Source organism: Tursiops truncatus, chromosome 4 (genome assembly GCF_011762595.2).
Source record: "Tursiops truncatus isolate mTurTru1 chromosome 4, mTurTru1.mat.Y, whole genome shotgun sequence".
Taxonomy (NCBI): Eukaryota; Metazoa; Chordata; class Mammalia; order Artiodactyla; family Delphinidae; genus Tursiops; species Tursiops truncatus.
In genome coordinates this window covers 59,649,728-59,721,816 of record NC_047037.1, presented here as the reverse complement: position 1 = coordinate 59,721,816, position 72,089 = coordinate 59,649,728, and the positions used below count along the sequence as shown (strand labels likewise).

General features: G+C 38.2%; 1 protein-coding gene and 1 long non-coding RNA gene across 13 annotated transcripts in view; one reads left to right on the top strand and one right to left on the bottom strand.

Moving 5' to 3' along the window:
* Nucleotides 1-35,914, bottom strand: part of ATP11B (ATPase phospholipid transporting 11B (putative)) — a 139,408-nt gene extending 103,494 nt beyond the window's left edge. For 7 of the 10 annotated variants that reach the window (XR_004526324.2, XM_019946081.3, XM_019946080.3 and 4 more), the window contains exons 1-4: nt 35,613-35,914; nt 12,398-12,514; nt 6,389-6,478; nt 4,654-4,734 (exon numbers count right to left, since the gene is read on the bottom strand). Coding sequence is in view for 9 of the 10 variants with exons in the window: in XM_019946081.3 (XP_019801640.1) it covers nt 4,654-4,734; nt 6,389-6,478; nt 12,398-12,514; nt 35,613-35,639 (315 nt within the window). In the remaining variant the exon portion in view is untranslated. Of the gene's footprint in view, nt 1-4,653; nt 4,735-6,388; nt 6,479-12,397; nt 12,515-35,029; nt 35,501-35,612 lie in introns of those variants that run through there. The other 3 variants (XM_019946083.3, XM_073803927.1, XM_019946084.3) reach the window with 3 other exon arrangements.
* Nucleotides 35,915-38,593: 2,679 nt separating this feature from the next.
* On the top strand, nt 38,594-71,131 carry LOC109551884 (uncharacterized). 3 transcript variants are annotated; one of them, XR_002178571.2, is made up of 3 exons: nt 38,594-38,832; nt 43,969-44,084; nt 70,912-71,131. It is a non-coding gene; the product is annotated as an uncharacterized lncRNA (long non-coding RNA). The 3 variants fall into 3 exon arrangements; XR_002178570.3 differs by lacking the exon at nt 70,912-71,131 and adding an exon at nt 66,311-67,491 and having other exon boundaries at nt 38,598-38,832; XR_002178569.3 differs by lacking the exon at nt 70,912-71,131 and adding an exon at nt 56,096-66,302 and having other exon boundaries at nt 38,599-38,832.
* The last annotated feature ends 958 nt before the right edge of the window (nt 71,132-72,089 follow it).

The window sequence follows — 72,089 nt, the reverse complement described above, 5'->3', positions numbered from 1 at the left end:
TACTGAGCCCACGAGCCACAATTGCTGAAGCCTGTGCACCTAGAGCCTGTGCTCTGCAACAAGAGAAGTCACCTCAATGAGAAGCCCACGCTCTGCAACGAAGAGTAGCCCCCGCTCACCGCAACTAGAGAAAGCCTGCGCACAGCAACAAAGACCCAATGCAGCTAAAAATAAATAAATAAATATATATAAAAAAGGGGAAACATAAGCATTTCACAAAGAATCCTTTGATTAAATGTTAAAGAGTGGTAATTTTTAAAAAATATTTATTTTTTATTTGCTTGCACTGAGTCTTAGTTGTGGCAGGAGGGCTCCTTAGTTGTGGCTTGTGGGCTCCTTAGTTGTGGCTCACTAGCTCCTTAGTTGTGGCATGCATGTGGTATCTAGTTCCCTGACCAGGGATCAAAACCAGGGCCCCTGCATTGGGAGCGTGGAGCCTTATCCACTGGAAAAGACTTATGCTATTTTAGAGAAAATTCAAGCACTCAGAGGTATAGCACAAGTATAGATAATGGAATGATATCTAAGAAGTAACATTAAGTGATAAAAGTAAGGTACAGAATGTGTTGTAGTCTATGCTATCATTTGTGAAAAATATATGCTTACTAATGTGAACACTTTGTATAGATACCTGGACTAATGTACAAATAATGGCTCCCTCAGGGGAGGAGAACTAGGAGACTAAGGGATAGGAGCATAAGAGACTTTTACTATATGTTATTTAATTAATTAATTTATTTATTTGGTTTACAATAGCCAGGACATGGAAGCAACCTAACTGTCCATTGACGGATGAATGGATAAAGAAGATGTGGCACATATATACAATGGAATAGTACTCAACCATAAAAAAACGAAATTGAGTTATTGGTAGTGAGGTGGATGGACCTAGAGTCTGCCATACAGAGTGAAGTAAGTCAGGAAGAAAAAAACAAATACCGTATGCTACATACATGTGGAATCTAAAAAAAGAAATTAAAAAAAAAGGTTCTGAAGAACCTAAGGGGAGGACAGGAATAAAGACGCAGACATAGAGAATGGACTTGAGGACACAGGGAGGGGGAAGGGTAAGCTGGGATGAAGTGAGAGAGTGGCATGGACATATATACACTACCAAAAGTAAAAAGCAGCTCGGTGCTTTGTGACCACCTAGAGTAGAGGGGTGGGATAGGGAGGGTGGGAGGGAGGGAGACACAAGGAGGAGGAGATATGGGGATATATGTATATGTATAGCTGATTCACTTCATTATAAAGCAGAAACTAACACACCATTGTAAAGCAATTATACTCCAATACAGATGTTAAAAAAAAAATTATTTGGCTGTGCTGGGTCTTAGTTGCGGCATGTGGGATCTTCGTTGCAGCATGCAGGATCTTTAGTTGTGGCATGTGGGATCTAGTCCCCTGACCAGGGACTGAACCCAGGCCCCCTGCATTGGGTGCACACAGTCTAAACTGCTGGACCACCAGGGAAGTCCCTATATGTTATTTTATACTGTTTCCATTTTTAAAAAATATGTGCATCTATTACCTAAAACTATTACAACATTATAAAATATAAAACAAATACTAAAGATTGCTCTGAAGGTCTATGTTTTTCAGGGAGAATCCTTTTGGGAAAGCATTTTTAAGACACAAATTATGCTGGCTCAATTTAAGATGTGGTATGTCAATTTTAGAGGAATTTAATTGAGAGTCAAAATACCTTTCCTGAAACTGTCAAAAAGCATACTTTTATAGTCAGATGACATCAATAAAGCAATAATTTTAAAATTATCTTTTTCTGAAGTTATCATTCCATTTACTTCCATTGACAAATTTAAACTAAAACAAAAATGTATTAGAAATCTTTGGCTTACAAGTACAAATGAAAAAGTATCATTACATACAATCTATGATACAAAATAGACTGCTTTTTCACAAGAGCAGTCATAAGCAGATTTACTTAGGGTTTTATTTTGATTTTTTAAAAATCTGTTTTGTTTTGCTTTGTTTTTAGCAGTTACACAGCGATTTTATAGTGCAGGGATTTCAAGTGCTAACATAATTTCTGATTTTTCAATTGAAAACTCTAGAGACCATTTCTTGATGTTTCCTACCCTGGAAAATGTTGTTTCCCTTGATTCTTCAGACTCTGTTGTTCTTACATTCCTAATTACCTTTCATATCTTGCTTACTATTATTCTTTTGTGTAGATACACTTGTCTCCCAAAATCCAAATATATATCAGCAACAACTCTAAACAGTTGGGGAGGCATACAGTTAAAATCTTTTTAAACACAAGTTCACAAACTATAATTCATCCTACATGTCACTGCCAGATTAAGCTTTCCAAAACACCGTTTTAATTCACTATCCTGTTCAAACCCCTCCTGACAACTCTCAAAGAGTCTTCCAGCCTCTTTAATTTAGTACCAACATCCATTTCCAGTATGTTATCTTTTAGTACATTCCTACACAGGGTCAAACATTAGTCAGATATGTCATTCCCTAAAATAAGTCTTGCCTTTTCTTCCATTTAAGCCTTTGCTCAAGTTGTTTGTTTCTATCTCACCTTCTTTACCAACTATCATTTTATCCATATTCCAAAGTCTCATCTCTAATATTTCTTCCATGAAGCCTTCCTTGATTATCCAGATGAAGTGTTCCACCCTTTCTCTAAATACCTACAGCTCACTGGCTCTTTCTATGATCTTATTAAACTATAATTATTTTTGTATTTGGTCTTACCTTCTCTACTTCATATGTTTTAAGCTCATACAGGACAAAGATTATGATATTTACCAGAGCACTATATCTTGCATTACACAACTAAAGAGAACACAATTTGCAAATATAGCTGGAAGAAGTTAAAAAAAAAAAATCTAACAACTTCATTCATATTAAAGTATAAACCAGGGCAAGAAGTATTACAACATTTAACATTGCCTTAAAAATATTCAAGAGATTCATTCATTCATTTATTCACCTATCAAACAAATATTTATTGAAGGCCAAATATGTGCACAGCCTTGTTCTGGTCACTGGTAATAAACTAGTAATATAAAACAAAGTCTCTGCCCTCATAGAACGAAACATTCAAATGAAGATGACAGACAAACTAATAAACAAGCATTTATTCAATAGAACCATAGGTAGGCAAAAATGATATGAAGCAAAAAGACCAGAGCAGGAAAGAAGAGAGTGACACAGAGGTCAGGAAAAGCCTAAGATATCCAAGTGGAAACAGTTGTATTTCCAAGCACAAAGAGTTGTATATGTGTGTCTGGAGTTCAGAGCATAGTTTCAGGATACATGTAAATTTGAGACCCATCAACATATAAATGGTACCTTAAGCCACTAGATTGGAAGAAATCACCAAAAAGGAAACTATATATAGAAAAGAGGTCCAAGGGACAAATGTGTGTTACTTTGATAAAATAAATGACATCTACAAAGCCAAGTAAATATGCATTAAGTGATATGGATGCTTACTGACTTACACGAATTCTCATCTCCAACAGAACACTGAATATAGGGAAATCAAACTTAGAACGGTAGCATGATATTCTGACACACTAGATAAATAATGCAACTGTTAATCTACAGACTCCCCATACCCATATCATGTAAGTAATAAATATACTACATCTCAGAATTATAAAATGTTTTCCAATTTTGTTTCCATGTCAATTTCCACCTTATCCCTAAATCTTATATAATGAGTATTTATCATACTGACACAAGAAAATTCAAATTAACTCCCTTTCAGGAGGAAGGGTTCAGTTCTGTATAATTGAGCCTCTGGCCCAGTATCTTCTCAAAGATATTTTGAGAAGTGGTAGTATATAAACATGTCATTTCTAGGAATTTTTAAACTTCTTACTTGTCATGTTTATCCAATAATACTGTTCTTCTATACCTACTTTTTTTTTTTTTTTTTTTTTTTTTTTTTTAGCGGTACGCGGGCCTCTCACTGTTGTGGCCTCTCCCGTTGCGGAGCACAGGCTCCGGACGCGCAGGCTTAGCGGCCATGGCTCACAGGCCCAGCCGCTCCGTGGCACGTGGGATCTTCCCAGACCGGGGCACGAACCCGCGTTCCCTGCATCGGCAGGCAGACTCCCAACCACTGCGCCACCAGGGAAGCCCAATATACCTACATTTTAATATCAATTCAAGATCTGGTTGAAGCTATTTCCCCTAGAATACTATTTTACATAAAAATCGACCTCACCAGAGGAAGTTGTAAAAAGTAGGAAAGCACTGTACAATTCTTATTCAGAAATGTTCGTGCCAGAAGTACATGTTCTGCTCCTTATAAACATATCCCCTTTGAACTGTATTTCCTTTAAATACGACCAAACTCTGCAAAGATGATTATAATAATTAATCTGTTTCATATATGAATTGGTTTGTACATATAAAATGCTTGTTTTTGGATGCTCCCTAGGTGTATCAAAGGAACGGCATATTTTAACAATTGTAATCATCCCATCAGTCACCAGGTACCTGATAACGATGGCTTAATTCAGTTTAATTTTACCATAGGCAGAATCAAATAAATTTCTTGTTATGAAAATTATTTTCACAACAATAAATCTTACTTTGGAGTGGAAATATTAAGCAACTTCTGAATGACTTGGGAGAAAAATAACAATATGAAGTATTTCATACCTGCTTTATGGCTGTTACTGTTATCACAAAGAATAACGGGAGTCCACTGGTAATTGGACTGGTAGGTGTATCAATCATAAGCTGGATTAAAAAACAGAGAAGGCAGAGTATATTTTATATTGTACACATATTGTGTATACTGTAATAACATCTAGAACCTCATAATTATTGGGAAATCTGAAAACATTATACAAAACATGTATCATGGTCCAGATGAAAAAATAACATGAGAGAGAGACTACACAGTGAGTGTAGTTTAGTTCACAGTTTCACAAGTTCACTTTGATGGCTCTTATATGGGGTTAGCAGAATACCTAAATCTATTGCATACCCACAAATACTGCTAGGGTGGACTCAGTCTCTGCTTTCTTAACACAGAGTACTTAAGGTCTTCCTCGGTATTTGCCTTGGAGGGGAGCTATAGCTGCTCAGAATCTCAGTTCACATTTCTTTGCCCATCCTGAGAAACGCTGTAAAGTCTGTCAGTTTTTACCCTGGGATCCAGCATAAACTCACCACTTAGGGAGAGAAAACAAGAAATGGGACTAGGGAAAGGGTTTCTTTCTACAAGTGATTTTGTTACACCTAGCGGAGCCAGAAGGGTACAACTTGGAAAATGCTGCTGCAATTATCTAAATCATACAACTGAGGTTTCAATAAACTGCTGGAAAAGAAATATTTGTAGTAATTATATCTGGTTATTTAGAACATGGGTCTAACGATTTATTAATATTCCTTTACTCTGGGTAGGCCAATTAAATTTGTTCTACTCCACACACAAGCTGAATTCCTTATCTTAGCTAGTAATTTCACAAATGCATGTTACATGGACATAGTAAGTATAAATTTCTCATTTTTCCAACTAAACCAAGCTGAAGTTCTATTGATGAAAAAAAATCAGAAGTTCCTTTTCTGTTCATGAAGCAAAGCAATTAAAAAAAAAAGTTTCCTCAAGCTTTACAGTGACTACTTCACAAGTTTTTTTCTTTTGAAAGCCCAGGTTCTATGGAGAGAAAAGTTCAGAGTTTATACAAAAATTCAATGCCACACTGGAATACACTGCCAAGGTATTATCAGAAAAGAATAACCTCTTTAAAAGAAAATGACACTTATTTTAAATCCTGATTTATACTCAAGTTTCATAAGCTGTTCTCTTGATATTTTGACATTAGGAAAAAAAGCACAATGTGAAAATCAAGAAACTGTCAAATAGCTTATAATGAACATAGATTTAGGTTAAGAAAACAGTCTCCTGGAGAAAAATCAATATTCACGGGGATTCTTAAAAATTATAATTAAAAAAATTTTTAAATAAAAGTAAAATTTAAATTAAAAAAAAGAAAAGCCAAAGAAAGATTTACTTTGTACAAAGATGGTTCCATAGGCAGAAATGTGCCAAAAACATGTGCTGTATATTAAAAGCCAAAATATTTATGTCCGAGGCAGAACATCTGAAAGGATGATGTTATTTTCTTGGCTTTGATTATGATTATCAGCACCATAGCAATCAGTGATAAAACAAAATACAATTAATCTTAAAATTCACTGGCTATTTTTCAGACATCTTGATGTGGTTTAAATCATTGTATTCAGTGAATACAATGGGGAAGCTCTGCAAAAAAAAAAAATGGTCCCACAGTCAAATGATTTAGAATGCAATATAACTTTTCCCTGAAGATATATTTTTAGAACCCATGTCTACAAACTTAACAATTTATGAAGTGATAAAGCTTACCTGAACCAAAAATATAATAAGAAAATAAAAGTTTGCCACTCTTCTGAATTGTTCAAATAAATTTTTTGGAACAAAATTCCACACAGTATACTAAAAAAAAACAAAGGAAAAAAAAAAAGAAAAAAAAGATCAATAAGTTAATATTTTAAAATAATATATACTATACACATATAATAACAAGAAAAGTAGTATCAGATTTACTAAGCCCTTAGACAAATTCATGTAACTCTCAATGCTACAAAAACTATCTGGTTTTTAGAGTTTCAGGGCTTTTATTCTATTTTTTTTCTGTCTTTTACTATTTATTGGCAATTTTAGTATAATTTTTAAAAATGAGATAAACTGGAACCCATCAATTTTGCTATTAAATTCTTAGTTTTTTAGAAGTTGGAGATGGCAGATCTAAAATAATATTTTAATAACTGATTTTGGTTTTTGGTTACACAAGACTGAACCTAATGCTGAAGATGAATTAAGAGTTGATAGAAATGCTAACACTGGATTCAATTTATTTTAAATTTTATTATTTATATTATATTTATTTTATATTTTATTTATTCAGAAACAGAGGCAATGGTATAATTATTCAGTTATTCCATTAAGCATGGGATATGGAAAAATAAACTAGAATGTGAAAAAGATTAAAAATTACTTTAGGTAAGTGATCACTGGTATAACCATCAAGAAAATCTCATAAAGGATATGAAAGTCTGTCACAGTGTCAATTTTTAAAGACAGCAGAGTATAATGGTTACGAACATAGATGGTAAAGGGTTAAACTGCTGTGGCCTAAATCCTAATCCAAGGTCATTTAGTGACCTTGGGCCTAATCTCTTTGTACTTCACTTTGTGCCTCTATAAAATGAGGACAATAATAACAATCATACTGTATAGGGTTGTTATAAAAATTAAATGAGCTAATATATTTATGAAGCACTTACAACAGACCCTGGCTCATATTAACTGCTGTGTGTCTGTTGTTGTATTATTCATCAGTTTATAAGCCTATAATGCTATATTATGGGGGCAGGGTAATATCGTACAAATTTTACTTGTGCCACTCACTATTCACAACACAACTTTATGCATGAAACAGGGAAACACTTCACAGCACTGTTACTTTACCCTATGTCCATTCTCTCAGTAGAATCTAAGATCCCTAGAGACATTGTTTTATTTACTGCTCTATTGCAGTTACACTAGAGCACACAGCTAGAGATCAAAACTTTAGCAGAATAGATAAGTAAATAAATATGCTTGGAAAAAGAATTTTTTTTCCAGATAATTCTCCTGATGTCAGGCAATAACCATTGGTCAATTCAACTACTGACCAATAACCATTGGTCAATTCAACTATTGACCAATTACCATTGGTCAATTCAACTATTGACCAATAACCATTGGTCAATTCAACCACTGACCAATTCAAGATTTTCTCTGGTGCAATGAAAGACAGTTCTAATTTCTGAATTTTGGTACGTCAGAAATTTGCTTCTTAATCAGTTTTTTTTTTTTTTTTTGGGCTGCGCTGTGTGGCTTGCAGGATCTTAGTTCCCTGACTAGGATTGAACCTGCGCCCTTGGCAGTAAGAGAGGAATCCTAACTACTGGACCGCCAGGAAATTCCCTTAATCAGTTTTTTAAGACCTCAAACATCCTTTCACATATGAACAATTTTATAAATACGGTTAGGTTCCCAGAAGAGCCCACAAAAGCCTATTTGACCCAAGGGTATATAAAGAATAGTACAATGCCTAACACCTTCCTTTCTTAGGTGAAATTATATTTTCAGTTCTAATCTGGGATACCTGAAACATATTTACCTGTGGTAGTGGTAGCACCAGTGGCTCTAGAATCTGGGATTGGGAACTATGTTCAAGGCTCTAGAGAGAAGAGAGGTAGAGACTTCCTGGAACCAGAAGAAGTCAGTGCTCAATGTGTGCATATGAGGTGGTAATTCTGGGTCAAACCACTGCCAGTTGATCTTCACTGGGGTAAAAAGGCAGTTGTCCCTACAGGGGTCATAGTATTTCCATGCAACTTCCTCAGCACCAGATCAAATGTATAAAACTTTATAGGAATTAACTTGACGATGTTCTATGTTTACATCAATCTATATAATAGTGACAATATATTTTATCTTTCAGAATCTTGAAAAGAGCAACTATAAGTTGGTAGTAAAGTAAATTAATTGGTTTCAGGATGCTCTCTTTGGCTAGCTCAATAATACAATGGAAAAAGTGAGAATACATAAAAATTTCTTAAGAAAGCTAGCTTACAAATGTTAGGAATTATTGTTTTCGGGTTTTCTGAAATACAAACATTAATAGATTGAATAAGTCTAAATTCTGCATTTGTCCTGTCACACATAGAGGAGGCACTCTAGTAGAATAATATTAAGACACATGAAAAAACTTCTAAGAAAAATAATTCATTATGCTTTAAAATTATTTTAATTATTATGTAATAAGTCAAGAAAAATGAACTAGAAGTATACCTTCTCTATAGCTATGTATACAACTTTATCATTGACTTTTTTTCCTCCTAAGGTCTGACATTAGTAAGAAAACAAAAACATGGTTATAAAATTAAACCTTCTGCAAGGAAATTTTTTTTTAACGTCTTTACTGGAGTATAATTGCTTTACAATAGTGTGTTAGTTTCTGCTGTATAACAAAGTGAATCAGCTATACATATACATGTATCCCCATATCCCCTCCCTCTTGTGTCTCCCTCCCACCCTCCCTATCCCACCCCTCTAGATGGACACAAAGCATAGAGCTGATCTCCATGTGCTATGTGGCTCCTTCCCATTAGCTATCTATTTTACATTTGGTAGAGTATATATGTCCATGCCACTCTCTCACTTCGTCCCAGCTTACCCTTCCCCCTCCCCGTGTCCACAAGTCCATTCTCTACGTCTGCGTCTTTATTCCTGTCCTGTCCCTAGGTTCTTCAGAACCACATTTTTTTTTTAGATTCCGTATATATGTGTTAGCATACGGTATTTGTTTTTCTCTGACTTACTTCACTCTGTATGACAGACTCTAGGTCCATCCACCTCACTACCAATAACTCAATTTCGTTTCTTTTTATGGCTGAGTAATATTCCACTGTATATATGTGCCACATCTTCTTTACCCATTCATCTGTCAGTGGACACTTAGGTTGCTTCCATGTCCTGGCTAGTGTAAACAGAGCTGCAATGAACACTGTGGTACAAGACTCTTTGAATTATGGTTTTCTCAGGGTATATTGCAAGGAAATTTAAATTTAAGATAAGGAAGTTACTATAGCAAATTAAATTAAAGACGTATCATGCATCTACAATGTGTAAGACACACTATAAGAGGAACAAAGAGAAGAAGTTTAATTTAAATAGAGTAGATTAAGAACAATATATCAATAGCTATATTCAAAGATAAAGTAAAAGAAGGAATAGACAAAGAATTCAATGGGAAGGCAATTCAAGAAGTCAATTAGAAAGAAAAATTTAATGAAGGAGGTCACATTTGACACAGGCTTTAAGAGAGGAACACTCAGCAGGCTGAAAATAGGGGGCAAACAGAGGGAGAACATTTCAGGAAGGAAAGACAGAATGAACAAAGGCAGCGAGGAGGGAAGTTGATCGTGGCTTTGTGGTATAGAAGATATACAGTCTGAAAGGAGTTTAGGGAAATAATAGGGGAGTAGAAAGGTAGTAAAAAGGGAACAGTGAGAAGCCAGCCTCATTTGTAGTCAGGAAAAAAAAAAGACACTGTCTATATAAATATCTACATTCTTGAAATTGTGGTCAAAAACATGAAATATACATTCTCTGCAAAAACATATAACCTACTTTTAAAAAACTGCAGTTATCAATACAAAATCATAGCAAAGGCACAGTGGTAGGGAAGTTCAACATGAATTCATGGAATAGCAGGTAATCTGGTTTGGAAGTTTAAAAAAGTGGTAATGGAATAATAAGGAAGTAATAAGGGAATAATGAGAAAGTCTCCAAAAGTGTGAAAAAAGGGCAATGTTTATTTAAATATCTACATTTTTGAAACTGTGGTCAAAAACATTAAACTTCATACTGCTGCATATGAAAAGTCATAAAGATAGTTAATCTCAGAAGTTCTCCAGGACACTCAGCTTCCAGTATTGGCAGACTGTGAACTCCTAGCAGATAAGAATTATGAAAACTAGATTAAAACAAACTATTTAAAATTCTGGAACATGTCCAAAATATAGACAGAAACTGGAAGAGAGTTTAATTTCAAAAAAATTACAAATGGAAGGAATATGAATGATAAACTATGGCTTCTTAGTCTGGAGATAATATCCAACTCTCACAGCTAGAGCAGCCAAACAGTGGGGGAAAACTACCCCCTTATCAACAAAATATCACAGAGATTTAGAGTTCAGGGCTAGAAAAGTGGCTGGAAATTGATGGGAAAATACTGATCGCGAAACCATGCAAGGAAAATTACCCAAATTCAGGACGTAAACTATCCAAACCTAGGCTGACAGCTAAACTATGCACTAAAAAGGAAATGAACTAATGAAACTGGTACTTGCAACAACAAGGATGAATCTCAAGAGTACTGTGTTAAGTGAAAAGAAGTCAGACACAAAAGACTCCTACTGTATGATTGTATTCATATGACATTCTGGAAAAGACAAAACTATAGTTAAAGAAAGCAGATCAGCTGCTAGTGCTAAAGGTGAGGAGGAGGGGGACTGGTTACTAACTTTCTGGAGTGATAAATATATTCTGTATCTTGATGACAGCGGTCACATGTTACACATTTGTCAAAACTTATCAAATTATACACTTAAAATTAGTGAATTTTATTGTATATAAATTATACCCAGTGTTTTAAAAACTTTTTTCAAGAAGGACTTTTGTTTCTTGCATCACTTACTAAGAACTGTATCATTAATCTAAAGCTCCTATATTACCCTAGATTCTGATATTTCCCCTTCCTGCCCTCTGCTTTAGAACCACTGTCCAAAATGAGATGTCAGTAATGTGTGTGTTGCATATGTAAATAATGTAAAGCCTGGAAAAAAGGAACAGGGAAAAGGAACCATTGGCCTAAAACAACATCTTCAAGAAAAATGAGATCAGGATTAGAGAGAAAATATTAGTCGCCCTGGAAGAGAGGGAAGGAGCAATACAAAGATGCTTCTTAAGGTGGTCTATTAAGCAATAGCTATGCTCAGAGAGAACCTTACCCTCAGTTTCTGACTCACATCCTCTATAACTGCACTGTCCAATAAGGTAGCCACTAGTCACATGTGGCTACTGACAATTAAAAAAAAATTAAAATTAAATTAAAAGTTAAGTCCCTCAGTTACATTACCACATTTCAAGGCCTAAACAGCCCTATGTGGCTAATGGCTATCATATTAGACAGCATGGAAAACATTTCCATCATGAGAGAAGAGTCTGTCAGATAGTCTATTTTGAAATTGAAGATTATAGAATAATGCTAAGACATCTTAAAAATGCCATAGGAAAAACTGAACCAAGGAAAAATATGTAAAAGTGAAGTGGTTCCTTGGTACTATAAAATGTTTATAGAAGAATGATAAAACTGGAGGAAGTGAGGCTTTAAAGTCACACAGAACTGAGTTCAAACTCCGATCTCATCCCTGGGTAAATTACTTCCCTGCACTTCAATTGAAAAAACTGATATAAAATGAGTATAACAACACTTTGTTAAAGCTATCTTAAAGTTGTTTTAAGAATTAAATAATATGAGAAGTACCTAATACAGTGTCTGGCACATGGTATAAATATTAGTTCCTTAGTTTAATTGCAACTAAGGGTAATTTTGGGCGTACTGGCCACCTGATATTAGCAATCAGAAACTTTTTATTTTACAGTTCACAATTTTTGTTAAGATAAATCTACCAACCACCATTTCCTTGAATTTTTAAGGATATAAATACAAACAAATCACCTTTTAAAACAAAATAGTACATAACCCACAGTTTTAGTAATAAAAGTGTTAATTCTTACCTTAGATGAAATGATTCGGTTATCTATAAATTTCTGAGGTGTGTAAAGGCCATACTGAGGAAACCTGTTGGCTATGTAAATAGTTCTTGTGTCACTTTGATGTGGTGGGTCAAAACCCTAAGGCCAAGCAAAAGAAAAATAATGGACAACAAGGTTAGTTGTTATGATTCTTTACTGCTGGTTCTATTTAACTGATCATATTACACATATTATTACTGGCCTTGACCTGCATATAGGCTCAATCTATTTAATTATCAGAAGAGTTAAGCCATATATTTTTTTCTTTCAAAGTAAACAGGTACATTTTCTTCAGATATAAACTAACTAGGTAATAACCTCTGGTAATGAAAAATAGTCCATACTGTCAGAAATGCTACCACAAGAAGACCTACAGAAGCACTTGAAGACAAGGCTTCTTTCCTTCCCTTTCATTCCTGGGGTTCCTTGCTTTTCTCTTAGGATAGATTCCTAGCCAGTGATATGGAAGTCCTGTGTAGCTAAGGCCTAGTCAGCACCTACCATATCTAAGGACAAAGGCTTACATTTTATTTTACACCCAGATCAACTCGGTTTCAAAGGGCTTTGTTCCCAGAGGACATAAAATGTATTGGATAGCCCAGATAAAATGTATTGGATAGCCCATTCCATACAAGCATTTCTTTGCGCTAGTTACATTATCAATCTACTCCCTGAAATATGGATATATGCTATAATTCTGGCCTCAAATTTAGAAGACCCTCAATTAAGGTACATTTAGGAATGATCTCTAGTGGAAAAGTTTGCCCCGGTGACAAGAATACTGATACTTTATTCCTACAGCATTGTACTCTTTTCCAGAGGGGCAAGTGAATCTTTAAGACTCTTTTGATAGATACCGGCACCCCTGTAAAATTTCCACTAAGCACAGACACAAATAGTGGAAATTCCCATATTACCTAGAGGGATGTTTTGTTTAGCACATCAGAATATTAGAAGTGCTATATATGGGTTTCAACTGCTGTTATTCATGGTTTTAAACAATTTATTTTGTGATCTTAGAAACAGCTAGTACAGAACTGTGCAAATTAAATATATTTGTATACTCCATTAAAAAATGAAATTTTATTTTATTTGTTTATGCTACTTAAAGTGATGACCACATTTTGTTGATGTGCTATTATGTATCCGATTTCAAAATCAGTTTAAGGATAAAATGTGGCACACATGTTTATTTTCCTCATAAATTTTCTCTTAAACATTTCACAACTGTGCCCTGTCACAACTCATGGGAGAAAGAGGGCAGGTTCCAAAATCAGAGTCAGAACTCACTGCTCTATCTGGAATATCATAATCATTTAAAAGATATATACCATTTATTCAATCAATAACTATTTACTGAGTTTAAGCACTATATTAAGCCATGAAGGATTATGTGATTTGTTACATACTCGAGCACATCATAACATGCTCCAACTCAATAAATAAATCAATGAACAAACAGTTTGAATGCTACTGCTGTAGTCTATGGATGTGTTTTTCAAAGATGGTCCACAGAAGTTTGCCTGTAATGTTCATAAAATAACAAAAGGGACACACAGGTAACGGAAGCATTAGACTCCATGAAGCATATTTATTCTGTATCCACTCTGTAACCATGTTAACATAACACTAAGTCATACCCCATGCATGTAAACTTCTGAGACAAAGAAAAATAAAGTAAACTTGAGGGTTTGAAAGAGTATACAAATCTTTAAGAAGATGTCAAGACAACTGAGACTGAGAACCACTGATATAAAATTTTATTTTATTTTTTGCTAAATCCCACCAAGATTATTACTATGTACATCTAAAGTTAAGAAACAAAAAACAGGGACTTCCCTGGTAGTCCAGAGGTAAAGAATCCACCTTACAATCCAGGGGACATGGGTTCACTCCCTGGTCAGGGAACTAACATCCCTCATGTCGCAGGGAAGCTAAGCCCATGTGCCACAACTACTGAGCTTGCGTGCCTCAACTAGAGAACCTGTGTGCCGCAAACTACAGAGCCCACACGCGCTGGAACCCGCATGCCACAACTACAGAGCCCACATACCTTGGAGCCTGTGCGCCACAACCAGAGAAGAAAAAACCCTGCATGGCACAACTAAAGAGAAGCCCGCGCTGCAACGAAGAGCCCGTGCACCACAATGAAAGATCCAACGCAGCCAAAAATAAATAAAATAATAAATCTCTAAAAAAAAAACAAAACAAATGCCCTCCCCCAAAATATACTGATGTTTACATTATAACCTCTTATTCATTACTAGAATTAATATACTATATACATAAATGCGTGCACTTTACAGGAAGCAAATGCTCATCATTCTCCATCCCTCTCTCCTGGATGAACCAGTGACCACATACTAAAGTTTTGGAACTCCTGAGATTTCTACAATTATTTCAAGGAGATATTTTGAGATGTTCCAAGAATAAAATCAGTTTTAAATTAAATTGAATTTTAAATTCAGCATCGCCATATTCCAAGAAATCATAATTTAAAATAAGATGACAATACCAAAAGGAGAATAATGATAGTATGTTTTTCCTTATTCCCAAAGATGCTATAACATCCACTTAAGTATTTTGAGTTGTTTTTCCAGTGATTAATTAAAATGACCTTATCCAATCATGTTATAATCAATGGCATGTATATACATGTGGCTGTGGGTATTTTTTTACACACACAAAATAGTTAAATTTTATATTTGTGACTGCGGTATAAGTACAGCTAAGCGTCTCTCATGGAAATTAAAGCTATAACTTCAATTCATTAGCATCAACTTCTTTGCCACAAATTCAAGTAGCCATGAACTAAAAAGAACAAAACTGTCCAAAAATGAGAAAAGTGACTTAGGGCAGGTCTGTGAATCTCTGAAATTGTATGCAAATTTGCATATCTGTGCATTAAAAATTTTTTTTTAAAATTTTGGCCATGCCACACGGCTTGTGGGATCTCAGTTCCCAGACCAGGGACCGGACTTGGGTCACAGCAGTGAAAGGGCCAAATCCTAACCACTAGATCACCAGGGAACTCCCATACATGCATTTTGCTGATGACAGAATAGTTTTCCTCAGATTCTGATGACATAAAGAAAGTTAGAACCACTTATCTAAGGTCTTGCTTTTATAATCAGTTCCCCACCTCAATATTCCATATTTTAAAAATGACACAGAGGGGAATTCCCTGGCAGTCCAGTGGTTAGGACTCTGCGCTTTCACTGCCAAGGGCCTGGGTTCAATCCCTGGCTAGGGAACTAAGATCCCACAAGCCGTGTGGTGTGGCCAAAAAATAAAATAAAATTAAATTGGAAAAAAAAAAAAAAAGGAACTTAAAAAAATGACACAGAGAATTGTTGCTTCAATAACACCTCTACTTTGTTTAACAGGAATCAAAACAAACAGAGTTTATCAAAATTAATTGTATAATTATACCATAAATGTGAAGTTCAAGTATAGTTTCACGCTATTTCTAACAAGCATTATCAGCAATTCTATGCTACTGTACAATCCGAACTCCCTAATCACTAGGCTACGGCTACACATCAGGGTTCAGAAACCTCTGGTATGTATTACACTTTCAGCCCAGACTACCCATTCACACCCTGAACCCCTGGATGGCTTGCTCCTTTCTTCTATGGTTTCATCTTGTCCTGGATAAAGGAACTGAGATACATTAATGCTATTCTAGCCACCCTGGTTTTATTTTTATTTTTTAACATTTATTTATTTGGCTGTACCAGGTCTTAGCTACAGCACACAAGGATCTTTAGTTGCGGCATGCGAACTCTTAGCTGCGGCATGTGGGATCTAGTTCTCTGACTGAGATTAAACCTGGACCCCCTGCATTGGGAGCACAGAGTCTTAGCCACTGGACCACCAGGGAAGTCCCCATCCTGATTTTATTTTAATGCCTGCTAAAAAGTACAGCTGACCCTTGAACAACTCCAGGGTTAGAGGAGTCGACCCTCCACACAGTCAAAAATCTGAGTATAACTTCAGAGTTGGCCCTCTGCATCCTCAGATTCAGCCCTATAGTACTGTTGTATTTACTACTGAGAAATCCACATATAGGGGGACCTGCAGTTCAAACCCATGTTGTTCAAGGGTCAACTGTATAGGCTTTTGGAAGCACATAAATTTAAACTATTTAAAAATAACAACTCTCATTAACTCTAAAAAAGTATGAAATTAAAAACCTCTTTTCTGTCTGGATTTATGAGCATATGTAAAAACCACAGGTACTTTTAAAAAAAGTGGATCTGGGCTTCCCTGGTGGCGCAGTGGTTGGGAATCTGCTGGCCAATGCGGGGGACATGGGTTCGCCCTGGTCTGGGAGGATCTCACATGCCGCGGAGCAACTAGGCCCATGCAGGACAGCTGCTGGGCGTGTGCTCTGGAGCCCAGGAGCCACAACTACTGAAGCCCGCGTGCCTGGAGCCCATGCCCCGCAGCAAGAGAAGTCACCGCAATGAGAGGACTGCGCGCCATGGTGGGGAATTGGCCCCCCACTCACTGCAACTAGAGAAAGCCCAAGCGCAGCAACAAAGACCCAATGCAGCCAAAAATAAATAAATAAAAGAAATTTTTAAAAAAAAGTGGATGAGCATTTAACGTGGAAAAAAATTCCCATGATGGCATTCAAGGAAAGAACTGAAAACACATGGGACTGATTTGAAAAAGACTCCTTTTGTAACAGTAAACTGATGAAACCTAGGGAAGCCAAACCAGAAAACAGCTTATAATTTTTAGATGTTGGTCTCTGGCACAAAGCAGTACTTAGAAATGACTCATGACATTTTGTATTTTCATACCAAATATACCAGCCTCTGTACTATTCTTAAAATCCCAAAGATTTTATGAAAAATACGAGCATTACAAATAAGAGCTAAGAAGAAACTAAAACTACAGTCCTATAATTAAATATTGCCACACTTCTTTAACATAACTAAGAAAACATTTTTAGAGTTCAGTGATTAAATTTGTACATTTAATCATTCCTATGTGATCTACTTCCTCCATAATAGAAAGAAAGAAGCTACAAACCAAAAACCATGAAAAACAACATAAAAAGAAGCATTCAAAACTGCAATGGCACTGTTATTAAAATAAATGAACAGAAGCTTTATTTCGGTCACACACTTTCTATGACACAAAGTGATTTTTGTTGGCTACGTGTTCCAATGTACACAGTACTTCTGGGGAAGAATGATTTCACGTATTTTACCAAATCTACAAACTTAATTGTGAATTACTGTTTCCTGGATATAGACTTTGAATAAAATACATCTATACGAAGGTATTATAAGAACAAGATAATTTTACACTGTTAAGAGACCAAAGCAAGGTGGGAGGGAATAACTTAAAATGTCCATGATCTAAACACAATTTAATTTTAACTTTTTGTATCATGTTACATAATTTTCATTTTAGGATTTAAGGTAGTTTGCCATCTATCAGACCAGTCTGGGCTTCCAAGAACTCTGGCTTACTGCAGAGGTGGGTAGGAACTGGCTTTCTAGTTACAGGGTTCAAAATTTAGAGTGATCTTTGACTCCAAACATCTTAAATCATCTGCAAATACTTTACTACAGGAAGTTCATCTCTTATAGGAAGCTCATCTCTTATATTACCTCCCAAACTTGATTTCCCACTCCAACATACACCTCTAGCAGCCCCTGTGGAAATAATATGGTGACCCCTCAAAAAAGTAAACACAGAATAACTGTATGATCCAACAATTCCACTTCTGTGTATAAACTCAAAAGAAATGAAAGCAGAGACTTGAACAGATATTTGTAAACCCATGTGCATGGCAGCATTATTCACAATAGCCAAAAGGTGGAAGCAACCCAAGTGTCCATTGACAGATGAATGGATAAACAAAATGCGGTGTGTACAATGGGATATTATTCAGCCTTAAAAAGGAAGGAGATTTTGACACATGCTATAACATGGATGAACACTAAAGACATTATGCTAAGTGAAATTAAGCCTGTGACAAAAGGACGAAATTTTAAATTTATTCCTCTTATATAAGGAGTAAGAGTTGACAAATTCGTACTTTGCCAGGCATTTATTCAAGGGGGGCTGGGGAGGGGAGAGGAACAGGGCATTAGTGTTTAATGGGTATAAAGTTTCAGTCTGGAAAGATCAAACAGTTCAGGAGACACATGGTGGTGATTGATGGCTGCATAACAGTGTGACTGTACTTAATGCCACTGAACTGTATATTTAGAAATGGTTAAAATGGCAAATTCTATGTTAAGTATATCTTACTAGAATTAAAAATATGTCAATTTCACCCATTTGGGACTTTACCATGGATTTTCTGGATTACAAGAATCCTATCTGGCCATAATTCAACTGTGACAGTAAATGTCTCTTATTTGCTAGACTGGTGATTTGAAATCACAGAGACATTTATGATAAAAATAAATGTGTGAGGTAGTCTTAGTTTAGATCAAATTTAAAATCACAGATTTCACTAAGGGAGAATTTAAGGTTTCTGTAACCAAGAACCCTAAATTGATTTTTTTGGTTTACCTAGCCAGTTGAACACCGGCTGGATAAGGAATGAAACTAGTAACTCTTCTACCTGTGGTATCCAGATTGGAGACAGAAGAGTAAAATGGAATTTCTAGTAAGGTTTCCCAAACATTTTTAAGCCTTCTCCCTCTCCACTCACAATCATAAACAACAACGGCAACGAAGATGGCTTCCTACGTCCTCCTCAGTATATCAGAAGCAATGGGGTTACAGTTCTGAGGCCAGAGACAAATATCCTTTACACAGAAAACACATCCCTTACAAAATATCTTCAAAGTGTAATATTTTAAAATATATATCAATCACAAAGACACACCCACAAAATTCTAAACAATAACATTAAAAAGTATATTGAAATCAACTATACTTCAATTAAAAATAAATAAAAATTTAAAAACTAATAAATTGGCGAAAAGTATATTGAAGACAAAGAATAGAGACAAAAATTGACACAAAAGTTAGAAAGAAGTAGGGTGGAAGGAAGATACACAATTGTCCTGTTAATTTTATATATAGGAAACTTGTTTTCAGGAATGCCTGAACCAACAAACTGGAACCAAATAAATAGCAGCAGCGGCAATAACAAAACCCAACAATCTTGTACCTACTACCAGTCTCACTTCCCACAACCTAGACATCCTACCTTTCATCCTGCCATAATTATAAACATTTTAAATGTTTCTCAAAATTGGTAACACTCTTGCTCTTATGTTGAATGAAATTGTATGCTGTTCCTGTTACCAGATAGCTGCAATTGAATACCAAGCATTAATATTTAGCAAATCAACCAAAATAACACTATCACTGAAATACTATTTCTGAATGACCATATAGTTTGCTTTACAGGCTTTTCTACTCACCTATGTTTTCTGATCAGTTGCTTAATTGTGTTTCCCTATTCTCATTGAGAGAAATTATATGTAATGGTTCTCAATTAGAGCTAAGAGATTACACGCCTCAAAGTTAAAACTGCTTTTGGGGAATGAGCCTAAGGAAAGGAAGGAAGACTTCTAGAAACCATTTTCAGAAATGAGGTTGGGACTGATTTTCACAATGATTTGAGGGGTGGGGATGTCTAGTGGCATTTAGTAGGCGGGTGAATGGGTGGGGCAGAGATATTAGACATTCTTCAATGAACATCAGAGTCCTGACAACAAGGAAATGTCCTGTGAACCAGACAACTTTCAAATGCCCTGCCTGATATTCACATTCGTAAAAATCTCTTTAGAAAAATATGAACCTCCTCTTTAAAAACAAACACAAAATGCTTTGCACGGATTTGTGAATTTTTCAGCAATGCAACTACCATGTAAAATGAAGGAAGATAACATTTTGTCAGAACTTCCCAGAGTGTTCACTGTTTCAGAAAACTGCATCACCAATGGAAATGTCACTTGTATATGAGTCACCAATACACTACACTTTCAGCAGTCTGCACTAGTAGCCATGAAGTCACACTGATTACAGCATTTTATTATTCACTACCTTTAGTGTAGTTACGATTGAGTACTTACATACTGATACAGATATTATTTAATATAAATGTATTTATTTTTCCTTCATACTAGTTTCCTCCATAACTAGGGTTATAATGTTGATTTTTTTTTAAAAAATCAAGTTATATATGTAGCAGGTTATATATTTAAATTTTATTTCAAGATAAAAATGGAAAGAACATTTATGAAATATCTGTTAGAAATAGGGGGCACTGGGCCCAACAGGATTGAAAACTATGTACTTTTATGGCCAAAATCTAACCAATATTACAAGTACTATCTTGGGTTTATAATAGAATCCCCTCAAGTTAGAAGCTGCTGCTTATACCATGAGCAGAATATCAGTATTCAAACTAGGAAACTACAACAAATATTTCCAAGTACATATTTAAACAGGCTTAGGTGTTACGGAGAAAAATTCTAAACAATAACAACATAAAAATATATTGAAGTCAGAGAATAGAGACAATGAGTGAATCCTATTTAGTTAAGAAAAGAACCAAAACAAAAGGTAGAAAAAAGTAAGGTGGAAGGAAGATACACAATTGTTTTACTAATTTTATATGCTGGGAACCTGAGAAACATGCTTCAGAAGAAAGTAAAACATGTCTATATAAGATTAAAAAAAAAAGAACTTAGCAAATCCTAAACTATTGCTATGAAAATTTGATAAATTTTAAGCATGGAAATGATTATTCAGCAACACTGGGACAAACTGACATAATTCTGAAAATGTATTTTTAAAAAAACACAAAAGAATATGTTCGCATATTTTCAGTTCTTTTGGCAAACAATTCATTTACCCTGTATAATGACTATTAAAATTCTACTGCTGATCTGCAAATTCTTGCCCTTTGGTATTTTCCGGCACGTAATGAAAAAAATTTAACAACCAATCAAAGAGTATTTACTGAGTACTTAACTAGGTGCTTTTCAATGCACTAAGGACCACTGATGATAAAAAGGAATACGTGACTTAGTCCTTGCCCACTTGGAGCTGATGAAACCTTAGTATTTTAGGCCCTACAATTTATTTCTTAGATATCACCTAATTTCCTATTTCCTCTCACATATTTAAGATCAAACTAGAATTATTTTCTGGTTTGAATATGGTACACCCAGCATGGATATCTACTAAGCAACTTTATGTAGAGTTTAGGAGAGGGTCGGACTTGAGATTGGAAGCCAGCAAGCATAATGATGGTGGTTAACGTCAAAGATATGTATGAGACTGCCTGTGAAGAGAATACAGAGGAAGAGAATAAGGGTAGGAGATGGAATTCTGAGGGCTATCATTTAAGATACATGTGGCAGAAAAGGAATAAGCAAAAAGGAAAAAAGATCATCAGAGCAGAAGAAAAACAAGAAGAGTAGTATGGCAGAAACCTGGGAAGAAGTTGCAAAAAGGAATTATTTCATATGCTGCAAAGGAAGATAAGAACTGAAAAAAAGACAACTGAATTTAACAATTCGTAAATCATCAGTGGCTTCTGCCAACGCAGTTTGAGTACAGTTAAAAGGGCTACAGTGGATTAATGACTGGGGATGGAGAGGAGGGTGGGGAAGTGGGGATAGCGGTTAACAACTGAAAAGCTGGATCAAGCGAAACATTTTTAGTAAAAGCAAATCATAAGCTTATTTTTATGTTTGAAATGAAGAATCTGGTAAAGAGGAAGAAAAAGTTATGGGAAGGAAAAATCACTGAAGGATCAAGGAAAAAGAAGAGAAAACAATCAAGAGCCAAGGTATAAAGCATTAACTGTGGAAATGGACAGGATCTCTAATTCGAAATGGAATTTAAAAATTTGAACATGAAAAATGAAGAAAGCTGAAATCATATACTATTAAATTTTCTATTTTGGTAATTTTAAGAAATACCTTTATGATGAGTTGATACAGTCATCAACTGAGTAACTAAGCTCAGTTACTCAGTGTTTACAGACTTCCTATCTTCCTATGGCTTTTTGTCTACACTCACATCTAATGGAAACTGACTGCCGCCACAAATCAGATCACCAATTCTTCCCTATAAGATTCAATTAACTCTAAACTTCACATTCGCTTTTTTAAAAAATTACTAATAGATATTTCTTTTATAACAAAAAAACATAATTAGGAAACTTGGAGACACTAATTATTAATGGTCATCACACTGATTTCTGATAACCAAAGGCAACGGTTCACAGAGTTTTGGATTTCACAGAACAGTAAAAAAAAATTTAACTGGAAAACTAACATAAATTTGCCAACTTCTAATTCTTCTAAGCAAGAATATTAATAAAGAAGAAAGTAAGGAAAACAACCTAAGACTTAGTTCTTCTCATAAGTCTGAGAAACTATCACAGCCCAGTGGAGCCTAAGAACACATGAAGACTAAATGTAACGTGTTATCCCAGATGAGATTTTTTTTTTTGCAATATGCGGGCCTCTCACTGTTGTGGCCTCTCCCGTTGTGGAGCACAGGCTCCGGACGCGCAAGCTCAGCGGCCATGGCTCACGAGCCCAGCCGCTCCGTGGCATGTGGGATCTTCCCGGACCGGGGCACGAACCCGTGTCCCCTGCCTCGGCAGGCGGACTCTCAACCACTGCGCCACCAGGGAAGCCCCATCCCAGATGAGATTTTGAACCAGAAAAAGAATACTAGTGAAAACCACAATGAGATATTACCTCACACCCGTTAGAATGGCTATTATCAAAAAGACAAGAAATAACAAGTGTTGGTGAGGATGTAAACTGGTACAACCACTATGGAAAACAGTACAGAGGTTCCTCAAAAAATTAAAAATAGAACTACCATATGATCCAGTAATTCCACTTCTGGGTATTTATCTGAAGAAAATGAAAAACACTAATCTGAAAGATATATGCACTCCATGTTCACTGTGGCATTATTTACAATAGCCAAGGTACGGGAAAAAACTGAATGTCTATCAACAAATGAGTGGATAAAGAAAATGTGGTGTGTGTGTATATATATATATATAAAATTATAAAATATTATTCATCCATCAAAAAGAATGAAATCTTGCCATCTGCTGCAGCATGGATGGGCTTTGAGGGTGTTATGCTAAGTGAAATAAGTCAGAAAGAGAAAAGACAAATACTGTATGATCTCACTTATATGTGGAATCTAAAAAAAAACTCCAAGCTCATAGATACAGAAATAATGGAGAACAGACTGGTGGTTGCCAGAGGTGGGGTTGGGGAGTGGGTGAACTGGGTGAAGGGAGTCAAAAGGTACAAACTTCTAGTTATAAAATAAATAAGTTATAGGATATAATGTACAGCCTGGTAATTATAGTTAATAATACTGTATTGTATATGTGAAAATTGCTAAGAGTGTAGATCTTAAAAAGTTCTCATCACAGGGAAACAAATTCTGTAACACTGGGTGGTGATGGATATTAACAAGACTTACTGTGGTGATCATTTTGCAATATATACAAATATGAAATAAAGTACAGGGTTTAATAATAATGTATTAATATTGGTTTATTAGTGTAACAAATGTAGCACAGTAATATGTTAACAATAAGAGAAAGTGGGTGAGAAGAATGTATAGGAATTCTCTATTATTTTTGCAAACTTTCTGAAAATCTAAAACTATTTTAAAATAAAAAGTTAATTTTTTAAAAGTTAAAATGAACAGTCCTCAAAAACAAGGACATATATAAGTTTAAGCAAAGACAAAGACACACACACACACACACACACACACACACACACACAGAGACGTGTGTGTTACACTGACCTTGCTTTTTTCATTTTGCCATAGACCACTGAAAACTTTATCTCCATCTACAGGAAACATCATTTATTAGGGAACTCATGGTCTAAGAGACTATATAAAGATTGATAAAAGCATCTCTGATTATTTAAGAATTTTGACTTTTCCTGTCTCATAATAAATTCCTAAGTTTCTTTCTTTTTTTAAAATTCTGCAAATATACGATGGAAAAAAGGTTGATCAACACTCACAGGTAAGCACTGCATCAATTCCCTTTAATGTTGCATAGGAGTTGGACACACAAAGTCTGAAGGTCTGCACATCTAAGTTAGACGCCAGTTCCTCCACAGTATTTAAATTTCAATAGGAGGGACTTCCCTGGAGGCGCAGTGATTGAGAGTCTGCCTGCCAATGCAAGGGACAGGGGTTCCAGCCCTGGTCCGGGAAGATACCACATGCAGCAGAGCAGCTAAGCCCGTGCACCACAACTACTGAGCCTGAGCTCTAGAGCCCGCGAGCCACAAAGACTGAGCCTGTGAGCCACAACTACTGAAGTCCATGCTCCTAGAGCCTGTGCTCTGCAACGAGAGGCCACCTCAATGAGAAGCCTGCACACCTCAACGAAGAGTGTCCCCCGCTCGCCGCAACTAGAGAAAGCCTGTGTGCAGCAACAAAGACCCAACACAGCCAAAAATAAATAATAAAATAAATTAAAAGAAACTTTCAATAGGAAAAGACAAGGTTAAGAACTACTTCCTTGCCTTTCAGTAGTAAAAAAAAAAAAAAAAAAAAAAAAAAAATCAAGCCCATCCTCACATCTTTGTTAGTTTTCTGAACTAATATATTAAAGAGCATAGTGGAGAAGTGAGGTAAGGAAGGATATCTATATTCGTTTTGTAGTTCATGAAATGCAGTAGTGAAGAAACAATTTCCTAGGTAAAATGTGATTAAGACTTGAACTGACTTATATACTACTCAAGCTTTATCTATCAATTGCACTCATTGCAAAAGACTCTTCAAAGCAAAATCTTAAAAGACCAATATGTAACACAAGTATTTACTGAGGAACATGTGCTTGATACTATGCTAGGCACTGCACCAATTTAAGTAAAAATATTCGACCATTATGAAATATCAAGCCACTTACTATTTCATTTATTAAATTACCCTATTGTTAAATTACCCTATAATTTATGATTTGTATGATTTTAAAAATCATTACAAATACTGTGAACATTGACTACGTGCTAGGTAATATGCTTGGTACTGTGGAAATACCAAAATGAGAAGTAAGGGCCTGAATAAAACTTCATTAAAAAAAAAGCCTTTTAATAAGCACAAAAAGTGAAACAAATATCAAGTAAAATGAGTAAAATTTTGACTGAAATAGCAGTAAGTCATTAGATGACTCACTTTTTTTCTATAGAAAATTATCAAGTACATTCTTCTGAATAGAGTTAAATAACGATTTTTAAATATAAAAAATAAAGTATGGCATAATTTCATTACAGATGTAATAAAAGTTATTAATAAAAATGGACAACTAGGAACTGCCCTGGTGGCTCAGTGGTTGAGAATCTGCCCACCAATGCAGGGGACACGGGTTCGAGCCCTGGTCCAAGAGCAGCTAAACCCGTGCACCACAACTACTGAGCCTGCGCTCTAGAGCCCGCGAGCCACAACTACTCAGCCCGCACACCACAACTACTGAAGCCTGTGTGCCCTAATGTCCGCGTGCCACAACTACTGAAGCCTGCACGCCTAGAGCCTGTGCTCCGCAATGAGAGAAGCCACCACAATGAGAAGCCCGCGTACCACAACAAAGAGTAGCCCCTGCTCGCTGCAACTAGAGAAAGCCCCTGCTTTAAATTAAAAAATTAAAAAAAAAAATTAAATTAAAAAAAAAGACAACTATCTTAACTCTTCAGCATTTCCAATTTCTATTTCAACATCACAAACTTCTCAAACTTCAAAATAGTTTGTGGTTCCTAAAGTTTAAGATGAAAAAAGAAATTTAAAACTGAAAATCTTTCAAAAAATTTGCCATGCTGTTCAAAATCAATTTAAATGTATTGCATTTGATATTAGATAACATATTCAAGAGGAGATATATATTAAGGTACAAGCAAGGCCTAGCTTCTTCTGGTACCTAAAATATTATGTCAACTTGAAAATGGCCATAGCTGACTAACTACAGGAACCCTTGATCACTTCTCTCCTTTTCCTCTACAAACCTGTCACCCCCATCTCCAGAGTACCACTGCTGCCTAAATTTCTTTCCCTAACTCATTCTTCTTGCCTCACTCTTGGATAGATTTAAAATGGCAGGATTAGGAAAGAGATATATAGGGAAAACTGCTGCTACTGCTAATTCTCTTCCACACTGCTAAATTCTCTGGAAAAACTCTCTGGGTTAAGTCCTGCCTCTGGCACTAATTAGTTACTGACCTTGGAAAAGTACATACTTTGAACTCCTCCTTTTACTTCACAAAAGCAAAGACAGACAAAAAATGTTTTTTTCTTTAATTAAGACGACTTAGCTAGGCTTAAAGCAAGATAATCATTTCGGTAATCAGGGGCTGAGCCTTTGGGACTCTGGGTCTGGAAATAGGCAGCCTGAAGTTCAATCCCCTTTTGTACCAGGGTCCTAGAGTCAGGTCAACTGAAAGGAGGTTGAAAAAAGCTGTGTACTTTTAAACATGTTTAAAACCTCCAAAGAGGTAACAGAATAATATATTTTTTTAAAAAAAGAACAAAATATTACAAGACAAATCGGCCAATATGCATCAAGAACAGACAGAAACGCAAGAGGTCCAATAATAAATTCTGGAAAAAAAAGTCATTTAAATTAAAACTTCAGAAGACAAGGATGAACTCTAGATTAGATATGGAAAGAACTGATGACTAGAAGCTAGAACTAAGGAATTCACACTGAAAGCAGCACAGAGAAAATAGATGAGAAATATGAACAAGAAGTTAAGAGCCAGAGCACAGATTAATATCAAGCAAGAGTTTGAGAATGAGAAAATTAAAGCCTGAGAAGCAATATTTAAAGGGAAAAAAAGACTGTAAATTTTTCTGAACTGTAGAAATGACAGCTTTCAGATTTAAAATACACACAAGTGTAGAGCAGGAAAAACAAAAATCATATGAAACAACATGATGAATACAGCAGAGTAAAAACTGCAAAATATCGAGGACAAAAAGACAATCTTAAAAACAACATTTAAGAGAGTATCAGCAAAGTAATGACAATTAGATTAAAAGCATATTTTACACCAGCAATAAATGTCCAAAAGCAACAGAATAAGTAGTATCTTCAGTATGTTGAGTGAAAGTAACTGTTAATCTAGAATTCTGAATCTACTTAAATTAGTATTCAATAATAATTATGAAATAGACATTTTAAGACATAAAAACTAAGAAAGTTTACCACACATGAAGTCCTGCTTAAAAATAACTAAAGGATGTATATTTCAGCAAGAATAAAAGTAAATAGAGGGAAGAGATGGTATTCAAGAAATAATGGTGAGTTAAAAAAAATCACTGTAATCAATCAAAATGAGTTACAGTTAAAAAGTTAAGAGAGGGCTTCCCTGGTGGCGCAGTGGTTGAGAGTCCGCCTGCCGATGCAGGGGACACGGGTTCGTGCCCCGGTCCAGGAAGATCCCACATGCCGCGGAGCGGCTGGGCCCATGAGCCATGGCCGCTGAGCCTGCGCGTCCGGAGCCTGTGCTCCACAACGGGAGAGGCCACAACAGTGAGAAGCCCGCGTACCGCAAAAAAAAAAAAAGTTACGAGAACGTTTTGAGTTTAAAAAGAAGTAGAACTACAACACACATTATGGAAGAAAATATTTGCAAATCACATACCTGATAAGGGTCTTGTATCCAGAACACATAAAGAACTCTTACAATTCAAAAAAAAAAAAAAGACAACTTAAATACGGGCAAAAAGATCTGAGTAAGCATTTCACCAAAAAACAAACAAACAAACCCATAAAATACAAACAAAAAAACTGGTTAACAGGGACATGAAAAGATGTTTGAAGTCATCAGGGAAATATAAATCACAACCATGAGTTACCATTTATACTCACAACCATGACTGCAATCAGAAAGGCAAAAACAAGTGTTGGCACGGATATGAAGACACTGGAACCCTCATAAATTGCTGGTGGAAATGTAAAACGGTGCAGTTACTTTGGAAAACAGTTTGGCAATTCCTCAAAAAAGAGAGGTACCATATGACCCAGTAATTTCCACTCCTTAGGCATTTACCCAAGAGAAATGAAAATATACATCCACAAACTGCACATGAATGGTCAAAGAATCATTATTTCTGATAGCCAAAAGGTGGAAACAAACTAAATGTCCATTAATTGATGAATGAATACACAAAATGTGGTACATCTATACAATGGAATATTTGATATTAAGAAGAAATGAAGTACTGATATATGCAACAACACAAATGAACCTTGAAAACATTATACTAGGTGAAAAGAAGACTGTGACAAAATACCGCATAGTGTATGATGCCATTTACCTGAAATGTCTAGAGGAGGCAAGTCTACAGACACAGAAAGTAGATTAGTGATTGATTACGGCTGGGGGCTAGCGGCTTGGGGGAATGGAGAATGAGAGTTAGTGGGTAGGGAGTCTCCTTCAGGGCGTATGAAAATGTCCAAACATCACAGTGTGGAGGTGGCTGCACAACTCTACGCAGTACGGTATGTGAGTTATATCTCAAGAAAGCTGGTAAAAGAAAAAAATAGAGCTAAACTATTATGTAACAGTAATGTGGAAGGTGAGAGGGAATACTGAGGTCAACATCTTCTAAATCCCTATATTATTTGTAGGTGGATAGAGATGCTCAATATATAGGCACAGCTAGGGAAAAAAAAGGATAAAAATACAATCCATAGCTTCTACATGATCAAAGGGAAAAAGTATGAATAGAAACTTAACGAATTCAATGCAAAGCAAATCAAAATCCTAGAAAGATTTCCACAGAATTAGACAAACTGATTATAAAAAATAGCATATGGAAGAGTAAAGATCCCAAGCAATTCTGGGGGAAAAAAAGGAATTGGGGGTTCTGTCTGGCCAGATATCAAGACTTCTCATAAAACACTATAACTAAGATAGTGCCTTACTGGTGCACCAACAGATCAATACATGAACGAAACACAATAGAGAACCTAGAAACAGAACACAAAACAAAGAGAATGATGGTATATGACAGAGAAGGCAAACAACACTGGCTAGTGGGGAAAAGATGGCTCATTCAATGAACGGCACTGAGACAAATAACTTCTTATGTGGGAGAAAACAAATTCCCTACTTTATTCCATACACAAAAATAAATTCCAGGTATATTAAAGACCTAAATGTTGTAAAACTAAATTTTTAGACAACTTGAAGAAAACACTAGAAAAACAGCTTTATGACCCTGGTGTAGAAAAGGAATTCCTAAACAAGCAATAAAAAGTAGAAATCATTCACCTAATAAATTTACCTACAAATCAATTTACAACATCAAAAAAGACACCATCAACAAAGTTAAATACAAGGGGCAGGCTAAAAGAAGATATTTACAACATATACAACAAAGAATTGGCATCCAGACTACAGAAGAAACTAATAAGGAAAAGACACACCACCCAAGAGGAAAATGGGTAATCAGTGGAGGCTAACACAACGTTGTAAAGCAATCATACTCCAATAAAATAAAAAGAAAAGTGGGTAATCTATTCATATGAGTGAAACACAGGACACCTGAATCTCACTAGCAATCAGCAAAATGCAAATTAGGGCAAAATGATATACCTCTCACACTCATCAGATTGGTAAGTTTTTCAAGTCTAACAGTACAAAGTGTTGACCAAGATGTAGGAAAAGGGGAACTCTCATGTTTTAGAAAATAATCTGGCAATATCTAGTAACAGTCATAACGTGCACACCCCATGACCCAGCAATTCCACTTCTAGGTATTCCAATTTAAAAAAAACACACATAAACAAAAATGATCACCGCAACATTTTTTTTAATAGGAAAAAAACTGACATCAATTCAAATATCCATTAGTCCTCGAAGAATGGCTAGGGCTGGGGTTGCTGCATTTTGGTAGTTCCAGAGCCTAGCAACATGCTATCACAGGTATATGTTCAGAAAATCTTTGGGTGAATGAATAAATAAATGAGAAAGAAATAGTGTTACCTATAAGTAGATGCAGAGTTGAGAAACAGCTTTTATTACATGGAGAACTAAAACAAAATAGACAAAAATCCTTGCTTTCATGATATAAATGAGACAAATAAGTAGAGTACAGAGCACGTTAAATAGTGATAAGTGCTAAGAGAAATTAAAAAAGCAGTGAAGGGGATAGGGAAGTATGGGGGTGGGGATTTACAATTTTATCCTGAATGGCCAGAAATGGCCTCACTGATATGGTAACATCTGAATAAAGATTTGAAGGGAGTGAAGGAGCCAGCAGATACCTAGGGGAAGAACATTGCAGGCAGAGGTAACGGCCAAGGCAAAAATCCTAAGACTGAAGTACGCCCGGCACTTCTGATGAATAGCAAGATCTGTGTGGATAAAGAAAAGTGAGTGCAGAATGATGGGAGGACTTCCCTGGTGGTGCAGTGGTTAAGAATCCGCCTGCCAACGGAGGGAACACAAGTTCAATCTCTGGTCCGGGGAAGATCCATCCCACATGCCAAGGAGCCAACTAAGCCTATGTGCGCGCCACAACTACTGAGCCCGCACGGCACAACTACTGAAGCCCTCATGCCTAGAGCCCGTGCTCTGTAACAAGAAGCTGCCGCAATGAGAAGCCCATGTGCAGCAACGAAGACCCAACGCAGCCAAAAATAAATAAATAAATATATAAAAATTAAAAAAAAAAAAAAGAATGATGAGAGATGAGAAGTGGTTTGGGGAGCGGGGTGGATACAGATCTAGCAGAGACTTTGGCTTTTACTCTGAGCAAGAAGGCAAGTCCTCAGGAAGGTTTTAAACACAGGAATTACATGACCTAACCTGTGTTTTAATAAGATCACTCTGGCTGCTATGTTGAAAACAGACTGCAGGGATAGAAGGGATATTTAATGATGATAGTGGCAATCACAAGGTTCTTTGGGGTATCTGGACAAGGTCCCTACTTCAGTGCTGTTAGGATAATTGGGATTCCACTAATGCTTGACCTCTCTAACCAAATGAAAAATTGGGTATCTGAGAATATAAGTCTGAACATAGAGATAAAATAAGCAAATACTCTAAGCTCTCGGATCTTAAACATTTTTGAGGTTAAAATTTACTTGTTCACACCAAAAAAATACCACCGTAGGCCTGTGCTTCCCTGACCTACTCCTCCTCATTCATTCCTTGAGAGAAAGGCAAAGAACACAGGTACTTCCAAATTGATGCTGAAATAAATCTGATACTCATTCACTTAGTCAACCAACATTTGGTGGGCGAGTACCTACAATATGGGCCAGCTGCTGTCTTGAGTGCAAGGGCTATAAAGATGAACAAAATATGGCCCATCCTAAGATATTTACAGTCTAGTGTGTGAGCTACCTAGACTTACATAATGTGCCATAAAGAAACACAAGCTCACTTTTAATGTTATACAGCAGCACTAACAGAAATATAACATGAGCCACAAATACAAGCCACATATGTGATTTAAAAATTTCTAGTAACCATTTTTAAAAAGGTAAAAAGAAACAAGCAAAATTAATTGCAATATTTGACTTTACTGAATAAATCCAGAATATTATTTCAACATGTAACAATATAAAAATTGAGATTTTTACATTCTTTTTTATACCATTTTTTAAATCCTAGGTGTATTTTATACTTAAGCATATTTCAACTTGAACTAGCCACATTTCAAGGGTCTTGAACAGCATAATTATGCAGAATAGACCTATTTTTTAGAAAACTGAAAAGAATTTGACACAGGTACAGGGCAAAGTAAATTAGTAGAGGGAGGCTTGAACATGTTCACAGCTTAAAGAAAAAGAGTAAACATACTATAGAAAATTGATATGGAGTGCGGAGAGCAGGATGAAAGAGCACGAGTGAACTGGTTAGTTTGGAAAAGAGGACCGTCGCACCTTCCTCTGTGACAAGTGGAAAGGTTAGAATTAAGATATAAACAAGTCTGGTGAATGCGAATGGGTTGAGAGTTTAGGTTAAGAGCTTCCCATTTTTCTCAGTGAATCAGAAGACAATCTTACTAGCCTCCTTCCACCACTGCGGATACAAACCTGAAGGGACTACATTTATGGAACAATTTAATAAACTGTATCCTAGTATGACAACATTAAGTTGTGTTTTTAAAAATTATAGTAATTTTCTAGCTTTCTTATGGACTGGTCAATCTTTGAATTTTGTCACTTGATCTCTAAACACAGAAGCAATACTATGGATTCATTCTTTATTTTCTCACCTATTCATTTATTCAGCAAACATGTACCCAGTGTCTACTCATGTCAAGTACTGTGTGAGACAATGAGCATACAGAGATGAATAAGGCCCTCAGTGACCTACATTTGTGTCCCCAGTATTTAGCTTATTATGTCTGCACACAGTAAGTGCTTTAAAAACACAGCACTACATTGCCCTGTAAAGAAATATTACATGTCAACTAAAATATGAACTGACAAAGACTTTCATTTGTCTAAAGTAGCGCTGTACAATGATTTTCTGTGCTAATAAATATGTCCTACTCTGAACTGTCCAATATAGTAGCTAATAGCCACATGAATTTTTAATTAATTAGAATTTTAATAGCCAAGGTGGTTAATGGCTACCACAAAAATCTAAATATGAGAATACAGTGAGTAGCTAATGGCATTTCCACTATTATAATCTTGGTGCTGTCATCTCTAATGAGTTAACACACATGTGATGCTAGAATAATACCAACTGTACCAGAAAGACATAAGAAAATTTTCTTAGTGTAAAATAACTTTAGCATTATGAGCCCAAAAAGAAAGAACAAAAGAGAAAGAAAAAATAAAGGATAGTCCAATCTTTTCAGTCTACTTCCCCAAAGGAAAACATCAACTTTCTGACAACCTCCTAATTTTTCTCATTGTGTCAAGAAGTGAAAATAGTCTGCAGAGATAAGGAGTCAAACTTTTTTAAATTAGAGGAGAATTAATAGAACATATGAGTTGTTTCAGTACAAAATGACAATGAACTTTTTTTTTGGCAAGACAATTTAACTTGTTGAAAATCGGGATGCATATAATGAATTAAGTGTTTTTATAGCTCAAAAAAACCTGTCTTTGTGATCTGCTTATTAATTTCTCCAAATCTGTCCTAGTTATCTGAATTTTCTTACGTGAACCAACCTATTGCTAAAAGACTCAATTCATTGAGCAACTGGAAGTATAATTTAAACTAGACTTTGAATTGAATAATTCTTGGTGTAGTAACCAGAATGGCTGTTTATGACTGGGATAGTAAAATACACTTTCATTACTCTGTGAATCCACTATCCTTAATGTATAATTTAAGTGACTGTACAAAGGTAATCAGAGAAACAAAGTCCTACATGGGCACAGGTCTGATTACATACTTCCGTACTTCCATACTGATAACTTAAAAGTAAAACCAGTGAAGTGAGCAACCAATGTCAGAGAGAGCATTTTTTGTGTACAGCGAACTTGTTCAACTTGTTAACCACCCTGTAAGGCAGCTGTCTTGTAAATTAACCACACAACTCCCTGCCCTTCCTTTTAGTTGCGTTCAGCTGAAACCATTTAAAATAAACATCACCAGACTGCCTATCTTGAAGATGAGAATGGGTATACAATCAGGATTTTATTCAGGTTAACAAAAATACCTAACACTGAGAAGTGGTGTCTTAAATCTACTAGAAAAAACTTTAAGAGAACCACTAGCACACAAAAACACCATCAGGTAAACAAGACTTCTATACATGAAGATGGGCAAATCAAAGGCATGAGATCAGACCTGAAATAATCAACTTCTAAAGTTACCGAGCTGCCACTTACTGCAACGAAGCCAAAGTATTACAACAATCTGGTATTATGATGACATCATTAGCTTGGTTTCCTAATAAGGCATATATCTGGGCTATATGAATGCCCAATTACCTAAAAATAGAGAGCTAACATTTGTCTGAGGCAGTGGCAGGCAGTTCTAGTTTTATTTATAAGATTTTTTTTTTTTTTTTGAGAATGATGCCCACTGCCAAATGAATTAACAGAAGGCTAGCTCTGAAACAGCATACTTCTTAGTCATAACAACAACAAAAAAATGTTCTTCCAGAGCAGGGAAAAAGAGGTATCAATGTTTTGGTCCCACAAAATCTTTACAGTTCCACAAAAACGGTTTTTGCTTCACGGCCTTTTGAATTCGTAAGTGAAAACACCGAAGTTGTAACAGCATTTAATTACTAATGCGATTTAGAAATTAAGCCGCAAACAGTAACAGACCTCATCATGGAGGTAAGGTTAGGCTTCTTCAGCCAGGAGCAATTTCAGTCCTAACTGTCACGTTGCCTTAGTGGTGTATTTTGCGGGCTGCAGCTGCCAGCAGGCAAGAAAGTTTTCTCTGTGAATTAATTCTGAGAAAGGTGGCGCTTTTTATATGCCTTAAATCACCCTTTTCTAAGATCCTTTTTTTCCTCCAGGTGTTCCAGTAAAACTGAAAAGTTAACCATTGATTCCAAACCGGTCTCGTTCAAACTGCCTCGGGAGAGCGGAAAGAAAGGGAGGTTCGCGTTCGAAAAGTTTCACTTGGGGTTAGGGCGAGGACAAGGTAAGAAGGAAAAGTCCGCCATAACTACCGTACTTACCTTCGAAACTAGACGGGGTGTTGGAATATTCTTTCTTTCCCTCACCCAGGCCTTGGGTAAAATTTCTTTCGTTGAGAGCGGTTAGACTAGGTAAGTGACCCTCCTCCTTGATAACGCAACCGCGAAAACAGCGAGGAGAGGGAGCTGGAGACAAGTCCTCACCCTCCCCTTCGCTCAAACGAGTCCCAAATTGTTAAGAGGCAGGAAACACAAGCCTCTTTTCTCTCCCCAAGACCTACTCTCTTTCCGTGCCCTCGCCCGAGTTCCTCAGGAGGGACGCCGACCCCGCTCCGGACTCGCTTCTGATCGCAGCCGCCCAGGTGCGCCGAGGAGGAGGGAGTAACCAAGAAGCGCGGGCAGGAAGCGGCCACCGACCTCGGCGGCCCGGGCTCGGCGGCGAGACGCGTGCCGGAGCTGCTCGGGGCTCTGCCGGCTCCCGGGCCCTAGCCCGCCTCCGCTGCGGCCTAGCCCGGAGCCCGCGCCCCGGCCTCGCGGCTCCGCGCCGCCGGCCCTTCCTCACCACCTGGGCCCGAGAGACCGCGCAGGAGCAAGCGTCCGGGAGGTGAGGGGCGGAGGCACCTACCAGCTGCTGCCGGACCCAGCGCCACATGCCCCCGCCGTTGCCGTCCCGGTCCCGCGGGACGCGGGGGCCGAGGGGCTGCAGGTGGAGGCCGAAGAGCCAGAGGGGGAAGCAGGAGAGCCCCTCCGGCTGAAGTTCCGCTCGCCGTTGCGCTCGCCTCACTCCCCGCGCCGGGGCCCCATCTCGCCGCGCCGGCCCCGAGGTCCTACAGGCGCGGTCCCGGCGCCGCCCCCGCCCGGCGCAGCTGAGTCCGCTGCCGCGCCGCAGCCACCTTCATTATTGACCGTTGTCACCCGCAGTACCGCCACAACCCCACCCCCGGCCCCACCCGGGCCAGCCGCCGGCGCCCCGGCCCGCCTCCGGACGTGACGAAATTGGCTGCGCGGACCGAGGGCCCAGGCTCAGCCGCGTGGGTGGAGTAGGCGGCGAGCGTGGAAGGGGGCCGGGCTTCCGAACGCGGCGTCTGGGCTCTGCCCCTCCCCTCATATCTGGGGTAGGATTTAGTCGCGTGGGTGTGTCTGTCTACCGAGTCTGCAGCTCCTGGCCGACTCCTCTATTCCTACCTCCTGTTGCGGGTCTGCTTCTGGTTCTCTGCCTTCTTTGGTTCCCCCAGCAGCCCGACACGCATACGCAAGATCAGGAGTGTAGTGATTGAAAGTTAATTCCCGGAGGTCTCCAGTTTCGGTTCAGTGAAATTGCCAAAGCCTTTGTCTCAACACTTAACGCAGCTCTCTTTAGCAAAGGACTGAGCTGGGGCTAGGGAAATCTTGATCACTTCAGTAATTTTGAAAGGGGATGCAACTCCCCTGGGCCTGGTCCGGTGCGGACTAGCGTTTCCGGGAGAATAGAAAGATACGCTGTCTTGCAGTGCTAAATTGAACAGGTTGGGGGAAAAATACTTTCTGTGGGAAGGTAGTTGTTTACTGTTAACTGCCGAACTCCTGCAATCAAAAACACCTCATCAGTAACAAGACGTAGATAAGAGAAGGGTGTGGAAAAATAGAGGTAAGAAGGAATATAAAAACAACTGGAATAAAACTTTGACTTGGAAGGCTGAAATGAAGTCCCGGGTCTCGGTTTATTCAAAAGCAAGCCCGTATACATCTTGAGTGTTATGTATGTGTATTGTGTGCAGTATTTTGCTGAATTAAAGCACATTTCACCATTCGACACACAAGAGTTAAAGAATTTTTTTTATTAAGCGAAAACAAATCTAAATGAGATTAGCAAAACTAGGCACGGTTTTTTGCATATATAAACACACAGTCTTTTAGTTTCAATAGACATTCCTTATTATATAATGATTATCCAGCACCACAAATAGAGCCTTTCCTTAGGAGTATTTATGGTCTGTAAAACCAGAAGTGGAATTTTACATTATATATAAATCCAACTATAAAAATTAACTAGATATCGAAAGAGAAAAAGTAATCTCACTTTTGTTCTTCTAACTGAACCTTGCTTTATGACCCTAAAAGGAAGTTTGAGATACATTTACTTATCTGTAATAGGGATAAAACATTACTACCATTCATGGAGCACTTGTGTGTCCCAGGCCCTGTAATAAACTCTTTACTTGCATGGTCTAATTTAACCCCATCAATCCTTTGAAGTTGATACTACTGAAGTTGATACAATATTATTCCCATTGTGCGGATGCAGACATGGAGGCGCAGGTTAAGTAACGTGCTCAGGTTAAGTAACCTTAAGCTATTGTAAAGAAAAATAAGCTATTGTAAAGAAATACAATAAGCTATTGTAAAGAAAAATATGAACATACCTATTTTTATTCGTCTGCAAGTGGTCTGAATAAAATTAGGCCAGCAAATTTTTATTTATATGCCACTAAAGTTTGTCAAGACAAGATAAGCAATAGAAATCTAGAGGACACTTTGTGCGTTGTCATTTAACTGTGTCCCAGTTTTCAAAAGGTGGAAGTGGGAGGAGTTGATTCTAAACGCCATGGTGGAATATGGTAAGACGTTATCTCAAGATAGCTGTTTAAAGATAATAATCGTAGCTCAAACTGTCAGTAACAGAATGAGTACTCATGGCAGTGTTTTGGTCTAAGCATTTTCCAGGAGCAATATTCTACACCTCATATTAATCTAAGAAGCATAAAATAGAGTATTTTTATACTGTAGATTATAACTCTTTAGTGGTGATTAAATCAATTTAGTATGTCATGAGCTGTCATGATCAGTATCTTTAAAAAACAGAACATAAAACATCGGAATATATTGCTTAGTGTAAATAATATGTACTGTTTTGTGAAACTTGTTTCAGGTGTGTATGTGTGTGTGTGTGTGCACGCACACACACACATCAGATCACAATATAAAAAGAATGTCTTCCTATTGGTTGTGGTTGGAGAAGTTTGAAAACATTGAAATCAGGACTTAAGGCAAGCACCAGCTGTAAAGGAAAGAAAGAAAATATATTTGCAGTCAATGGTAGTTCATTCATTCCACAGCTATTTCTTCAATGTATTGAACACCAAATGTATGCATAACAACTGCCTAAAATTAGGAGGAGACACAAGTGCAACTTTTAAGGTGAGCCCTTCTCTCTGGGGAGAGTTTACAATCTTGTTGGAAAGAGAAGTTGCAGAGAGGAGTCAGTTAAATAACAGTCCAAGGCAGTATGAGATTAAGTTCTAAACTATACCAATAATAGTCATTAATTTCAGAAAACTGATGTGGGCAATAGCAGTTGAGGAGCGTTCAGAAGAAAGGAGGTGAATTTGAGCTGAACTTGAAATGGGAGGATGAAGGTGGGAGGGAAAGGCTTTCCAGCAGGAAGAAGTGCAGAAAGCTAAAGATGTTTGAGGTACAACTAATTTGGAGTAATAAGAGGTGGGGTTGGGTGAATAAGGGGAGGCGTAGTATCAGGAGAGTTTCCAGTTAGTCACGGGAGTTTACCAGAAATTGGGCAATCACTGGAATTTTCTGAACAATGAAATGACAGGTTGAAATCAGAGTCTTAGTCCATAGACATTATACGTGATAGGGTGAAGAGAGAAGAAAGCTCAGATAGGAAATTATTGCTAGAGTGAACCATCCAGCTCAAAAGTGCTGGACTGGCAAAGAGCCAGAAGTAAAGCACGTTGTAGGAAGTTGTGCTCTGGCGACACATAAGGAAACCTGAAACTTAAGCCATTTCAAGTGAGGTGACAGACCTTCCAAGAGAATAACAGCATCACACAACAGCCACTGATTTAATGGTAAGTATGGTTCTTTCTCTTGAGTAAACTTGTTAATATAATTCTGTGCTAAATATACCTGTGAGATGTGTTTGTTCCCAGGGGGTAAAAAATCTCCTGGTTTGCTGTAATAGAGATTCTTAGGTATAACAAAGACAAAGAGGGATATTTTTCTTGATCAGAACATCTTGGACCATCAATAGGAAGCACAGACTGTGAGCTTGTTAAGGTCACGATTCCTGGCTCATTCATTTTGGAACCCACAATGTCTAAAAGGTACTCAACAGATGTTTGTTAAATGAATTAATAAATTAATTCCAATAACTGAGTAGTTAGGGAAAAAATATTTAGTTCTGGAATATCAAAGTGATATAAAGCAAAGTATACTGAATGATTTCAGTAGATCCTAAGCTATGCAATAAGACCACTGGTCACCATCCTTTAGACTCAGGACACTCTCTGTTGTGTGCCTCTCAGAACTCTTCAAGGTTCAGTCTGATTGGAGGACAGTAAGCCTTGCCAATCTGTTGCCTTAATTATTTCTACACTGATGGAGCCATCAGGTGGGTCCTAGAATCTACTCTCATTGTTAAAAGGGCAGCTTTCTACTTTCTCAAAATCATAAATCTAGTATATTGTAAATTATTATGCTTAAAAAGCAGTTTCCTTCTGGTTAACTATCATTCCAGAATTTCCAGACCAGACTTTAGGCAAAGAAAAAACAGACTTCAGGCAAGCTTTTTCCAGTGCTGACCAGGATTATATATTTTATCACCTCGTAAAGAAATTCATCAGGAACAATGTCATATTACATATTTCCAACTTTTCTTGAAAATTTCTCAAACAGATGTCAGTTGTGGACTAAGTTATATGAACACAGTTTTAATTTCTGGCTACTTATGCTTATACAGAACCGAACTCAAAGCCACCGTGAGAGTTAGGATCCATAAAAATGATCTCTTTCTTGAAAAAGTCAAAGTATGTAAAGCATCCATATGTTCTGAACTGTACACTAAAAATGGTTAAGATGATAAATTTTATATGTGTATTTTACCACAACCAAAAAAAATGGGAAAGAAAGACTGCATGGGGAGGCGTTTGTTAACAGCTACTTCATAGATTTTTCTAGGCTAAACCATCACAGTTGTGTTCAATGGCAAAATCTTGGCATTTGCCCTTTTATCTATATTAGAATAGATCCAAAATTCTTTTCTGAGGAAAATCTTGACTTAGCCCACAAATATTTCCTTAGCTCCCATCTGTTTCCTTAACTTTTATGAAACCACGTTAACTCCATCCCCATTTCTGCTGAGTCCTAATGGATGTGAGTATGCCCTAACTTGCCAACACGCCTTTCTGATTTGCAGATTTATCAGAAATTCTCAACTGGGAGGAGAAATATTAATGGAGGATTTCCTGAGGACTGTGTACTGTCTTCTGGTGATGTCAATTTTATTTTTAGATTAAAGAAAAATGATCAGGAATCTGTCTTTAGATAGTCTTGTTTTGGCTCCTGCTGTGGTTACTTTTACTGAACTGCAGTTTAGGATCATATGAACAGCATAAGTCTAGAGACGGTAGGAGAGGCAGCCTCAGGAACCCCACGACTGCTTTTGCTGTGGAGGTGCAACTGGGAACACCGCTCACTCATCACACTGTGTTCTCTTGACGAGAGCCTGCAGAAATTCATTACCACAAATGACTCTGCTTCTCTTGAGCAACTAGTTTGTTTCATAAGCTTGTGAGCATTATGTAATTGAATGTGCTTCCTTCTGTCCTTGTGTTGGTACTTAAAAAATTCAGAGCCTTTTTTATGGCAAATGCCCAGACTCTACAGTGTACACTTTGTGAATTACTCTTACCCTGACTTCTCATTTTGTCTACTTTTAGTTTCCCTTTGGCTGGTTACTCCACCTCCTTTATATATTATACTTTGTATATATTTTTAAGCCACCTTCAATCTTTTCTGAATAGAAGGAATAAAGGAAAACATAAGACAATCATTCATTTTATAAGTCATAAAGATTAGTTTTAAAATAACGATGAGCTCCAGATAATCTAATCGGAAGATTATGTGATTTCTTTACCACTACCACAATGACATATGTTTTTCACTACTTTACAATGAGTATAGATGTTAATTTGTATGAGTAGGAGATTAAACTGGAAGGAAACAAAACAACGAGTAAAGGCTGAAGCCAGGTTAGGCAGTATGTGAAAGGAGGAAAAAAACTGTGAGCAAGAAAACACGCTGAGTCAAAGAGAGAGCTGTTTGTTAAGGTTGCAAGAAGTAGAATGGGTTGGAAGTTGAATATTGAGAAATACTAATTCAAAGAGATTTCTGTATGGGAAACAGGAAGAAAGTGGCTGCTTGTTTGAGGGGTTTTTGGTAATAGCTTTCCACTAAGGAAGGGTCTGGGAGATTCACAGTAATAACAGCCAGGGGATATCAGAGAGCAGGTGAGGGTGCAGTGGGGCAGAATCCTGGATAATCCTGGATAACAGGTATAAAGCCTGTTGCTGCTTAGTGCTCAGGAAGGCTGAGAAGAAGTTCTCTGGGATGGACTGAAGACAGTGGCTGGGTTGGTTTGGGATCAGGGGAGATAGGATGCTGGGGCAGAAACAGAATGCAGCCAGGAGGAGAAGCCACACTTCTCCGGGAGTCAGGTGAGAGAAAGATCTCAACTGAAGACATCTGAGATCTGGCAGTGGCCCTACAAGAACCCAGAGTAGGAAATCATTGGGTAGCCTAGGGCCTGGCACACAGTATGTGTTCAGAAATTTTGGGGCTGCATTGGGTCTTCGTTGCGGCGCGCGGGCTTTCTCCAGTTGCAGCAAGTGGGAGCTACTCTTTGTTGCGGTGTGTGGGCTTCTCATTGTGGTGGCTTCTCCTGTTGCAGAGCACGGGCTCTAGGCGCATGGGCTTCAGTAGTTGTGGCATGCAGGCTCAGTAGCTGTGGCTCGCGGGCTCTAGAACACAGGCTCAGTAGTTTTGGTGCACGGGCTTAGTTGCTCCGCGGCATGGGATCTTCCCGGACCAGGGCTCAAACCCGTGTCTCCTGCATTGGCAGGCGGATTCTTAACCACTGCACCACCAGGGAAGCCCCAGAAATTCTTCTCTTACATAAATAAAGCTGTACCAAAATGAACTCTGTATCTATGTTACTGTGATTGCCCACTTGCCTGTGGTTAATATCCTGACATGGCTCTCACAGCAAGACAGCCATTTGTTGTACATATATGACAAGATCTGGATGAGTCAGCCTTCGGAAGTGACTCCCTACAGAGGAGAGGAAAGAGGTGAATGAGGCTGTGGTCTCAGCCGCTTGTGGGTCATTTCACATGCAGCATGTACCTCTGTTTGGAAATCTCTTCTGATATCCTCTACCGTCTTACTTGACTAATTCTGTTACCGAGTCCAAGCTGCCAGTGAATCAGAGACGAGGTGCTGAGGCAAGGAATACGACTTTATTCAGAAAGCCCGCAGACCGAGAAGATGGCAGACTAAAGTCTCAAAATAACCATCTTATCGGAGTTTGGATGCCAGTTTCTTTTATAGCACAGAGAATGGGAGGAGATGAGGAAGTAAAGTAAAAAGGCCATAAGTTTTGCACATATCACCTGGAATGGCCAGCCTCGGGGAGGGGATGTGTTCATTTCTTCTTTCTTGTAGCCATCCACAGTTGGAGAGGGTCCGGATGTTTGACTGAACAAAGGCACTTTGGTTTAACATTCAGGCAGAGGGGCAGGGTTCCCCGAGGCAGGCCATTATGTATAGACAGTATCCTTTTAGTGAACAAAAGCAGCGGAAAGCAAAGGTTAAGGTAAAAGAAACAGATCCAACATGTAGTCAGGTTTGGCTCTTCCCTGTTACAATTCTTCTTCATCATTTAAGTCTCAGCTTAAAAGTTACCTTTCAGAGAAGGTCAGGTCCCCTTGTAGAGCTGTGTTAAGACATTTATAAATCCTACGCACTTAAAAGATCTCAGTGGCTGCCAGCCCCCAACTAAATATGAATTCAAACACACACAAAAAAGTGTGAAACATTTACCATTTTTTTTGAAATAACATACAGCAAAATGTATACATATCCTGAATAACTTCTTTTTAGATTTTCTTCTGATTCAAATTATCCCCCTCTGTCTCTGTCTCATACATGCTGCCCTATTCTCTCTCTCTTTTTTTTTTCCTTGAGCCTCTGCTGGTGCCGCAAACAAGTGCTGAGTCAGCCGTCCAGGTAATTTTGCACTCTCCCCATTAAGCATTCCCAGTGTCCCATACCTCTCCAAGTACTGTACACACTGGTAGTCATGTAATTGCTTGCAGAAATCTCTTTAATGTCTGTCTTCCCTATGACACTGTATTCTTCTGTAGGTCAGGGTCTCAGTTTGTGTAGCTCAAGAGCTCAAGTATTTGTTTGACCAGCTATTTTGTAAAATGTAAACAACTTTTAAGTGACTAATGAAGAAATCAGGGAATCTTCTAGAGTGGTGAATTGGACTTTTATGAGTCAAAAAGGGATAAAAGAAGATGATGACTTACTAGGTGAGAAAGACAAATGAAATAAGAGGTATTGTCTTCTACAGTAGTGATTTCCTCAAAGACTTTATAGACTAATGTTACTATTCTGGTAATTCATTTCCTCTAGATAATTCCTAGTCAAATACATCATAAATCTGTCATTACAGTCAATATATCATTGATAGTTTTATAAGACCCATTCATAAAATCTTACTAAGGACTTTCCTATTCTGGCCCAGATGCTACATTCTACCTCTTTCCTTCCACCCTCACCTCTTCTGCCACCATTCAGTTATTTAACAAATGTTTTTTGAACATTAAGCAAATGCTAGTCATTGTGCTAGGTGCCTGGGCTAACATTCCCACACACCTTGCACTCAGGGAGTTCATAGTTTAAGGCCTGGGCACCATCTTAGAATGAAGTTATTAAAGTAACACAATTTTATGTCTGTCATCTTAAATATAATAAAAGTATTATATGTGAAAGTATTCAGAAATTACTGGTACATAGAGTAAAGAAGGTCTGTAAGAAGATAAAATTTAAAAATTTCGTAGTTCTGTCACCTCCAACTTCAGACCTGCTTGTTCACTGACCAGATCCTCAAAATTTCAACTGGGACGTGGTAACTTTTTTAGATGGAGCAATGCTTCTTGCCAATCATCGTATACATATTCAGTGACCTTGCATGAAGAAACATCCTGTCTGCAGAAAAGGAGACTGCACCTCATCTACACAAGGCAGGGCTGATAAGGTTTGTCAGTGTGTATGTGTATTTATGCATGTATGTGTGTATCTATGTGCCAAGAGGGGAGGAGATGGGGAGGTGATGGGTACATGTTTTATTACTTAGCTCATTCGATTTTTATCCAGTTATTGATGAGTGTAAAGTCATAGCCTCAACCTTCAGAGGTGGTTGTTAGCTTTACACAGAAGAAAACTTTATCCCATGACCATAGCTTGCATTTCCAGCCCCAAAACAGGACAGGAGAGAACAGGTATTTCAGTGAATTCACCAGCATGACCAGAAATTCAATTCAGTCATATAATGGCAGATCAATATTATCATTGTAAACAAAGGGGAGATTACTGTTAGATGCATCACTCTGCGGCTTTCCACTGTCCTGTGGAAAAAAAGAGGAAAAAAATCCCCTCACAATCTCAATAGGAAAGTAAACAACTTTTCAAACACGCACATATGTGTATGTTTTCCTCTGTATTATTATATGTTGTTTTTATTAATGTATCTTTACAGAAAGATGTAAATCTAATTTAACCTTGAATAATATAATACTGCATGTGAATTCTTATGAATAGGCCTTAGTCCAACTCAGTAATTAATGACAGCTTTAAAGAATATAAGTGCTCCACAAGGTTGCATTAGAATTCTGAATGGCATCTTGTTTTTACTTTACTGAATTGTTTTGATATGCCAGACAAGAAAATGCAACTTTTCTCCTGTGTTAATTAATTAAATAGTATATTGGGAGAGATACCAGTTTTTAGGTTGCATCCATCGGTTTTAGCTCCATCTGTTGCGTTTTATCAAGTTGCTATTTAAACTCTGATACAGTACTTCATTTGTAGTTTCGATATTGTCCCCATTATCTTCCCTAAAATGAAAACTCCACTACTGATCCCTAAACATGCTCTCATGTTCCTCAGCATCAGGGTGGGTGTGCTGGTCCAGTACCAGAAAGAACCTCTTCTTCTTTGAGGCTGGATCATGGACACATGAATGTCTCAGAGTCTTAATAGTTCTCATAGGGGCTCTTTGTAGAACATACAGGTGGCATTTGTCTCCGGTTGGAACCTGGGAGTCTCTTTTTCCTGGATTTCCCTTCTTCCTCTTGCCCTGTCTGCCCTTTCCCAGAATCCCAGTTTTGGGCCTCTCCCTGCCCCTTGGGTCAGAGTCCAAAAAGATGCATCACTGAATCCAACTTGGGAGAATGACAGAAAGTACTTGTGTTCTTCAAAGTGGGGCACTTGCTGCTATTGATCACCAGTTTTAATATAACTTTGATGCTTATTAATTTTACTATTTATTTAAATAGTTTACTATTTATTTAATATTATCGATAATTAATAATAATTACCAGAAGTGAGCAAATACAGCCTGCTCTTTAATTCCTCTTTATTCACCTGTCTCGAATTTCTAAATATGCTTAATTAGATTAAATGTGGCTACTTATAGAAAGATGCAGTTTAACTGTGATGCAATAAGCACACTATTTAACACTATACATTCTTGTAACTAATAGAGAAGCTTTCTTATAACAAATTTAATTATTAATAAATGGGGACATCTCCTCAATACGGTGCTCAGAGAAAATAATTGTGGAGTAAAAGACATCTTTTGTGAATATACAGTGCCGAGGGGCTCAAAGTCTGTTACTCCTTTGTATATATTTTTTCTCCAACAATATCATCTCTGTGGATAAGAGAAGATCTTCAACATCTTGCTCTCACCTATCTTTCTTCTCTGTAACCCCAATTAGTTTCAGTTTCCTTCTCTGCAAGCAATTACCTTTATTTCCTTATTCAGAGAGTGAGGTCTTTGAAAGCCAGTGAATCAACAGAAGCCAGAAAATCATGTATCACACTGTATATTTAATAATGGTGTACAATCTGATTACTGTGAGTACAGTTTTCAACGGTTTTCTATTTTAAAAGAATTTTATGTGATAGCAACCTTTGTTCTCTCAGGATTACTTGAGTGGAAAAACCCCTTTAAGGCTAAAACAGAACTCATGGTATAATACTGATTCAGCGGTAATGCAAATTAGCTTTGAACTTACCATCAAAATGTGGGGGAAAAAGTGAATCAAAACTGAAAGTAAGACCCTCAGTTCTGGCCCTGGGCTTCCTTAGGTGGTTGATGCCCTTGGACACACTTCCCTCATAGCAATGGTGAGGACCGCTACCTTACGGGGTAAAGAAAATAATCTGCTGACTTTTACTATTGTACCTGAAACAAAGCTAAGAGGAAAATAATGTTGATTTTACATGTAGGTAAGTTCAATAGAATTTCACTTCATCTCACCTACATTCCAAACCACTAGAGCACTAACTGTTCACTGGAGACTTTAAGGTCATTGTAAAATGAGATGACAGTTTGGTAATTAACTGATTTAAGGTTGAATGCCAAGACACAGCTGAGGCTCAAAGCCCACAAACCTCGAATCCACTAAATTATCCTGTTTTGAATGTCTACTTCAGGAAAAATAAGCAGATGATTTTAAGATAGCTATTTCATTTTGTATGACCACAGTCTGAGGAAATGTTAAACTGTGTAGTCTAAGAAAGCTTTCAGAAGACTCAAGATGTGAGCTGATGTATTTCATTAAGGAAAGATCATTACCTCCTTGCTAATTCATCCAAAAATATGATTTATCTTTAATATAAACTCCCAGATATGAAAAAATACACCATTGGATTTTAAATTATCAATAACAGTTAATCAATATTCAGGTTGCTTCAAGGATGCTAGAATTGATTCGATTATTTTATCACTTCCTTTATATTGTGCCTTCTCTGGATTTACAGTCAGGAATTTGTCAGATACAATTATATTTATAAATTTAATTTTCTTTTGCACTATTTGACAAACTAGGTGTATTCCCAGATTATAAAAAATTTCTTTGGATTTATTCTTTGTTTTTCTTAAAATCGTTCACTAGTTTTCATGTTATTTCCCACAATCTACAACATGAGTACAGTAATCATTTAGGAGCTAGAAAAGCTGTGATTATACACTGTTTGCTTGGCCCTGATTGATTTTTTAATCCACTGCATCCAATTTAATTCACACACTTTGGTATTCAGCCCAACCAAGAATCTTAAGTTACAAAAGTAACATTTTATATACTTTTAAACTGTGTTTACTTTTATATAATTTTAATGCCCAAAATCCAAATACCAAATGTTGAAAACTTTTGGCATTGTATTTTGCTTCTCTACTTTTGCGCCTCATCTACTATTTCTTTCTCTCCACTTCTGATAAAAAGCTAGCCTCCAATTTAGCAACCTAAATGTCTAGGTCATTACCCAACACCATCCTTAATAGTAAAGGAAATGCAAATGCTATTATTACAGTGCTATGTATCTTTTAAAGGCTGTTGCTTAGCACCCACATGTGAATCAACAAATCTGCCAACTACAAAGTTCACTTTTATTTAACAAAATGCAGTAGGCCTCCCAGGATTGGATATCCCTCACCCCTGTGCCAAAGCAGGAAAATTTGATTAGGCGAAAAGCAGAAATTCCCTGGATGTGGTGAGAGAAGCAGTACATGTTATCCATATGTAGCATTAGGAAGACCTTTGGAAGATATATATGTGTGGCATCCGGGTCAGGGCCAGGAAATTTTCTTAGCTGAGGTCCTAGTCTGGCTCTTTTTTTGGGACAGCAGAAATGTGCATGCATTTCTGCTTCCTGGTCCATTCAAGTTTGCAGTGGGACTTTTGGCTCTATCTGAACCCCGTGGGACCAGTGGAGGTGTCAGCCTGCAGCAGCACTAAGCAACCTCATCCCAAAGCAGCAGCAGGGAAGAGATACCTGCCTGTTCTCTCTCCGGGGTTCTGAGCAACACCTGTGGCCCTAAGGCTGTGTGTGGCCACACAGCTCTCTGGTGATAATTAATCCTGGGTCTTACATTAGCATTTAGGAAGGGATGCAGCCTGCCCCATGGTCACCTTTTCACAGGTTCAAGGTGGCTGCAGGCAAGGATCTGAGCTCAGAGAGTAGTAGGAACACACCTGAAGCTGGAGCTTTCCTCACCATTCCATGCAGGGAGATCAGAATTAGTGGGGGGGGGGGGGGGGCAGCCAAATTAGGAGCTATTGTGGTTGCTGAGGCCTGGAGCAAGTGGGCTGGGAATCCCCTGGGACCCTGATGGAAGGCAGAAGGGACTTGGAAGCGGAGGACTGAATCACTAGCAAGTACCCCAGAGAGGCCCAGAACTGGTGATGATTGTATGATCCTCATTTCTTTGCATTGTTTTTTTCCCCCTGGGAACCTGAGAAGTATCTATTAAAAAAAAAAAAAAAAAGAAGTCACCCAAGTTGTGGGAAGTTCTGCTGTCTTTAGGGCCATACTCTTAAGACTAAATTGTCCAGTCACACACAGTCACGAAAATACTCCCAGATGGCGAGTTGCCTCCTTGTCCTTTGTGAGAGACCGTCAAACATGCACAAGAGCAGCCATCATTTCAACATATATTAAGTGAGGGCCTACTATGTGCTAGGAGCTGTATTTGCTACCACACAGATCAAGGGAGGTGGGGCAAGTGAGGCCTGTTTCACCTGAAGACAGAAAAGGAAGTTAACTTCTGGATGTCATCCCTGTGCATCCACCATTCTGTTTATATTCTGTAACTGACCTGGAGTGCACTGTGCTCACTAGTAAGGGTGTAGACAATTTAGAATAGAAAAGGTTTGTTTGACATTTATAAATGCAGAGGAGATTATCTGGGGAAGACTTGGAGAATTTAACTGTTTCCTAGAGTCTTCTCCAAATGTTCCAGATTAGAAAACATTTCATTAATATTTTGAAGTTGATCAGACTGGGGATGTTCAATTTAGCAAACCTCCCAAAAGACTGATATATGAGATCAGAAAGGTACTTTATTAATTTACAATGAGAAGTAAAACCTTCAGGGATTGGGGAGACCATTGTTTAAGTTTTCTTCCTCTCATTCTCTGAATGGAAACCCCATAAGAAACCAAACAATCAGAATATACCTTGAAGAGTAGGTATTTATGAGAGACATATTTAATGGCATTATGTTCAGACAGCCCAATGCATGCATTTCTGCTCTAAGAAAATACCTACCAGGCAGACCAGATACTAAGTAGAAGCTGGCTGGGTTTTCTTTCCTCAAGACACAAATTGACTGGACTCTGTCAATGTTTACACTGTGAATCTCATTTTCCTATATTTTGGGGGCAGACCAAATCTCACTACCATTCTTACCTTTACTCTATTAATTAGGTAGCAGGCTATTTTGTTTCTTTAAGGTGCATCTCAGTGTTGATCTTTGTTTTAAAACCCAGAGGGCAATCTTATTTCTCATTCTTCAAGAGTCTCTCCTTATGGCATGTACTACTACTTGTGAGTGATTACTAAACTTTTAGCTATTAATTATTTTGACTTCATTTCCAGTTTTACGTTAGTTTCAGAAATGGAAGAAATAGCATGGAGAGTGCATCATTAACAAGCTAGGTTTAAAGTTAGGGTTTCCTAATGCCTAATCTTTTGATAAGTTCACTAGTTTTTGAAAGCTAATTCCATGTTATTATTACTTTTTTAATTAGCAGGCTTATTATTTAATTGGGCACTAAGGTGCCGATTAAAGAAAGAAAACTCTATTGTATACTAAGGAAAACAATTGATTAAATTTCCTAGAAGTCATTGTGTATTCTACTGTTTGGAGATTAAGTAGAAGTAAAATCAGTTAAAAACATTTAAAAAAATTTCCTAGAAGTAAAATCCATGGGAGATACAACATCATTGTCAACTGGGCATTCTCTCATTGTGTCTGTGTCTCTATGGGTTAAGAAAATTGCCAAAGCCAGTACACTGTTCAAAATGGATAAGCAAAAATCCTTGTCAGTTTTAAATCAGCTCAAGTCAATTTGGTGGCTTGACGCTGAGAACCCTGACTAGTACACCTGGTCTAGCCTACAGCTAGGTCTAGGTAGCTACTCTGTAAATGCTTTCTCCTGCGCCGCGGCCTCTTCTTGCTTGCTTCTGTGGATGAGGCCAGAGCCACTGTTTGGCTTGGAAAGTCATCTTCCCAGCGGAGCAGTCAGTACATTGACTTGTAACTGGATGGCCAAAGGACTGGTTGTTAAATCCACTGGGTTTTCCAACAGAAAAAAAATGGGAGGAAATGTTATCATATATTCAAACCCTCTGGGAATCTTCCTTCCTAAGACAGTACCCTCTGCTCCCATCACAGAAAAGGAAATTAAAAACAGAAACATTTATATCCACTCCTAGTAAGCCAATTTATGAAGACTGAGACTTCACCAGATTCTGAAATTCTGTGCTCCCATTATGTAGTTATGTTGTCCAGACATGCCTTTTAATAGTTCAAGAAAAATCTCTCTTCTACCCAAGGAACATAGTTAGTATACAAATTCATGGGCAAAAAAATGTTCATCCTTGATAGTAATCCATCCAAAGAATGCAAGTGAAAGCAACTTTAAAGTAACAGTTTACATCTACTGAAATAGCAAAGTATATCTTTTTATTATAACAATTGTCAGTGTTGAAGTGAAATTATGTACTCATTCTTGATGGCACTGTAAATTAATACTATCCTTTTGGAAAGGAATATGGCAACAAAGAACAATAGACGTAAATATAATCGAGTCCTTTGTTCCATGAGGAATTTATCACAAATAATTCAAAAGAAATAAAAAGGTATGTACATGAATACATTCATTACCTCTTTATCCATAATAATAGGACATTGGTACAGAGTAAAAAAATCAACATTGGGGTATAAATTAAAATTTTGGTTGATCATTTTTGCAAACTAGGTACGACATTCCTTCATCAATCATAACTGAAAAATGAGCATCTATTTTATGATATAAAAGTGTAGTACAGAGACTATGGACACAGTCCAGCAGCGGACAGTGGTGAGAAAGGATTGATTCTGCAATATAATGTCAAACATAAAATATAAGTACTAAAATCTTAATGAAAGCACAATTTCAGTAGTCAAGGATACTATTATGACCTGTACCTCAGAATAACCTAATAGTTATGAGGGAAGTTTCTCTTTTATACTATTATAGCCAATAAATTAGGAAGAAATCATAGAGTATCACTATATAGGTATTGCTCAACAAAGGCTACTTGCATCCCAAGAAGACAACCAGACATGTACCTTCTGATGGAAGTTTATAAACATCTATGAGGTGGTTTTGTCCTCCACCAAAAAACAAAAAAGCTAAATATGATCAAGTCTCAGATACACCGCTGGAAGAATATGTTTAATGAGTCCATGGATATTCAATCAGCAAAATCTAGACAGTGAGGACTTCTGCAGGACTACAACCTTTTTCTTCAACAATAAAATTCCAAGCTTTTTAAAAAGAGAGAGATCCAGGGGAAACTTATAGATTAAAGAAAAAAGCCCTCAAAATATATATCAATCAATAACAACATATGGACCTTGTTGGTACCTAGATTTGAACAAACTGTTTTAAGAAAAAGTTTTTACAATTACAGTAAGGAAAATGTGAACACTGGGTATTAGTAGTATTAAGGAATTTTTCCTGACTTTGGAGAGGATAGTATTGTAGCTTTTTAAAAAGGGAAGTCCTTAAAAAAATGATGCAATATTGAACTATATATAGAATGAATGATATGATATCTTGAATTTGCTTCAGAACAATCTGGAGTTTCTTCAGATAGAATTCACATCAATTTTGTTATGCAACTGAAGCCCACAGAATGTTGCACATGTGCTCCAGACCTTTCCATTTACAAATTTATTTATTCCTTTGAAGGAACTTATCTTTTTTCACCAGAGCCTATTTAGAGCTTATTTCTGCTTCACGGATTTTGTCTAGCTTCTCCCACTACTTCAATACCATAGGAACTATTTGCCACATTTGTTCTTTAAAAAAACACAAACAGAAATTCTGCTATTAAGTTTTTTTTTTAGGCTGCGTTGGGTCTTAGTTGCAGCACGTGGGATCTTTCATTGTGGTGTGCAGGCTTCTCTCTAGTTGTGGTGCATGGGCTCCAGAGCACATGGGCTCTGTAGTTGTGGCACGCAGGCTCTCTAGTTGTGGCACGTGGGCTTAGTTGCGCCGTGGCATGCGGGATCTTAGTTCCCCTAACCAGGGATCGAACCGGCGTCCCTGCATTGCAAGATGGATTCTTAACCACTGGACCACCAGAGAAATCCCCAAATTCTGCTATTAAAATGTATTCTTGCCCCTGGCATTCTCATCATAAAAGGAAAGTCATAGAATCTGAGACCAATTAAACCCACAAGTACTTATCAGAGGCACATGATGGATTATGCATAGAGGGTGATTGAGACAGGTTAAAAATAAATTCTTTGTCTTGAGAAATTGACCAGCTAAATGGGGAGAAAATCATGTGGAAATAATTATAACAATCATTAACATTTATTGACTTCTTACTGTGTGCCCAGTACTAGCTAAGTGCTTTACATGCATTTAATTTTAACCCTCACAATGACTCCATGAAGTAGATATTATTATTATTCCTAAAATACAAATTAAAAAACTGAAATGTGCAAACTTTATATAACTTGCTCAGTATCATATGGGTAGTAGAAGGGCCTGGAACCCAGGTCTCTGTGAAGCAAAAGCCCACACCAAGGGCTTCTCTGGTGGCGCAGTGGTTGAGAGTCCGCCTGCCGATGCAGGGGACACGGGTTCGTGCCCCGGTCCGGGAAGATCTCACATGCCGCAGAGCGGCTGGGCCCATGGGCCATGGCCGCTGAGCCTGTGCGTCCGGAGCCTGTGCTCCGCAACGGGAGAGGCCACAGCAGTGACAGGCCCGCGTACCGCAAAAAAAAAAAAAAGCCCACACCAAGCACAGTCACACAAAACTAGCTGTAGTCTACTGAATCGAGATTTACTCCAAACTTTCATTGTGCAGAGAGATATACAGTGAACAGGCCTATATAGACACTGCCATCTGCCACATGAATGTTATGATAGTTAATTTTATATATTAACTTGATTAGGTCATAGGGTGACCAGATATCTGGTCAAATATTGTTCTGGGTGTTTTTGCAAAGGTGTTTTTGGATGAGATTAACATTTTCATTGGTAATCGGATTGCCCTCCATAATGTGAGTGGGCCTCATCCAACCAGTTGAAGGCCTGAATGGAGCAAAAAGACTGACCTTCCTCCAGATCAGAGGTATTTCTCTAGCAGACTGCCTTTGGATTTTATCTGCACAGTCAGCTCTCCTGGGTCTCTGCCTGTAGGCCCACACTGTAGACTTGGACGTGCCAGTATCCATAATCACATGAGCCAATTCCTTATAATAAATCTTTCTTTCTCTCTATGTATATATTTAGTTCTGTTTCTCTGGAGAAGCCTCACTAATGCAAATGTATTTCAAAGAAGCAGTGTTTAAATTACCACTAAATTTTGCACACTGACACAGTAATTTTATATGAAAGTGGCCTTTCTTTCCCATGAATCATATTCCTGAAAAAATGTGCTTCTAAAAGTCATAAACAGATGATCCTACCTGCTGTATTTGATCCCATCAGAGAAAAGACCAAAGGAAACAAGTTTTAGTTGTCATCACTAAATCTATTTCTAAATCATTCTACTGATAGAAATGTTGACCTTATATTGGTATTATACTACTACTTTATGGAATAAAATTATTAATGAATTCAATACATATTGGCAGGCCCCATGCTAGGCACTGAAAAACCACAGAAAAAATAGTCCCTGACTCTAAGTAGCTGACAATCTTAGTTTCAGCCAGATAAGCTAAAGCCATTATAATATCATGATACCTGCTGTATTGGAGGCATGACCCAACTGCAATCGGTACAAAGAAGTAGTGTCTAATCTCCAGGAGAGTCAGGAAGACATACAGAATAACAGTTTTTTTTTTTTTACATCTTTATTGGAGTATAATTGCTTTACAATGTTGTGTTAGTTTCTGCTGTATAACAAAGTGAAATAGCTCTATGCATACGTATATCCCCATATCCCCACGCTCATGTCTCCCTCCCACCCTCCTTATCCCACCCCTCTAAGTGGTCGCAAAAAACCGAGCTGATCTCCATGTGCTATGCAGCTGCTTCCCACTAGCCATCTATTTTACATTTGGTAGTGTATGTATGTCCATGCCACTCTCTCACTTTGTCACAGCTTACCCTTCCCCCTCCCCGTGTCCTCAAGTCCATTCTCTACATCTGCGTCTTTATACCTGTCCTGCCCCTAGGTTCTTCAGGAACTTTTTTTTTTTTTTAGATTCCATATATATGTGTTAGCATACATTGTTTGTTTTCCTCTTTCTGACTTACTTCACTCTGTATGACAGACTCTAGGTCCACCCACCTCACTAAAAATAACTTAATTTCCTTTCTTTTTATGGCTGACTAATATTCCATTGTATATATGTGCCACATCTTCTTCATCCATTCATCTGTTGATGGACACTTAGGTTGTCCATCGTCCTGGTTATTGTAAATAGAGCTGCAATGAACATTGTGGTACAGGACTCTTTTTGAATTACGGTTTTCTCAGGGTATATGCCCAGTAGTGGGATTGCTGGGTTGTATGGTAGTTCTACTTTTAGTATTTTAAGGAACCTCCATACTGTTCTCCATAGTGGCTGTATCAATTTACATTCCCATCAACAGTGCAAGAGGGTTCTCTTTTCTCCACACCCTCTCCAGCATTTATTGTTTGTGGATTTTTTGATGATGGCCATTTTGACTGGTGTGAGGTGATACCTCATTGTAGTTTTGATTTGCATTTCTCTAATGATTAGTGATGTTAAGCATTCTTTCATGTGTTTGTTGGCAATCTGTATATCATCTTTGGAGAAATGTCTAATTAGGTCTTCTGCCCATTTTTGGATTTGGTTGTTTGTTTTTTTGATATTGAGTTGCATGAGCTCTTGTAAATTTTGGAGGTTAATCCTTTGTCAGTCGCTTCATTTGCAAATATTTTCTCCTGTTCTGAGGGTTGTCTTTTCGTCTTGTTTATGGTTTCCTTTGCTTTTAAGCTTCATTAGGTCCCAGTTGTTTATTTTTGTTTTATTTCCATTCCTCTAGGAGGTGGGTCAAAAAGGATCTTGCTGTGATTTATGTCAAAGAGTGTTCTTCCTATGTTTTCCTCTAAGAGTTTTATAGTGTCCAGTCTTACATTTAGGTCTCTAATCCATTTTGAGTTTATTTTTGTGTATGGTGTTAGGGAGTGTTCTAATTTCATTCTTTTATATGTAGCTGTCTAGTTTTCCCAGCACCACTTATTGAAGAGGCTGTCTTTTCTCCATTGTATACTCTTGCCTCCTTTATGAAAGATAAGGTGACCATAGGTGCGTGGGTTTATCTCTGGGCTTTCTAGCCTGTTCCATTGATCTATCTTTCTGTTTTTGTGCCAGTACCATACTGTCTTGATTACTGTAGCTTTGTAGTATAATCTGAAGTCAGGGAGCCTGATTCTTCCAGCTCCGTTTTTCTTTCTCAAGATTGCTTTGCCTATTCGGGGTCTTTTGTATTTGCATACAAATTGTGAAATTTTTGGTTCTAGTTCTATGAAAAATGGCATTGGTAGTTTGATAGGGATTGCATTGAATCTGTAGATTGCTTTGGGTAGTATAGTCATTTTCACAACATTGATTCTTCCAATCCAAGAACATGGTATATCTCTCCATCTGTATCATCTTTAATTTCTTTCATCAATGTCTTATAGTTTTCTGCATACAGGTCTTTTGTCTCCTTAGGTAGGTTTATTCCCAGGTATTTTATTCTTTTTGTTGCAATGGTAAATGGGAGTGCAGAATAATAGTTTTAATAGTTAAAAAATGTATTGCGGTAGGTCATCACAGACTGATTTTCCTTTCAGACCTTCACTTAAGGCAAGCTCCACATTACATCAACACAAAAGGAATCCTGGTCCTATTTTTTTTTTCTTGTTGATTGACCTTCCATACTTAGGAAAGCTACCTTAATACCTGGGAGGAACTCATGTTTTCCTAGGCAATTCCATTTTTCTTTCTGTCTTTTACAGAGTCCTGGAAGATGGGTTTCAGAGCAACATTATGCTGAGTGAAATTACGCATGTCCAAAATGCAGTCACTTCCCTTTATCTCTTATAAACTCCAGATCAACAATGTCAGCCTCTGACTCCAGACCTACAGATGGAGAATGATTCATTTCCCTATGGGTTTTCCACACGCAAATGCAATTAAGGAATTTGAAATTGTTTAAAATAATTAACAATAAGCTCTCCTAATTTTCTCCCTTCCTTAGATTATTTTTCCTTATGAACCATCCCTGGGAACTCTTTTTTTTTTTTGGTGATACGCGGGCCTCTCACTGTTGTGGCCTCTCCCGTTGTGGAGCACAGGCTCCAGACGTGCAGACTCAGCGGCCCTGGCTCACGGGCCCAGCCGCTCTGTGGCATGTAGGATCCTCCTGGACCGGGGCACGAACCCATGTCCCCCACATCGGCACGCGGACTCTCAACCACTGCGCCACCAGGGAAGCCCCTGGGAACTCATTTTTAAGAGCTTGATCTTCCTTGACATTAACGAGACTAATGTTACCTTATAAGCAGCCCCTTTATGCCTATTTGCTCAATCAAAACCAAATTTAATCACTACATTGCATGCTGTGACTTAGACAATGCTCTCAAATTAGACCCTTTGTCAACTTGTGTCTCCTAGTAACTTTCTTGATCTAAATAGAATCTTGACATTAGAATAGATTTTCACATCTGTTGACTAGTGAGTAGAAAATAATGGTCAGATTTTAGGCATACTTCTGTGATTTAAAACTGGCCTAAACCCGTACCCTAACCCTAAGCCTAAACCCGTACCCTAACCCTAAGCCTAAACCCGTACCCTAACCCTAAGCCATCCGTGCCCTAAACCGTACCCTAACCCTAAGCCATACCGTAACCCTAACCTGTACCCTAACCCACACCCTAACCCCAACCCGTTGCCATACCCTAACCCTTACCCTAACGCTAACCCTAACCTGAACCCTAATCCTAACCTCTACCCTAACCCTAACCCTACCCTAACCCATACCCTAAACCCTAATCCTTACCAATAACTTAATTTTAAAAAAAAATATTTTTCTGCGGTTAAAACAAATTAGCAGAACAAAATAAAACAGAAAGTAACCTGAGTGTCCCTCAAAAAAACTGACCTAATTTTATATATATTTTACATCAAGAGAGGTTAGGTATCTTTCATTATTATCAAAGGGTTTCTGCCCCTTGCACTCCCTCCTTCCTTTACAAAATGGCATTTTGAACGATTACACTAAGAAAGGAGGAAACATTTTGAGCAGAGGCAGACTTGTGGCTCGCTGTCCAGGGATTTACTGACTGGGATGTACAGTGGCTTTTTGTTCACTGGAAGGCGTAACAGCTTGCTAATATCTTGTTGAGGGTGGTGGAGTGGCATGTGATAAAGTTCAGTTTGTTTCATGCGGGTGTCAGTGGCCACAGGGATCTGATTTGAAGGGGCAGAGCAGGTAGCACTAGCTCTGGATGTTCTGGGGCCTAAAATTGTAGAGCAAGAGGTGTGTTTATGATGTGGTGAGGCATACCATGGGCCAGCTTGCTGGGGTTCAGCGCTGAGCTCCAATCTCACAGAGGTTCAGGAGGGAGGCACAACCAGGCACAAAGGACCAGCTATGAACCCTGGTCAGTCTTAGTGAAGCTAGAAAGGAATAGTGGCTCTTGGTGCTCATGTGGCATCTGGGATTCACTTTTCATCATGGGGAGCTCAGAGTAACAGACGAGCATCATTCTCCAGAGGAGGAGGAGGTAGGAATGGAGCTGGGACTTGGGAAGGGTAAAATTTTAATTTCAGTTATGATGGAGTTCACATTTGAAGTCTGGTCCTATTGGGAGTGGCCTGAGAACTTAGAACCAGGGACTCAGAAGGGGGGGCCAATGACGCAGGCTGACCACACACAGGAGAGATAGTTATTAATACTTCCCACACCCCTATGTTCATAGCAGCACTATTCACAATAGCCAAGACATGGAGAAAAGCTAAGTACCCATTGACAGATGAATGGATAAAGATGTGGTATGTACATACAATGGAATACTACTCAGCCATAAAAAAGAATGAAATAATGTCATTTGCAGCAACATGGATGGAACTAGAGATTATCATACTAAGTGAAGTAAGTCAGAAAGAGAAAGACAAATACCATATGGTATCACTTATATGTGGAATCTAAAATATGACACAAATGAACTTATCAACAAAACAGGAACAGACTCACAGATATAGAGAACAGACTTGTGGTCATCAAGGGGGAGGGGGAGTGGGGGAGGGTTGGAGTGGGAGTTTGGGGTTAGCAAATGCAAACATTATATATAGAATGGATAGGGCTTCCCTCGTGGCACAGTGGTTAAGAATCTGCCTGCCAATGCAAGGGACACGGGTTTGAGTCCTGATCCGGGAAGATCCCATGTGCCACAGAGCAACTAAGCCCATGCACCACAACTGCTGAGCCTGTGCTCTAGAGCCCATGAGCCACAACAGCTGAAGCCACAACAACTGAAGCCACAACAAGTGAAGTGCCTAGAGCCCGTGCTTCACAGCAAGAGAAGCCACTGCAATAAGAAGTCTGCACACTGCAACGAAGACCCAGTACAGCAAAAAATAAATAAATAAAAATAAATACATTTATAAAAAAATAATAATTACCCTCATTTATGTTAAGTACTTGAAATAGTAAATACATTAAATCCCTATCACCCCACAAAATACGAGCTATTAAAAAAAAAAAGAATGGATAAACAACAAGGTCCTACTGTATAGCACAGGGACCTATATTCAATATCCTGTGATAAACCATAATGGAAAATAATATTTAAAAAGAATATATACATATAACTGAATCACTTTGCTGTACAGCAGAAATTAACACAACATTGTAGGGACTCCCCTGGTGGCGCAGTGGTTGAGAGTCCACCTGCCAATGCAGGGGACACAGGTTCAATCTCTGGTCCGGGAAGATCCCACATGCCGCGGAGCAACTAAGCCCTTGTGTCACAACTACTGAGCCTGTGCTCTAGAGCCCACAAGCCACAACTACTGAAGCCCATGTGCCTAGAGCCCGTGCTCCGCAACAAGAGAAGCCACCACGGTGAGAAGCCCGTGTGCTGCAACGAAGAGTAGCCCCCGCTCGCCACAACTAGAGAAAGCCTGCGCGCAGCAACGAAGACCCAACGAGCCAAAAATAAATAAAATTAAATCTTAAAAAAAACCCAAAACCCCACAACATTGTAAATCAACTATATTACAATTAAAAAAAATTTTTCCTGAAGTACCATTAACATCTTTACATATATCTCATTGTCTAGAATTTAGGCACATGGTCACAACTGGCTGTAAGAAAGGTTGGGGAATATAGTCTTTTATTCCAGGTGCCAGTGTGCTCAGATAAAAACTGGGATTCTGCTAAGGAAGAAGAGGGGAATTGATACAGGGAGGCAATTACCACTTTCTACCACATTCCTCACATCCTCTGTAAGAGCACTGGCTTAAAAAAAAGAAATCCTGACTGTGCCACTTGCCAACAGTATGACCAAGAGCAAGTTAATTAATTCATCTGAATCTCAGTCCTAGCATCTGTAAAATGGGCATATCAGAACCTAGTCCACAGGTTTGTGAAGATTAAATAAAGTTAACGTATGTAAACAGTACTAAATACATGTTGGTTTCCCTTGCCATAAAGCTGGTTCTGCTTTTCCCTTGACCACTTTCCTGGTAGTATTTTGACTTCTTGATCAAGATTACCCTGGGAGATCATATTAACTAGATCTTATCCATGAAGACAAGGAAGGGGACTCATACAATGCAATTCTTCTCTTACCTCAAGGAAGGGAGTTGGTAGTAATAAAACACATTCAATGAATTATTAGCATTGAACCATTCATTGTAGGTTTCATGAAAACTTTTGAAGAAATTACTGATTCGAGTCCAAACTGGTATCCTCCTGAAGGATGCCTTAAAAACAGTTAAGTGTGTCATCTTGAAACAAAATGAAGGCTAGAGTTTATTATTAAAAATAGGTTATTTTTTGGTGTCTGCCTGAAATGAAGTCCAGTTTATGGAGCCTAAGCACTGAAATATTTGCTGCCTTTACAGTAAGACATTTACGGCACCATGTTTTTCTTGTCATATGATTGTCACCTGTTAGACCTCATTGTAATCGTGGACTCATACCTTTGGGTCCAGCTCTTGTTTCCTAAGGCAATATTAAACTTAGATTAGATATGAACTCTCTGCTAAACTCAGTGGTTGAAAAAGTCCCTTCAGAAGTGCAGTATCTGACTGTCCTCCTTTTGACCTTCTCTGTGCATTTTCTTTCTTATCTTGGTAACCATAGAAATAACTTGGAGAGGTGAAGTTGGCAGAGAGCCACGCCTTCACTGCATGGAAGGTGACAGCTGCACTAGTGCTTTGCCAATGACGATTTGACAGAAAAGGTGAAGGGTTGGACCTTTAGCAGTAGCTATTCTGGCTTTTGAAGGAGTGTGGGAGGAAGAGGGAGGGCGAAGGGCTTACTGTCCCTGAACTCTTATCTCTCAGTTAAATGCACCCCCATATCCCCTGAGACCCTTCATTTTTCCCTCTACAGGTCACTGATGCCCACACCTACTTGGTCCTTCTCTCCCACTTAGACTCATTTGTCCTTATCTCCTTCTACTGATCTGTCAGAACCTGTGTCCTCTCTCAAGGTATAGGGTGAATGTGAACTTTGGAATGACAAAGATCTCTGAGCTAGTGCACCTGATGCTCAATTTCCTGCTCTGTGAAATGGTAATAAAACCTACTTCTCACAATTATTTTGAGGATTAAAAAAAGATGTATTTATGTATACATTTCTAGGCATGCAGTATGCATCCTATAAATGTTGGTATATTTCCCTACATATTAATCTTTCTCCTTTGACCATTTCCATGTTCTTTATACCTCTAAAACTTTACTACTCAAAGTGTGGTTTGAGGACCAGCAACATCTCAGACCCAGCCTGGACAGTATGCATTTTAACAACATCTCCAGGCGCTTCAAATGCATGTTAAAGCTTGAGAAGTACTGCTGCAAGACAGAGACTCCTTCTCTCACCATCCTTTTTCTAAAGGGGAAAGAATAATGAACATCACTGATTATGTGCCTGCTCTGTGTCAGGTGCTGGTTTCTTTGCTGCCATTCCCCTCCTCCTCACTCTGTGAGGTTGGCACTCTTTCCCTTTACCTGTGAAGAAATGAAGATGAAGGAGTTAACGCCCCAGCCCAAGAGCCAGTAGAAACTCAAACTCAAGTCTTTTTGCCTGAACACTTTACACTACTTCCAAACTACATGGGTCTACTGGCTTTTACTGCTGGAGAAGGAGACAAAAGTGGGGGAAAAAAAAGAAAACGAAAACAGAACAAGACAAAAAGAGAGACATGGAAGCACTAACCTTGAGTTTCTATGAAATCAATAAAGAACCACTTTTTTTTTTTAGACTTATAAGAAACATTTTTAATATCAATTTTAAGTTAGAGAGATGCACAATTTTTGTGTTTTTTAAAAATTTATCAGAACGGGAAAGAGAAAAAATTTGAAAATCACTGTTATACAGCAAGCATTAATTTCCAATAAAATTTTACATATTTTCTTAGTAATTCATGTAAAATTTTTATCCTAATTATAATGAATCAAAAACATTGCATCTTAAATCATTCCATATACAAGATGAACCACCTTATTGTCTTATGGGTGAGTTGCTACTGCATTATCTCTTCAGAACTGGAAACCTGGGTTGAGCTGAAGCTACCTACAGCCAGGTTCCTTCTTTTCCCTGTCTGCATATCACATAAATGTATGGATAGAAATGGCAATGGTGATTTTGTTAGTATTGTTTGTTTTTCCTAATTGCTCTCTGTGCTCAGGAGATAACCACTGAGAAGAAATGTCCAGAATTCTGTCATGGATTTGGTACAGATTTTTCCAACTACAGTTGGAGAAATTTTCCATGAATTCATCTTGTATACCTTATGGTAGACTGAAAGGACCTCTCTTCCATTGGCAGTGAGGTTTAAATAATTTAATGTATGTAACAGCACATCTCAACTCCAATCTACTTTCCTCACAACATCTCCACTTCTTGCCTGTTGTTCAAACTTTTGCTGCATTTTGCTGTTCAGCCAGAAGCTTCTGTGACTTCAAATCTGACGACCTCTCTATGTTGTCTTATAATAAAACCCTACATTCAGACTTTAAGCTTCAACTTCTATATTAATTGAATACAGCTATTGCTACAATAATGCTACATAACAAATCACTCATAAACTTAGTGGCATAGGGGCTTCCCTGGTGGCGCAGTAGTTAAGAATCCGCCTGCCAATGCAGGGGACACGGGTTCGTGCCCTGTTTTGGGAATATCCTACATGCCGCGGAGCAGGTAAGCCCCCGCGCCACAACTACTGAGTTTGCGCTCTAGGGCCTGTGTGCCACAACTACTGAAGCCCGCATGCCTAGAGCCTGTGCTCCACAGCGAGAAGCCACCACAATGAGAAGCCCGCGCACCGCAACGAAGAGTAGCCCCCGCTCAACGCAACTAGAGAAAGCCCACACACAGCAACAAAGACCCAATGCAGCCAAAAATAATAAATAAAGAAATAAATTTTAAAAATAAATAAAAAGCAAACGTTATAAAAAAAAAACAGTGGCATAAAGCATTAACTCACTTGTCTGTGGTGTCCCTGGATACTTCTGATTCTGGTTATAGGTGTGAAGATCAACTAGGGCAACTGTACTTCATATATCTTATTCTGGACCCCAGTTTACAGGGGGTGAGGCTGCCTTGAAGCTACCAGGAAAATACTATCTAGAGCATTTTGTTCTCATGTTGGAGGCTGGAAGCTTATAGGAATTTTAGGATTTAGAAACTTCTCTCTCAAGAAAATGTGGCCTTCCTACCATATATACAATATTTCTCTTATTTAAAAAAATTATATATATAATTTTTATTTTATATTGGAGTATAGTTGATTAACAATGTTGTGTTAGTTTCAGGTGTATAGCAAAGTGATCCAGTTATACATGTATATGTATCAATTCTTTTTCAAATTCTTTTCCCATTAAGGTTATTACAGAATATTGAACAGAGTTTCCTGTGCTATACAGTAGGTCCTTGTTGGTTACCTATTTTAAACATAGCAGTGTGGGGGACTTCCCTGGTGGTCCAGTGGTTAAGAATCCGCCTTCCAATGCAGGGGACGTGGGTTCGATCCCTGGTTGGGGAACTAAGATCCCACATGCCATTGGGCAAATAAGCCTGGGTGCCTGCGCTCTGGAGCATTCAGGCCACAACTAGAGAAGCCCGCACACCGCAAGGAAGACACACGCAGCCAAAATAAATAAATAAAAATAAATAAATATAGCAGTGTGTACATGTCAATCCCAAACTACCAATCTATCCCTCTCCCCCCAACCCCTTCCCCTCTTGTAACCATAATCTCATTCTCTAAGTCTGTGAGTCTGTTTCTGTTTTGTATATAAGAACTACTTTCTTGATGCCTGATTCCAGCTGTCCTCAATTCTTTTCCAGGTTCCTTGACCTTTATTTGATATTGACATACATTTTGGAAGTTAGTAAACGGTGATAAAATATTCCACAAACATGAAGTGATTGTTTAGTTTTCAGCCTGTTCAGTGAAATGAAGTATCAGCTGATTTGGCACCCAACCCAGCATGTGATTGTGTTGCTTCCTTCATGAGTTTTTTTCAGAGGTATTTTTTCTCTTGACTAGATTCTACGATTGTAACTATCAAAGTTAATAAACTGTTCCAATTTACCAATTTCTTGTTTGTTACCTATTTTTCCATACTTTTTTTTTTTTTTTTTTTTTTTTTTGTGGTACGCGGGCCTCTCACTGTTGTGGCCTCTCCCGTTGCGGAGCACAGGCTCTGGACGCACAGGCTCAGCGGCCATGGCTCACGGGCCCAGCCGCTCCACGGCACGTGGGATCCTCCCGGACCGGGGCACGAACCCGTGTCCCCTGCATCGGCAGGCGGACTCTCTACCACTGCGCCACCAGGGAAGCCCTATTTTTCCATATTTTGAAGCTTAATTCACTAGACAACATTCCATAACCTGCCAGAAATGGGATGATAACTGCTCCCAATAAGTAATTATTTAAAACCTCTCCACCCCACTTACTCATGTAAACTTGTTAAGACACCATTATGTAAGAGGGGATGATTATCTGAATTCATCCCCTACGGACACCAAACTTGGGAGTCAGGTGGTGGTAGTCATCCATTCCAGATACCTATCTGTTGTGGGAATGAATTTCGGTTCACAAACAGCTGTGCAGGAAATATCACATTTCTCCATTTTCCCTAAGTCAACTGAAATCTGACTCTGAGCCCCCATCCTGCAGAACAGGCAGAGAATTCACTCACTGTCTTGACTGGCTCTTGCCACAGAACTGTGCTGAGATTCTGGGGAGATACGGACCACTCTGGTCACTGATCAATGGCTCACCCTGGCTTCTGCTGCCAGGCCTGTGTCTCATCAGCATGGCCTGAGGGCTTAGCTGCTTCTGGACCATGCCTGGGAAAGGAGAATCCTGGGAGAGCCAGGGTCTGTCCTTAGGAGCACTATAGGCCTTCCTCTCGGAGGCCCTGCCTCATCCTGTGGCTCTGCTGTTAAGTGATGCAGCTGGTCCCTGGTGCTCCAGAGAATCCGCTGACTTCTGTCCCCTGTCCAGTCTCCCAGAATCTCGGCTCTCTCTCTTTTCTGATTTTAAAAATGCTTTCCTCTCTCCTCTTCCCCTCTTGGACACCCATGATTATGTCATTTATGGACTTAGGTTTCTCAAAAGATCAGAAGAACCTCTGATTTCATATGTACATGCTTTCAGTTCTGTCAAAATTCCTAAGGTGAGAAATTACAAAGGACCTTCCTTCTTGCTTGAGACTGAAAGAAGAGAAAAAACAGGAAGACTGGGTAAATTAGAATTAAAAAAAATTATCCTGACACAGGTCTATACCAGTCCCTCAAAGACGTTTTTATCTTGGGATTTTTGTGAAGACAATAAAGGCATTTATGTTTGATTAAAATCTACTTTGGGGACTTCCCTGGTGACCCCGTGGTTAAGAATCCGCCTGCTAATGCAGGGGACATGTGTTCAGTCCCTGGTCCAGGAAGACCCCACATGCCCCAGGGCAACTAAGCATGTGCACCACAACTACTGAGCCTGCGCTCTAGAGTCCGCGTCCCACAACTACTGAGCCCGCACACCTAGAGCCGGTGCTCCACAACAAGAGAAGCCACCGCAATGAGAAGCTCGCACGCTGCAATGAAGAGTAGCCCCCACTCGCAGCAACTAGAGAAAGACTGTACCCAGCAACGAAGACCCAGCGCAGCCAAAAAAAAAAAAAAAAAAAAAAAAATCTACTTTGGGATGAAAACTCTATACGCTTTACTATAAACTACACTAAAGATAAATATATGATTCTTATATAAATTTCCAGTGCCTGCCTCCTGGAACTGGGAAGAACTTGTAGCCCAGGTTTAGGTCTGATCTGTGTTCCTTTGTGGCATTTCCTCTCCTACTTTGGTTCACGGGGGCATTTCAAACTTCATACTTTAGAAAGAGACATTCTCTACTAGCTGTCTAAGGGGAACACAAATTCTCAAACCATTTTCCCTGTAATATCATTAAACATTCCTCCTGTTCTACATATGCATCATGTATGATAATATAAATATTATCATTCTGTTTTTGATTCATGAATTTAACATTTTATCTGTTTTCTTTGAAGGTACTAATCATAGTTTTTTGCAATTTATTTGTGCCCTGCAGGATTCTCTAGCACATATATATATATGTTTTATATATATATATATGTATTTCCAAATAGATAATCATATTTTTAGGTTTGTGTATCTTAAGTTTGTATTTCAGGTATATTAAATAAAGATCCATGTATAGATTGATTTTAAGGCATTTAACTAGATAACTTGAAGGTGAAAATCATTTTAAAAGGAGAATGATATGCTGTTTTCCCAGAGTGAACTTATTACTTCACTAATAAAAACCAGTTTATGCAAATGATGTGCTCCTGAGATGTGTGATGCACAATTTTATAAATTATGTCATATTTTTAAAGTATTAAGATATGTTGATAAAATTCTTCTAGGAAACCCTTTTTGAAAGTGGAGAGCTGATCGATAATTTATCTCTTTTCAGCATGATGAGGTGGTGAATAACAGAGGCTCAGAAATTGGACTCTATGGTTTTGAATCCTGCCTTCACAACTTTTGTGTGATGTTGAACAAATTACTTAACCTCTCAGACTCTCCATAAAATGAGGATAATAATATCTACTTCACAGGGTTGTTGCAGGGACAGAATGAAAAAAATACATGTAAATCACTTAGAACGATGCCTGACACATATTTAGTAAATGCTAGCTACTATTTCTATTTTAACAGTAGAATGAGGCACCACTGTAAACTATCATGGTATGTAATCCATCCCACCAGTTATTTATGGATGTTACTTATTCTTTTGTTAAAAAGTATTGCATATGATGTCTATGACATATTTGCTTCTTATAATAATGAAACTTCAGAAAATTCACTGTGTGTTATCAAATGTGATTGTCTCGAACAATTACTGAGTATGATCTCAATCATCAGAGTGAAAAAACGTTACCGTGGAATCACATGGGACTCTGAGACTCTCTGATACACATGCACCCCTTACAACACCTACACAGTGACATACATGCAAAAGGTACTGCTTGCCTCAATGTTTGCATGCAAGAACAAACAAGAAATGTGTGCCTCTGAAATAAATTGTTAACTTTTCATGCCAATATAGGTATTTACTGTTTGTGGGAACATCATTTAATAGATAGGTATTAACACTTTTACAATTGGTTACTTAGGATACTGTATTTTAACTCAGCATCAGTCAGTTTTTCTGAAATGTGATATATTTTCTTCCTCCTTTAATATTTGTACTAATGACAATGGTACCTAACATTCATTGACCAATTACTACATGCCTGTGCTTTCTTTGTATTAACTTGGAACAGCCTGATGAGCTGGATACTCATTATTTCCATTTTATAGGTAAGGCACAGAAGTTTGAATTGCTTGACTAAGTTAATAGCTAGTGCATGGTGGAGCCTAGATTTGGACCAGTAATCTCTAGCATCAACTCAGTTTAACCATTGTACCATACTATACACTAAGTTATATATTAGTGTGTTAAATGTGTAATGTTCTACAAAATGCCTGACAGGGGTTTGCATTTGCCATTGGTTGATTTTAAATCAAGTGAAAATTAGAAGTGTGACTCTGAGACTATGTTAAAGTGAACTTTATAACATTTAAAAAATAAATTTACTTATTTTATTTTTATTTTTGGCTGTGTTGGGTCTTCATTGCTGCGCGCGGGCTTTCTCTAGTTGTGGCGAGTGAGGGCTACTCTTCGTTGCAGTGAGCTTCTCACTGCGGTGGCTTCTCTTGTTGCGGAGCATGGGCTCTAGGCACACGGGCTTCAGTAGTTGTGGCTCACGGGCTCTAGAGCGCAGGCTCAGTAGTTGTGGTGCATGGGCTTAGTTGCTCCGCGGCATGTGGGATCCTCCCGGACCAGGGCTCGAAGCCAAGTCCCCTGCATTGGCAGGCGGATTCTTAACCACTGCGCCACAAGGGAAGCCCCTATAACATTTTTGTAAAATATTTTATATAGAAGTATACCTTATCCAGTTAACATAGATTTTGTTTTTTTAAGCTCTAAGTTGGTTCTTTAAAGTGAATTTTTAAAAAGCCCTTTTTTAAAGAAAAAAAAACAGGTATAATGAAGCTCACTTTGACAACAAATATGTTGACTGAGACTGTGAAAATAATAAAAATGGTACCTTACATTTGTCTAATGTTTTATTTTTTAAATGTTTATAGGTGTTGAATTCGCTATTACAGGAGGAGCAATTCTTTACTTTGCAAAAAAGATCCAGCATTTTCTGAGAATTACATTATCACATTTACTTGACTAATGAACTCCTTAAAGCTTTATAAATATTATCCACTGTTCTCTGGCAGCAGCAGCAGCAAAAAAAAAAAAAAGTCACTGAGTTACTGGCCTCGGGAATGCTGGTCTGATAGGGGAACGTTTACTCTCTTGTTAATTTGAAGACGCTTTTAAAAATAGTGATGTGGAAGTTACCTATTAGTTAATACAGGAATCAACCTTATCCTTTGCTTCACTCATTAGAACTCCATTTGGTGGAAAACTTTGTCCTGTGAAGCTTGAGCTCTGATGAAAAGTCTCCAAGGCACTTACTTTCATATCTCAAGTCATCTGGGTAAAGTTTGAAGTGCGGTTTGGTATTAGATTAGTGGTAAAAATATCCCTTATCTGCAAGCTTGTATGCTGTTTGCATTCCCATTATAATTGTCCTTGTCAGAGGTCTGTTCCTACCCTTTCTAGAGTAGCCCCACAGACATGTGGGAACTCAAGACAGTCCCTAAATCCTTCCTCTGTTCTTCTCTTTCTCCCTTTCCCTCTCCCTCCCTCCCTTTCTTCCTTTTCACCAGCGCTTTCCACTCATTGTTTTTTATCCTTCCTACAGGGCCACACAAAATAAATCCACTCCGTCCTCGGACTTATTGCCCTACAACTAACTGGAGGCAATTATTATCTTTATTCACATCCTTCCAACTAAGATTGAAGAATCACTCTATATTAAAGGGTATAGGATCCTTCAAGCTTTCTTTAGAAACTAGTATTAGCCAATGTTTATTGAGCACCTACTATGTGCCAGGCAGGATACCTACACCATTTCTAATCCTTACAACCTTGCTAGATGAATTAATGATAGCCAGTACTCACACAGCCTTTACCATCAACTCATCTAAGATATGGTAAACACAAGTAAAGCTCTTATAATAGTGGTTGACACACAGTAACATTCAATTAACTGTTTTTATATCTTCTTGTACTTCTGCAAGCATCTGGAGAATTTTTAACTCCATCACGGTATTCTACATTTATCCTTTTTTTTTTTTTTTTTTAAATTTCAACGTGATAGAATTAACCCGAGGAAAACTTTTGGCTCCTTTTATTAGTTTACTATTTCTCCTGGCTTTGTATTAAACCACTTATTTTGGTCCTTAAAGTCACTCAAAAGAATGATAAAAGATCAAGGATGGAGGCCTGCAGTTTTGAAAAACTTCAGTTTATTCTGGGCCAGGCCTTCCTTGCACAGTTCTCTGAGGTCTGTTTCTTCTGTGGAAGAAACACTATCCTGCACAGGGGGAATGGCACCTGAAAGTGGAGTTTCAGCTCTAACAGGAGAAAACTAAAAACATCGCTCTGGCGTGCTTTCCATGTATTAAAATTCATCTTGAAAAAAACCCTGCCATTTTTCGCAGCTCAGTTACAGGGAAGGAGAAAGAGCAGACGGCCGTGGCGATCAGGGGTGGGGTGGCTGGGTCAGCTGCCACTCCAGCCCGGGAACAGGTACCGGTTGGCATGTGCTGTTTGGGGAACACCACTTAGGGAACGGGCATTAGAATTCTACCACTGGCCATGTCGGGTACTGCATTTTAGCTCAGCATTGCTTTCTGACCTCCACATCAGCTGGGATTTTTGGCCAGTTCTCTTGGGCTCACACTTCTTTGAACTGGGAAGGACTTGTGGAACTAGTCTAGGTGGTTAGAGAAGCCTCAGCAGTGGGACAGCTGTGCCTGCTGATCTGGGATGCTCCCCCTTTGGGGAAGGAAGTGCTCTGGCGTATAGAGTGCTCGGTCCGATTAGGGAACGTGAGAAGAAGCCTGCGGGAAGGAGATCTGGGATTTTATTTCTGTGTGCTACACCCTATCTCAAGAGGTACTGGGAGCTGTTCTTGCCCTGAAGATGACTGTATCAGCTCCCCAACTCCTTCTTTTCTATTTTTCCATGTATAACTTCAGCCTGACTCAGAGAGGGTTAAGCTGCCTTCCAAAGCACACAAGGCCACTCCTATTCACAAAATGTCAAGGCCAGAAGCAGAGCTGAAAATATATTCCATGTAGGTTTTAGTAAAATATATTTACATGGTTCACTGTCACTTCCATGGGTAATGTTGCTGCTAGCCATTCCAGTGTAGGAAATGGAATGGCTTCAAAGAACATTCCTACCAACCTCCGTGCTGACTCACATGTCATTCTCCACCCAATAGTGCAGGGCCAACTGGGTCATTACACATCAGAAGGACTGAGGGCTTTAAGAGGGACATCGCCAAAAGACAGAGTTTCCAGAATATTAAATAGCTTACAAACTCATGCCCACAAAAAAAAAAGTGATCACATTCTTATCATGAGATGTGTATGTTCCACAGAGACCAGTACCAGTGGCAGCATGTCGTGGAGGAAAAACAAGGTTTAAAATATTAGGAGCCAGAAGCTAGTCTATGAAAAAATTTTCTGAATCTGATAAATCATAAATAGAAAAAAATCTGATAATAGAGCTTTTCTCAAATTTGACAGCATCCTAAATATTGACATGACATTATCAAATATGAGTTGTGAAGCTAAAATAAGTTCTGCAGGGATTTCGCTGGTGGTCCAGTGGTCAAGACTCCCAATGCAGGGGGCCCAGCTTCGATCCCTGGTCAGGGAACTAGATCCCACAGGCCGCAACGAAGATCTCGCACGCGGCCAGGAAGATCCTGCATGCCGCAACTGAGACACGGTGCAGCCAAATAAATAAATAAACGTTAAAAAAAAAAGTTTTGCAATATATCAATAGTAAGAGCAAAAAGCTTCTAATACTGAATTATTTTTTGATTTTCTTTATAGGAAATCTTACAAAATAATTGTCAAATGAAGATGTGATGAAAGACTATACAGCCAAAAATGTTCTAAACAAGTAAATATTATAGAGGGGTGCCAGGCAGTTAATCAACAAAAATACTGTTGCTTTTTGGATCTTGTGATTTTGTGACATATCAACTTTTCAAAATTTGTAATTGCTTGTAATTTATTTTTTCATTCCAAATAAATATTTATTTCCATACCAGCTTTTTCTGTCTTTACTGATCTTTTGGTTACATGTCCACAATCTGACAACAGATACTGTGTCCTGCTTCCGATTTTTGAGTGATACTCTGTTTGGCCCAGATCATAGTCAATAAATGTTAATCTAGTGAATAAAAGCATAGATCATTGCAATCTGGAGGGTTAGGTGGACCCGAAAGAGAGTGGACTAATCTTGGGTTTGGAGGATGGATAGAATTTGAAGAGTTGAGCGGGGTAGTGGCATTAGCAAAGATGTAAAGATAGGAAGACCATGGAAAGATCAGAGAATAACAAATAGTTAGGATTAAGCTCAAAAAACTTGTAACTCTGTGAGGTGATGGAGATGTTAACTAACCTTATTGTGGTAATCATTTTGCAATACGTGCTTATATAAAATCACTATGTTATGCATTTTAAACCTACGCAGTGTTATTTGTCAATTATATCTCAGTAAAGCTGGGGGAAAAAAGATTGGCTCAACTGAAAGGCTTGTGTTGAATAAGGGGTGAGCAAAAAGGAAGGAAGTTTTAGGCTACATTAAGGTAGAAGGATCTAGAATGTCAGACTAAGGGAATTTAATTGTACTGTACAGTCAAGGGACAGTGTATTGGACATCTGTTGCCTCTGCTTACAGATAAGCTCATCCCCTCATCATGGAATAGCACCTTTATTTTCTAAGGAACCACGCTTTTCCCACTCTTACTCTATGTAGGTTGGATGGGTTGACATCACCCCAGGCTCTAGGGATGGGTCCAGGACCCAGGTCTTGCATATCAGAGTCTGTGTTAGGACTTCTGCTGGACTATTGAGAAAGAGTCCTCTCTTTCTGCTAATGATGCTACATTTCTTCAGTATAAGTCTGCAGGTAGTGGTAGCTGTTTTGTCATCCTTAGGAAGAGTGTGCCTGAGAGTGAAGCCAACCTATAGCCAAGATGAAGGGAGAGAGACTCTCAGTGACG